Raw genomic sequence first — 56,572 nt, 5'->3', positions numbered from 1 at the left:
CACCAGGGCTGTAACCTCACTGCCTGCAGGGCTACGGGGTTACAAGAGAAGAAGCCACTGTGAACCTCTCTAAAGCATGTCTGAGCAGTGAAGCTCTCTCACTGCTTCCCCATACTGCCTCTTCCTTTCTCCAGCTTCTCCATCCCTTTCCTCCTTGCTCTTCTCTCTGTGATTTCTCTGAGGTTCCCTTTGAGGTCTCCCCAGGGCAGCCTCACTGCTTGCTCACACTGAGCCGAGATCTCACCATGACAACTGAAAAGACCCTTTGCATTGCTGCCCAGCACTGAAAGTTGTCTTTGTGCTCCCAGGCTCTGCAGAGGAAGGACACTTTGGAAGTCGGAGCAGGCACCACGAAGCCTCCCCTACTGCAGACACCCTTCAGGGAGGCGGTAGGGAACCCTAGCCAACACCTGCTCCTAGCTGCAGCTATTCAGGACACAATGGCACGGGTTATCTCACATTGCTTTTCTCCTCAGAAGCATCCAGCAGACCAGAAGTGCCTGCGGTCAGATCCTGTGTGACTCTGCATGGCCCAGGATACATCCCTCCACATTCACTAGCAGCCTGCAGGCTTCAGGAACGGGTGCACTGCACACCAACAGAGGGTTTCAGACCAAGCACTCAGCTGCCTGCATGAGTATTTAGGCTAATTTGTGCTAGTAGAATTATTCTGGTAAAACTTGCCTGTGTGGACAAGGCCTAAAAGCTCACAAGGCCGAGTACCACCACACACCTGCTCTGGAAACGAACAACAGAGACCTTCTTAACCAGTAATGCTCCATGGGAGCTGGTGATTTCTGTGGGTCTGTGCTCTTTTCATTAAATGAGGATCTGGCCCAGTGATATCTGCCTTTTTTGCTTTTGAATACTTTGATCACTGTGCTAGTTAAGGCATTTTGCAGGTTTTTTTTTGTTTTTTTTTTTTTTTTTTTGACAGTGTACTCTATTGTAGGAACCATGAGGTTTAACATTTAGGATCTCCTGCATACTATTCACACCCCAGATGGGGATGTTAAAATGTATTTCCCAAGAGCTGACCCAATTGCATGGCAGATCAAAGCACTGTGTTGGGGTGGGAGAAGGGAGAGAAAAAGAAAACAAAAGAAACCTCACAGTTTTCTTGGATTTCTTTGTTAACAGTTTCGAATGAATTCTGGTGTTCATACTGTAAGATTTGCTGTAATATTTGTGGCATGGGTTGAGTGAACATGAACACCTGCCACCGGCTGACTGATAATAAAACAATTTAAACCAAATCAAAAGACAACATTGGTAGGTCCCCACATGCAACATGAAGTTTGGTCAGCAGGATCTGGACAAGGAGAGAAAAGAGTTTGTGCTGTAGGGTCAAGACATGGCAGAACCATGATACAAAAAAATTTCTCTTACGTGCTTGTGTGTATGCAATTTTTGGTTTCCAAAGAAAGGAACTTCTGTGCGAGTTTCTATGATTTTTCTTTTTAATGACTTGTCCCCATAGGGAATTTTTACCATTGTATATTTGCTAGTGTAAGTAAAAAGACACTTGTTTGATATAAACACAGCTTTTGAAATGCATCCTAAATGGCTTTCAAAGTAACACAGTGGAGACAGAAGCCCCTAGTCACAGTTCCTTCTAGAATTAAAAGACTTATGACAACTAAAATAATCTATTTTGTATTCCAGTACAGGCCCAGAGACCCAAATTTTCAGATAAGCTAACACCTTTATTTTGTGGTGGCAGTAGAAATTAATAAGGTGCTATTGTGCCTAAGAGATTGTAACACCAAGAAACAGAAATGCAAGACAGCCCCCTTCCAAATTTGTAATGTTTTGTGATAGCTTAACTTGGTTCATAACAAATCTTGGGTTCTCCTGGCTTTTAGTTTTTAGTGCCTTTAGATCAGATGTTTGAACTTTCTCTGTGACCAGGAGGTCAAAGAGATAGGGGGGAAAAAGAGGAGACAAGGGGTCTTAATCGCTCACCTGCAGTAGCTGAGCTTGTACTACCAGATATTGCAAGAGCTCTTGGCATTGTGTCCTAGTGCTCTGGGATCAAGCTGCTTGAGAAATTGCTGCACCGTGTTGCTCTTTGGGCATATTGCCTGGAAATGCTGGCAATTGCTTCGTGATTTTCAGGATTGACTGCAGGGAGGGTGGGGCAGGGCAAGGAGGAAAAACCGTGAAGATGGGCAAGACCTAACAGATGTCAACCTGACCTGACTCAAGAAGAGTTCAGATGACCAGAGCACTGGTCTGATTAATTGCTGCAGCTTCCACTGTACCTTGGGGTTCACCTAATCACATACACAAGCACAGCTGACATGAGGATAAGTGAAATCAGCATTTACTGTGCCATGCCCCAAGACTGCTTGCCTCTGGCTTTGCCAAGAAGAACAAGCCCCAATAAGCTGCCAAGTGACCTTGCCCTGCCAGCCTGCCCAGAGCTCAGCTCCCTGAATTAAACTGCCAGGACAAGACAGAACAGAGAAACCAATGCTTCATGTTTAGTCTCAGCCTTTCTCATGGTTTAGAGATTATTCAAACTGTATTTTTTTTCTTTAGCTGCACCCAAAACGCTTCCAAGGTCTTGAGCTCCTGTCTTCTCCTTTTGGTGTCTTTAGTATCCCTCAGTTCTTTCTGCACTCCAGGCTGAGCTCTGCCAAACTTTATAACATCTGTGGGTCTGTAGATCGCCACTGAGGTGCACAGAGCAGCCATGATGGCAGAGCACTCGGGGGACCTGCCACCCTTCCTTACTCCAAGGATCAAAGTTGGTTTCCTACTACCTTGTCACACTTTTCTCCACTCTTTCTCTCCCACTCCTTGCAGTATTGCTACCAACCACCACTCATCCCAGTTGTTTCCACCTACTTTCTCTTTCCTTGTTTTCCTTCCATTCCTCTGCAATGCCTCAGGTTTCTGCAGAGGAGGTGATACTCAACATGAGCAATGTCTCTGGCTGCACAGGACAGCCTCCCTCCGTTCACTCAGCTCTCTGCTGTGCTGAAGCTGCTTCCAAGAGTCCTGCAGATTATCATAGGGTCAGGATTTAATTTCTTGTACCTGAAATGTACTGGCAGTGGCAAGGAAGGGTGTCCACCGCTGCAGGCACTTGCTCAAGGCGGTATGCCGAGATGCTGGCAGAACTATCCAGAGCACTGAAGCACCAAGGCTTCTAGCAGCCCCATGACTTCTTGGACAGTCTCCACCTCTTCTAAAGGTCAACCTGTTTCTGCAGCTCTGTTCTGCGGTAGGTAGCGGTGGTGGATGCTCTCCCAGTGCTTTCACTTGCCTTGCACCTCTCCTTCAGCATCCACCTGCTTTGGTTAGTGATACACTTTAGTCCACGGAGGCACTCTTGTGACAGAGCCAGAAAGCCAGACCCTACGGTGGGGCCTGAGCAGGAGGAGGCAGAGACACATTTGAACTGCTCCCTCGTGCGACAAACGCACCGTAGAAATTCTTTTGCTTCCTAAGGGTATCAACACAGTTGATCAGATTATTTTATTAGCAGGTAACCCTTCCTCACTCACTTTCCCATGCTACACTTACCCGAGGATAAAAGGCTAGACCATACGATCATGCCTAAACTCGCAACAGAAAGTTCAGCTTTCTTTTGCAACAGTATAGTTTAGGGCAGGGCATGAGCAAGGAAGAGTCACAACGACCTGCCATTCCCACTCACTTCAGAGATGGATTGAACAGACGCCGTAATCATTGACTGCAGTAAACTACAGGGAAGTAGGAATTATGAATGAATAAAGCAAACGAAATCATACACTCATGCAATTTTAAAGGGTATTGCATTATTTAACTTCACTCAGCTACAACTGGAGGCCACCTTGGATAACTCAAGCCATTTTCCAGGCTGCAAATGGCCATGCTTGGAGTTGTGAGTCAAATGATTAATTTCTGTAGCTATGCTTTTGTGCCTTTAATATAGGTTATCCAGAAGTCTTTGAAAAACAGGCTTTCAACTATATTGCCTTCCTATCTCCTGGGGATTTATCAAAACTAGAGAAGCACTGTGATAGAGCAGCCATCCAGGCTATGAAACAACCCAGACAGAGAAAACTGAACTTGTTCTGAAACTATAAGTTGAGAGGAATTATTTATTTTGGGATGCAGGAAAGCTTCCCATTCAAAACTTCCTCTTTAAAGTAAGAATCTATACCTCATCTACAGTCAATGTGCTTTTTTATTTTTCCAAAAGAAGCTACGCATCAACACCTCTGGACATTTTATGGGAGGCCAATTTTCACTTCCCTGAAGCACTTCTGTAATTCTGTTGTTTCAACAGACAGCTTCTCTGCCAAGAGGCAAGCACCCTGAATGTACACATAAAAACACATAATTGAGGAGTTACACAATCCAGAAAAGCTGCGGCAACACCTCTCCTCCTCCATCCTCATCCCTCACTCATCACCAGTGGGCAGAGCCCCTTTGGGTTTGAAACCTCCGTGCCCCACATCACATCGCTGCTGCCGCCGGGCCGCGGGGGAAGGCTGCGTGCTGGAAGGGGCTGGCACTTCAGGTCCTGTGCAGAGTCCTCGGGGCTCCCCGTGATCGTGGGCTTTAATCCTGGCAGGGATCAGGCCCGCCAGCTAGCCTGACCTGTATTTTATAGGCCAGAGAACTCCACTGAGATTACAAAAGAACAAGCCAGGCAGCCAGCCATGGGGAAATAGGCGGGCAGGGAGAGCGGGAGCCGAGCTGTGAACAGTGAGTTCGGTTTGCTGTAAAACGCAGCAGGTACCTGTGAGCCCCCCACTGTGCACATCAGCACTTTGTTGATCCGTTTGTTGCTTGCTGGAGGATTTCTATTTGCAAACCAAGGTTTTTAAGCAATAACTAAAAATGCATATGGGTCTGCTGTATATTAAAAAGTGAGCATTTTATTTGCATGCATACAGAACATGTTGCCGTGTTCACTGCTAATATCAGCCATGCATGTAACTATGGACAGAGAGGGAGGTAAAAGAGCCATATGCTGTCATGATCTTTTTTAGCTTTCTTCCAGATCTTATGTTTGCAGACAACATGAACAGATATGGATCATTTCTCAAAAAGAAACCAAACAAAGCTCAAGTAGTCGGATACTTATGTTATACTAGCTCCCAAATTCCGCCAGAAGCTTTCTTCAGCATCCTAAAGCAATACCCCCTCAGACTGCTTCTGCTTAGCTCATATGAATTCTACTCCCATGGTATAAGTTTATCTTACAACAAACCCTAGACAAGAGTTTAATTTCCAAGCTTCATCAGTCATTAAAACACAAAAGACTGAAGGGTATTTTTAGAGATCAGCAGGAAGATATCTGTATTTATGACACGTCATTCTTGAAACAAACAATCCACACACTTTCATGCAATTGCACTGGTAGGATTAGAGATGCAAAGTAAAATAAAAACAAAAGTATCTGAGAAGCTATTTATTTATCACCCATGCATGATGCTGAACTAATCTCTGATTCTGTAAGTCACTGGAAATATTCACAGATGTAACATAACCTTTACACTCATTTAAAAATGTCCCAAACAAGAGCTTAACTTTGTACCAGTTTAGAAACACTGTCTTTCATTAACCAGAGTTGGACAGCTTCCAACTACAAATAGTTTTGAAAAATACCAGGATTAGAGCTTGAGAAGTTTCTCCCTTTGAGAGAACGCAGCTTGTCAGAAAGAGTGTTTGGAGACTGTGTGCACCTGAAATTTTTCCTCCACCGCTCACCTCAAACCTACAGGAAAATTTTCTGGAGGACAGTTTTGACAGGGAAAGGGAACCAAGTGGAAAGTTTTTGCAACTCTGGCTTCTCACGTTACAGTGTTTGGAGACAGAAACCTTCTGAACTGTCCTAAGACATATGCTTAGAGACTTAATATAAATTACGTAGTAAGACTGAACATGCATAAAAATTTAATACTTCTGTATATGGTAATTAAATACTTCCTTGATACATATAAATTAATTATCTGTTTTATTACAGAAATTCTGAGTAGATTATTTATTTATTTTAAATCTTCTCTCTTGAAATTTCCTGTCCAACTGGCAAACTGTTTTCCCAGGTAATACAGAACAATTGATGTGGCCTTTTCAGTAGCAAAAGGGAAAAAACTCTGTTCTGCGGAGTTCTTGCTGCAGGACAGAGGACTTGGCTGGGCCTGTGGTCGGCTCAGCCCTGGGAGCTTCATTTTGGCACTAAATTGTTCCTCTGGTTCCCTGAGGAGGCTCTGGGAGGAAATGTCCAGCAGGTATGACCTGTGGTACCAAAGGTCTTAAAAAAAAAAATAATCCCAGCACGGAGACAAATTTCACCACCTGGTAGACTGATTAGTAATACTGTCTTCAAAAAGATTGCACCAGTTTAGACTGGGCAACAGTCTGCCACCAGAGGTTTAAAACTCAACCTGTTTTTCAGGTCTGTTGAATGATAAATGCATGTGGTGAAAACTTCTTAGACCTGCTGCTTTGTTACAGTTAGTTAAATGATTTGTTTTGAAGATATTGTCCCAAAACCAGAGCATTCCTTCTGTTCCTGGGTGGTTCTCCCTAGTTTCTGAGACTACGTTTATTGTTCTTAAGTATTTGCTGCTCTGGTTTGGTGAAGTAGTTTGAAACCTATGAGCTGTCTGGTGGGAAATTATCCTGCCAAATAGCTGTGCCACGTAGCATTCATTTCTAACCCCAGACTAGATGGAGTTAACTTTTTAAAACAAGAGACTGATAAAAAAAATACTTATTTTCAATAATGCATAGTAATTGTATTTCCTCCTGTAAAATGTTTGTCAGCAGAGAACCACTCCCAGTGGTTAAAACAGACAAACAGACACTGATGCCTGTATGTTTAACTGGCATTACACCTAACTGATTTCCCCACAGGCTTTTCCCTGTACCTCTCAGTGTTGCTGTTTAAGTTCCATTCTGCCTTGTCCTAAAGGTGGAAACACAACACACATGCCACACAAGTCCATTTAAGACTTAGAGCTGTGCCAAAATGTAACAGCCCCAAAAGTTTTGATTTTTCTAGCCCCTGCAAATCTATTTTGTATTTGAGCTGCTGCTTTACTGTAAAAGCCCAAGTGCCTGTCCTCCGTTAGAGCCTTATTTTCCCCGCTCCCATTTCAAGTGGTCATCATTAAATTAATTGAGGTGTCATCAATATAAATCTAAAACTCCTTTCAGGTTACTTGCCTTCCACTCCTTCCTGCTGGCCACCTTTGAGGTTTCAGATTTACATATATTAAAAATGCATTTTCTCTATTTTCTTGCTACCCGAGGCTTGCACAGAATCAGGAGAGCTTTTTGTCCTCATCAGAGATTCGAATTTCCATCCTGCTTTCAGTTTACGGAGACCACATTTTCCAATGAGTAAACACACTGATGGAAAATTTCCAAGCAGCTCCAATAATCATACGTACAGTGTTGACTAATTTACCAGGTAGCAAACCGTAAAGGGGGGCACTGTGCCCTTCTTACTCATCCATTCAAGAACAGCAGACTTCACTGTTATCTATATAAGGTCTAGAAAATAAAAATACAGGCAGAAATAGGAGAATAAGTTATAGCCTTTTTTAAAAAAAAGTCTGTAATACAACAGAAGCAAAGTCCCCAAATGTTTGCATGCTGGAAAGACAGGTGGCAAGAGGAATGCTGCCGTCGTCCGTTTGCTCACCACGTCTCTCTTTAGACCTCTCTAGCAGGTTTTTTTATTGATGCCACCAGCACCGGGGCACAGGTCATGTCTGTCTGTGTCAGTCCTGTGGATTCACGCTGCCCGGTGCAAAACAGGGCGATGCATGGGCTCTGCAATTAAAACACGGGAGCAGGTAAAAGAAGCCTTTTAGTCTTACCACTGTTTTCTGAGAAGCAGAGAGGACTGGGGACAGGGCGAGGCTTTCTGCCGGCTCCCAGAGGGACATGCCACAGACCACGGGTGGCCCAAGAGTAGTTCCAACACATCTGGTGCTGCACCTTATTAATCAGGTATGACAAATGAGATCTATGATGAATACCTGATCTATGAGAATGACATAAGGAGTTAAACCATGTGTCAGACAGCCTGGGTCCAGGATTGATGTGAATCAGAGGTTCAGCCCAAGTCACTTTTCTCTGGGCCAGCATTCCAGTTATGCACGGACAGATAACAGGAGCCAAGAACCACCCACGGCGCCTTTTGTTACAGCTTTCAGTTATCTTTACAGCTTCCAGCAAACATGGCACAGAGAAGGACAATTCTTGGCCAGAAAAATTCACAGAGACCTTTCCTTAGGCTCTTGCTACAACACTAAGGAGATACTGTCCTTAATACCTTATTCTGACTCTTTTTCCCTAAAGCGAAGCAGGTCTCATCTTTCCTGGAGCAGGAAGTCACCATCTCCTCAACCAACAGCCACCCTTTCCCCTCTCCCTCCCCTGCACTACCCGGAGACAACTTGGAGCAGGAAGTATGGTCCCTTAAGTAGACACTGTATTTTAATGGGTCAGAGCCCTCTGGTGCCCTATTTTGAAGCTAGGTAAGCAAACAGATAGAAATCCCCTCTCAAAGGTTATTCACCGAACCACAGACAAACAGGCCCCAGTTCTGATTCATTTGCCCTACAGAGCAGAAAACTTTTAAACCTGAATTTGCCCCTGTGTGATAGTTGGATACAATAGCTTACCTTTATGAAGGGAATAAGTGCCTTAAAGAGAACAAGTCCCAGCCAGTGATGGTTTCTAATAAATGCCATTTGATTTTTCCTCAAGAGTATTTCTTGGAAAATACTTTGTTTGCTTTGCTTCTAAGAAAAGTAATTTGCTAATGTTTGCCTGATCATAAAGTTGATTTGACCTTCTGTAAATAATCTGACATCGTGTTGCTGAGCCCTTTGAAGTGCACGGGTTGTTCACACAGCAGGGCCTTCTCCTATTTATTCAGCACAGCCTCTTTGTATAACTGACAAACATTTTCACAGGTTTCATAAAAATAAAGCCAAGCAACTGATAAAAAAATAAACATCTGAGATTCTAATGGAATATGCAATAACAAATTTCAATGGAGACAGGGAGGAATAACAGTCTTTTGACCAGCTCTACTTCTAATGGTGTAAGTCTTGAAAACTATGGTCTCCCTCCTCCCCAGTGTAGATGGCTGCTATAACTGAAAACCTGAACACAGTGAGCTCTGGAGTTAGTTGCAAGTGGCAATATTTCATCTGTACCTGTTACGTCTTCAGAGAAACATCATGAGGCAATTCTAGAATAAGCTGTACGAGTTAACTTAGCTCATACTCTGTTCATTTGGCAGGCATGTATGGGCTGAAGAAGCCATCAATCCTGATATGGGAAGAAGAGGAACAAGACATGTGCAGGATACCTGAGAGAAAAAGCTCTTCTAAATGGAAGAAGGTTTTCAAGGCTCCAGGTGGGAGCTACTTGTAGCAGTCAAGTACAATTGAATATATAGCATTTCTCAAACAATGTCTACATGAGGGAGAAAATGTCTTTAAAATATTTTAGCCAGTATGTTTTTTTCCTTAACATGGATTGGTTTTGAAGTTTTGAAAAGTTCTTGTTCATGGCCACTTCACACCAGGGTTGGTCAATGACGGCTTAAACCACGGGTTCAAAGGTGTTAGCTAATATTCTGCAAAACTCTTGCTCTCCTGGGCTGGGCTTGTAATTAAGACTACCTGGGTAGTACAGAGCCAACATGTGCAGAACCAGCTCTGCAAAGCCCCCACTGTCCCAGGGACCACCTGAGCTCATTCCTCCTGGCATGGAAAAAATAAAACCCCACAGCTCTTAGCAGCAAAATACAATTCAGTAAGTGACAGCACTCAGCCTTTATCAGATGGCAGAAATTCTTGTCCTCATTAAGCTCTTCACACAGAAGCTACTGCTGCCTTAGCATTCACTGAAAGAAGTTTGTTGTCAGGGCTAGCTGTTGATAGGAAGACTTTGTGATTAGAAATAACCTGATGCTTAAAGTGTGACTATATTTATTTATATGTCATGTTCGTTTGTAGTTCCTTATTTACATTATAGATTTGTTTGCCTTACAAACAATATTATTTAGTTGCATGCTAAGCCTTCTCTGCAAGACTTGTTACCATTTGAAGGTGTCCCTCAGGCTTGTAGGAGCCTCCACACAGGCAGCAGGCTCTGGCCTCAGGGAGGTGATGACTGGCTGCTGAGTCCCAGTGCTATTTCCTTTCTTAGTAGAGAGAAGGAAAAAAAAAAAAAAAATCCCTAAGAGCAGGCATCTAAGCTCTCTTTTATGAAACAGCAGAAAAAGGAGGTATCTTCTCCTTCCTTCTCAGGTGATATATTTTAGATGTGGAGTATACCACAAAAGTAGGTGGGTAAATAACCAAGAAATCTGCCACCTAACTCCCTGAATCACCAGCTCCACCATCCCTCCCCACGAGCCCCTGCTCCAGATCCCAGTCAGCCAGCGCCGGGGGGATCCAGCGTTCGTGACCACCCTGCTAACCTCCCACCACTGCCCACCATTACTTCGTTTGCACTTGAGGGGTGCAGTTCTCGCTTGCACAGTGTGGAGGAAGGCTATCAGCTTGTGAGTGGGCCCCTTCCCCACCCCAGCCCCCCTCCTGCTGTCCCCACAGCCCCTGTGCAAAGGGCACTGCCACAGGAGTGGGACAGGGAGGCACAGAATTACTCTGGGTTGTTTGGTCTGGGAATCCAAAGCCCACAGAGGCTGTTATGAAGATGTTCTTTGGGTGTTGGTTTTTTTTTGTTTTGTTTTGTTTGTTTTGTTTTTTTTTTTTTTTTTTGTTTGTTTGTTTTGTTTTTTTTCCCTATTGAATCGGTGGTTGAAACAGAGGTGCTTTTCTGTTTGCAGCCCTTTGTGTTGCGGTCCTCCTTTGCCCACTGAACTGTGCCTTGACTTCCCTGAGGAAGAGAACCCTGCAGCTCCTTGCACCTCTGCTGAAGTCCAAGAACTGAGAGGTGAGACACCGCACGCTCACAGCTTCATTACATGCACATGACCGAGCTGACCAGCATCTCCTGTAACGGCAGCTCTTACCTCTGGTGGGACAAGGACGGGTGACCCAGCGGGCAGGAAGATGGCTGGGGAGGACTGGGAGAGCAGCCCAGGAGCAGCCTCCTGCCCCCTCCAGCACTCTGACACCCAAAGGACGCTGCCTTTCTGCACCAAAGTAGCCCTGAGGAGTCCAGCCACATGCAACCAGCTGCCTGAGGGGTGAAGGCAAACCAAATTTGGCTCGTGTTCCCTTAACTGGTAAATGCTGTCCTATACTATCCTAAACAGCTGCAATACCACAGCTGTCAGCACTGGAACACGTTCACATATATAGAAACCTCACATCATATCAAGTGATGTGACCCAAATGTGCATTAAATAACTAACATAAATACTGCCACAAAACCTTTCGCAGGGTCTGTCATTGGCTCGGTGGGGGGGTGGTTACGCAGAGCTCAGTTCTGCCCAGCAAGCACTGCCACCAAAATCACTGGGAGAGCAAAGGGGCGAGCTCTCCCAGCAAGGGTGCACGGGTGGTGCTTTAGAGCCTGCTGCTATGCGAGCGAGTCTTCCGCTGAGCTCTGCAGCCAGACCTGCAGTAGATTTAGATCAGTAGCAAATGCAAGACCGGCCAGCTCAGCCTCCAACACTGAGGCAGAGTGTTAGCTGCTCTCCAGCATCTCACTGGAATTTAGGAGACACGGTAGTGGCTTTTAAAGGGCAAAACCAAAAATATCCTGTAGCTTGATCATTGCTGGATCTTCTCTCCCCCATTCCTGTCTTCTTGCTGCTGCGGTCTGTGATGGGTCTTGAATTACATGTACTCCAGCACATGGCTAGGAGAACAAGTGAAAAGGCATATTCCCCAAAATCCCTGCTTGGGAGAAAGTACCCAGAGCCTGCTGTGACTCATCGATCCAGGCTTTGGGGGTGGAGAAGAAGTAAGACAGCGAATGAAATGGATCTCCAGGTGTCCCCACTGGCTGATTTAATCTTTTCTTGCTAAAGGGGAGAGGGTAGTCTAACACTACCTTCAGGTGCCTAGTTCTCAGTAGCATCTTCGCTTTGACCTTTCCGAATTTTGGATCAGGGCCGTAGAGCATGCTGTGGATGCTATCTTGAACATAGAGATGGATATAGTCTGTTCCCCCCGCTGCAATGTGTTCACCAGTGGCTGCTGTAGCAGCAGTGATACAGTGCAGATGTGACGAGGGAGGGAATGCGGTAAAACGGCAGTATGACTGAAGTCAGTTGAAAAGATTGAACAGCACTGAAGGGCTAAAACTTTCCCGGTGTCTTTCAGCTAGGAAGGAAACCCACCGAGCGCTACACGTTAATACTGTCATGCCACAATGAAGAGGCATAGCTGGGGTTGGAAGTGACCAGCTCCTGGCAGGGGAGGATTATGAGCGGTGGCTTCAATCACAGGACAATGAAAAACTACAGATGAAGACAAAAAGCACCTCCTGAACCGTGAGACACGTCTCCAATGCCCTTGCAAGTCCAATCTGTAAGGAAGAGAACACAGGCACTGAAATTTTGGGTTGTACAGCACAATGCTGTACTGTACACACACAGATATGCACAGAGGAAAAAAAAAAAAAAATCTGAGGTGAAAGGCAATAAAGGAAGAACTCTGCTGGGAAGAAAAATGCCATGATTGGTTTTCATTATCTGAAGCCACAACTCAGAACTGTCCAACTGATGATAAGAGATGTAATCTACCCTGGGAGCTGGATCCAGAGAGGAAAAGGAAAGCTTTCAGAAGAGCTTCTATAAGACATTAAACCAGCTTAATATCAAGCCAGACTGAAAACAAACATTTTAATTTCAGAACATCAAAGCATTGGGAGAGAACATGCTAAAGCAGAAAATTCCTGAATGAAAAGCTTGGGGTTTTAGTCCTTACATATTTGGCAAGTAACCAATTATACCAATTATTAATGCCTATCCCATATATTCTGCAGAATGCCCCAGGAAAGGTTTTCTTTAGCCAGAACCCCATTTTGAGCAAGAGTTGCCAACTCCCTCAGTGTGTAATCCCATTCTGTGCACATAACCTTGTGCAATTTCAGCTAATAACCATTATTTTCTCCTCCAGACTATTTCAGGGGACGTGTGTGGGCTGCTACATGGCTATTGCTTTTTGCCCAAAGTGACCTTCACTCAAAGGATGATGCCTGCTTGTATACACAATAGTATTCATGGTCTGAAATTAGAGACATTACGTGAGCAAAGCTCCTGAAGACTTCGGTGGAAGTTTTGCTTGCCTGAGGACTTGGGGATGGCCTACATTTGTTTATCAAGCTTTCCAGCTCATTGGGATACAGAGAACTACTGCATACAGGCATAAAATTACAACTGTGAGGCAACAGCACTGTGAGATAAATTATAATATAACTGCACTTAAAAGTCTGTTTAACACAAATTAGCTGTATCAAACTAACACTGAAGTTATAGACTGCTGAAGCTGACTAAGGGATCTGAATGCCCAGTTGCTTTTAATTTGAGTGGGAACGAGGGATTTGAATTCCTTCAATAGTCTTGAATGTTTCATCACTAATGTATAACAAATAAAATTGAAGTAACTTGATCTTAAAGCCTACAAACCTAGCCAAAAGATTGTGTCAGCATCTTTTGGGACATATTTCCCTAACCGTACTGCCATTAAAACTGGAGATTGTCAGAAATTCCTGAAAATTTTTCAACCTTTGATGAAAGTTTTCAGAAAAAAACAATTCCAACAAATGTTTTTCAATAGATCGCTTTGATCCATTTAATAAAAATGCAGTTAGGCTGTAAGTCTATTAAAGAAAACAACCTTTAGCACCAAAACCTCTGTCCTACAACTCAGAACAGAAACAACTGATCACCCAAGACCTGTTCTTTCTCCCCTACCCTAACTGCACGTCTTTCATTTTTTTTTAATCTTTTTTAAGAAACCACAGAACTGGGCTTCAAATATAACAGTTTTGCCTGGGTGACACTGTCAAATTGTTTCCTGAGAGAACCAAAATGTTAATGGCGATGGAGAAACAGAGGGAAGCTAGTTACGTGAACACATCCTTTCACCCTTTGAAAATGTGTCAGTAACGAATCTACGAGCCAGTACTCTTCCTGGATGTCTGCATGCCTGCCAAAAGATACTAAGACAGCATCCCCCTGGGTTAGATACTCTTCAGCGTTGACATTCTCTTACGTGCAGTGTCAATTTTGGGGGGCACTTTTCTCCAGACTTTCCTCCCTTGGGCAGAGGTCAGCCGCACACAGAGCTCCCCTGAAGCCAGAGCCCGGTGTGCAGGTGGTATTCACCTCCACAGTGAACACTGAGAGCTGTTCCAGACAGCCAGGGCCCAGAGGTGAGAAATTTCCCCCTAAGTGTTTATTGTATTCGAGGGAAAACATTCAGGGGAGGAGGAAGAGGGAGGAGAGGGCAGCATATAAGAATGATTAGTGTAATGGGATTTGCTATTCTTGTTAATAGTTTAATCTATATAAACATTTACTGAAGCCTCTTATGTGCTTGCCACAATCAAGTCACTTTATATTTAGCCATTGCTAACGTTGTGGGCGTCTCTACTGCCAGCTTACTTCTGCAACAACAAAAGCCAGGACTGGGATTTCCCCCACCTCAAAAGCCAGCCATGCACAAGCGACCTCCTCAGCCACATGCCACGGTGCCTGCCCCGGTTGTGCTGGATACACCAGACACACAAATGGAGATGGCTGGGCTCAGCATACGTGGGACTTGCTCTGTGTGAGCAAGTTAATTGTGCAGGTGCCCTGCTCCAAGGCACCGCTTGCGTCAGGCTCACGAGCGGAGCCACACGTGCCTCTCACTCCCACTGGAGACGGCCCAACGCTTCTAAGGCTTTGCAGATCACACCCAGTTGGATCCTGTGCTTCTCACACAGTCTTTCCTCGAAGCAATGACATGTTAGCAACCCCTGCTTTGAGAGGTCATCAATTAGATACTGGAGATATGTAAAAGATATAAAAGCAGGGACAAAGCACAACTGGTGGCAGGGCGGGACAGCACCAGTCCCGGAGAGGTCGCTGTTGGGGGGGCTGGTGGTGCTACACTGGCTTTTCTGGGTTTTGTCCTAGAGCAGTTACATTTGCTATTTCATACCATGGCATATATGATTTATTATTGGTATCATACCACAGGACATAGCGTATGTTCTAAGGAGCCACAGGCCTTTCTTACAACCCTTATTCTTTAGCTTGATTTTAGGCAGAGAGGAAGATTGCCTTAAGTTTTGCTTTCATCTCTCTAAACAGATAGTGCTAAAAGCATGTAAAAACATCCTACCGGTGTATCAGTATAAAGCTAATTTAAAAGGCTTCTAACTGGCTTTGAAATAAGGCGAGACAATCTCCCAATTGACAACTGCAAGGAGGAGGGGAGGGCGAGCAGGGAAATGGAGTAAAGGCAGATTTCCTTGCAGAACGGCCCTCCCCATCGCAGAGTTTAAGGGGAAGGGGGGGCACTTTCCCCCATCCAAAAGCCTGTCCCCACGACCTCGCGGCAGGGGAAGTTGTGCCATTTATAGATGCCAGTCTGTGAGCGGACACGTGTCGCTGTAACAGCAAATGCCACAGGCAGCATCTGTCCAAGAAGCCCAGATACCATGTTCCAGAACACAGGAACTCTGAAACGCACAGTGGCAAGATTAGTTTGCTATAATGCATCTAATTTATTTTGGCATTTCCTAGGGACAAAAAAACCAGCAAAACACAACTACGGGCAATACTGTTGTATCAGCTCTGAGAAGCATGAAAAAATACAACTGCAGGAAACATGTTTTTTGGGTGAGTGGCGTTTTGGGGATTTTTTTTTTTTTTTTTTTCTAATAAGAAACAATCCACAACTTTCCTTTGTGCCACTTGGATGCACTTGGCACTACACAGTATCACTCGTCACCTCACGCCCAAGGCAAAGCCAGAAATACCATTTCCCATCGGAGCTTCACGACTGTCACCACACAAACATACTCGAACAGACTCAGATACTGATAACTGAGCAACACAGAAGAAGTTACATGCTTCTAACTGGAACTTGAATAAGAACAGCTCTGTCCTGCCTAGGGCCACACCAGAGCAACAAACCTCAAACACTGATCAAAACCTTAAATACCCGCTGCTATGGCTGAATCTCTGTGTTAGGAGTAGAGGTCTCCAACTCCTTTGCCTCTTTTCCAGTCGATGCCAGAACCTGCCCCCTTGTAAAGGCAGCACAGTTAAGCTAATAGGAACCTTACAGAGTGTGCCACAGAGGAAAGAGGAATCTCCGGTGTCCGTGGGACTCATTTAAGTGCCAGACAAGCTTTGAGTAGTTCTGCTGATTTACCTCACAATATTTAACTCTAACATCTCCATCAAGGCTTACATACAGACCTGAAACTTTTCAAGAGTCTGGCTGAGTTTGGGTTTAGAAAGTTGAGGTCAAGCCCATCAGATGTGGGTTATTCCATCAATTAGTCAGTTCTCCTAATCAGAATAATTCAAGGGAACTGCTCTCTTGGGAATTTGTTCATAAACCAAGTCCAGAAGCTGAGTCAGTTACTCTTTTTCCTCCATATTTGTAGTACTCCTCTTTTTGAATGCAAGAATGCATTTTCTAGTTGAAAGACTAAGTGCTCTATGATAAATAAAGAAATGAAGCAATAAGTAGTTGACTTAAAATGTCCTGGTAGATTTTAATATATCTTTTCTTAAAAATAAACAAGTGACCAGCTGAAGAGAGTTCCGGATTCCTGCAGGTAGCATGAATGGAGCTTTCAAAGAGAAGACAATCACGATGATTACAGCATAACACGTGAAGTGAAACATCATGTGCTGGTTTCCTACTTGCACATTTAATATGTGCAGACAGCTGTAAGGCATATATTGCCTTTGAGTGAAAAAAAAAAAAGGGAGCTTGAGGATCCAGAAGTTAAGTACAGAAGAGAAAAAAAAAAAAGACGCAAAACATTAAGCAGACACTCTGAAGAAGTGTAGATGAAAGGAAGAAAGAGCCCAAATGCTAGCAACACTAACAGCATTTGGCAGACCTTTAAATGCTAAAAATGTCTGTATAGTCCACTTGTCTGCAGTATATAAGGCTGACATCTGCTGTTTGGAGAGCTGTAAGAAGCCTGCTCCTCATTACTTCCCTCTATCGGCCTCTGAAAATGCCAACATTTAGGGACCTGAGGCAAAGTGGCATGAAATCAAGAACTTTTAGCTGATACACTAATTAACAAGTGAGTTTCAAGTTAGATATTGTGATCTATTAGTTGCTTTGTGCACTCTCCTACCCTGCTCCTCTCTGTGCTTACACATTTAATACTTCTCAGTGACAAAGTAGAAAACCTCTGGATATCTATAGTTGTATTGCTGAGAAGACAAGATTCCCTTTCCATCAATCCCAGATTATTGGCACTGACACAGTTAAATTAACCTGGATTTATGCTGGTAGACTACTGTAAATTAACCCTAGCAGAACCAGAGGTCTACAAGGGATTTCCAGAGGTCATTTTGTCCATCCGTCCGTGTAAGGGAGGACTTGCATAGGTCATGCCTTACAAACAGAGGTCTGGCTTATTTTCTAAGTGTCAGAGACTCACCTGTCCCAGGGAATCTGCTCCAGTCCTTCACACTCTCTTAGTACCGGATTAATTACTAAAAATGAAAGTGCCCAAATTATCCCTTAGCCCACAGTTTCTTGTCTTAACTGCCAGGGTGTGTAAGACCAAATCACTCCCCTTTCCCTTTGCAGCTGCTGACAACATTTTGGACGCGATTTAGTCTCCCCCGGTTTCCCTCTCCCGAGGATGAAACCCGCCTGCAGTCTTTCCTGTCAGATCAAGTCTTCTGGACCTTTGATCAGCCCTAGTGATTTCCTTTTCATACTTAAACGTCGCCCAGCTCAATCTCGAGGTACGCTGGCCACAAGCGAGCGCTGTGCTCCTGCTTGCTGGCACAGAGCTGACTTCAAGGATTATGGCACTTGCCTTGTGGCAACAGCCCTGCTCATACATGATGTGCCTTCTCTGCTACAGCACACCGTTGTTTAGTCACCATCAACTTGTGAGCCATCAAAATCTTTCATCCTTATCTATAAATCAACTACACATGTAGCTGTCATTCCCCAACCTGTTGTAACTATATAATAACCTATATTAAGAGTTTACTGCAACAAATATCTCTATATTCAGCAGAGGCACTACGCACTGTTCCTGCTGAATCGTGAGCTGGTTTTGTGTTTTCACCACATCTCTAGTTTGCAAAGATCATATTGAACTCAAATCCTGCCCAGTGTGCTCACAGCCTGTTCCAACGTGGTGTCAGCAGCCAACTGAAATTGCATACCTTCTCTTCCATCAGCCAGATGACGTATGGAAATGCAAGACATGCACACAAAACATCCCCCTCAAGAACCTCCCCCCAAACCATCCTTCTATCAGTTTTCCAACCACTTTTGCACCCATGCTATCCTTATAAGGGTGCATGTGAAACAGATCCAAAATCCAAACCAAACTCAGGGTGTTGCCCTATTTCAGTGGGAAATTAGGCTGGTCTGCATCCGAAAAAAATCCATGCTGCCTGTTACTCATCTCCTCATTTTCTTCTAGGTGCTCACAAATAGTTTGTTTGGTTATATGTTCCAGTGTTTTTCCAGGAACTGAAGCTACACGGACAGGTCTATAATTCTAGACCTTCTTGTTAGCACCACTTTTGTACTGATGAGCTCAAACCTGCACACAGTACTGCTGGGCTCTGCTCCAACAGACCACTTTAGCACATATTTAATTGCAGGAGTGAGAGACATCTGTGGCTGTAGAGGGGATGAGTCACATGCTTAATGTTACGCATGTGCTTGGATGTTTTTCTAGTTTCTAAGAATGGATGCGTTAAGGAAAAAACACTAAACCCAAGCAAACTAAAGATGTGTTCTTATACAGTGCTTACGACTATAAGAATGCAAATGCCAAAAATTATTAAGCATCTATCTCCATGGATGAGTGAAAAGCAGGAATCATTCTGTTACCCTGTGATCATCTCAGCTATGATGACTTCTTTTGCTATTGTGCTGCTTTATTATCTAGTTTTGGTGTACCTTTCTCAAATCTCCCTTAATACGTGTTATATTGTGCTTCCAGCAAGTTTTTCAGCCTTATTAGTCCTTTCTTCTAAGGAGTTAACGAATTGATTAAATGTCACTTAGTCTGCCATGAACTGCTACTGACACCTCTCATAGCAGCTTTCTGTGCAGTTCAAGTGGACTTTTATGCTTCTGAAAACCAGAGTACTGACAGTTCTGGAGAGCTAGACTAATCTCGCTCTTAGGTCAATTCTGTCTGGACGAGTTCAAACCAACAAAGCTATTAAACCCCACACTTCCTCTCCCAACTTTAGGGTTACCTGTAGCAATATCCTATGAATAGCACAGCAGCATACTGACAATGGGGTCAGCACCCAGCGGTGGGGCTCAACAGGAGTCCCCTGCTGCTCTCCATCAACTTCAGGAAGCCTTTGCTGATCTCCAAGTCAGGCACAGCCCTGGATCTGACTGGTGCTGCTTCAGCAAACGAACCCTTTACAGCTGCTGAGTTGCCTGCGGGCTTGATTCCCCCCACGGGCAGGCACTCAGCTCTGGGGCATGGCACTCAGTCCCGTGGCTAGCTGCCATCTGAGCAGAGTCACCTGGCTAACCAGGCGCTGAGCCCCAACCCCGACCTCCCCTCCCTGACTCGTTCTGCTCAGTTTCCCGTTTCTGTCACTGCTTGCTGCTTGCTTCCGAGCCCAGGATGGACATGGCCAGCCAGGCTTTCTTCCATACCTCTTCTAGCTAATTCCTTCATTCTCTCCATACAAATCATTTCCCCGGATAGGCAGAGACCTCAAAGCACACTGCTTATCCCAGACTAAATTTATCTTATGCATACAGAACTGGGGAGGAATTCCAGCCAGCCGAGCTCTCTTGCAAGCTAATTATTCTTCAAAGAAGTTTTAGGCAGTCCCAGGGAGCATCTAACTATTGATTTTCTACTCTGTATAATTTCCCTGCAAAATGTAATCATTCTCCTCCTGTCTCGCACTGTCACTTGTCTCTGAGAACAATCAGGGAACAAAAGAAGAATGGAATGGAGGGCACCAAGAAGGGCACTGTCAAAAAAAAAACCCAAACCAAACCAAACCAAAAAAATCCCGAACCAAACCAAACCTGTGTACTAGCAGAGTCTGTAAAAGCAAACCCAAGAAATGTATGTAGACCTTGTTTAATATTCATCAGCCAGTGCACTGTAAAACTGAAATGCAAATGTAACTGAAGGAAATCAAATGGAGACAGCATTCTAAGGACTCTGGCATTTCAGAGTTTCTAAATTCTGGATTTCTAGCATAAATGTACCACAGGGGGGAAATGTTATTGAATATATTGGTTGCTTACAAATGGCTACATTTGTATATAAATTCACCTTTTAAAAAAAAAAGAGAAAAGGAGTTGTCAACAAGAGACTCCAAGGAACTCCTAGCATAAATCTCATTGCTAACACATGATTTTATGGAACAAAGAAAAATTGGAATTGAGGCCAGCAAATCTAAAAACCCTGTTGTGCAATGTGAAGCTGTTTGTTTTTTTGTTTTTTTTTTTTTTTTTTTTTTTCCTTTGGTTCCCTGTGCAACAAAGCACTTGATGCATGATTAACTTCCTGAACATTAAGAATGCCTTTTGACTTCAAAAAGTTAGCACCTTTAAATTTACCTGAATTCTGAATACTGAGTATTTAAGCAGATGCTGACTTCTATGCTGGTGCTTGATTCGTCTGTGTTTGCTCTAAACCCCAGCCTACTTAAGGACACCATCGAACAATTCTTTGGCTCTGCCCAGTGAATCTGCCCAGAGAGGGATGGGCATTTTCTAGAGGAGCAAGAACCACTTTTATTATAATCACACAACACAGCAAGGAAGACAAGGGCTTGTTAAGAGAGAACAGGGAGAGCAGGTTGGGCACAGAGCGGTACCGCTTTGCCCACGTCTGTGCTGACAAAACTCCGTGATGTAACTCAAAGCCACTCCCTGAGTGTTTTTAACCAGGAGAGAGCTGCACAAAGTCACTGCAAGGCACGGCGTTCGTTTCAGTCTCTGTTGACCTCTCCGAGCCTCTGCTCAGCCCCTGTAGTACAGGCACTACAGGGTAAAGAACTGATTTTGACTTCTTCCATGCCTAAGATTAAAACCCTGCAGGGCTAGGGACAAATGTTGGTTCTGAGGCTCTACTGCCCAAACTTGAGCATATTTTAATCTGGTTTGGCCAACTCCTTTCCCTTGGATGTCAAACGATAGCTCAGGAGGGGAAAAGAAATGCTTTGGAAATTAGAATACACAATTACATTTCATAGTGGGTTTTTTCCCTGATTTTCTTCAGAAACTTTCAAGTCCTTCCTATTTCCCTTAGGAAAATAAATTCTTATCAGAAGCTATTTAATGAAAGAAAAGAAAAAACCCACAACTTCATGGACTTAAAAAGTAGCTGAGCAAATTTAGATAAACCATGCCCGGCTGCTGCTGCCAGGCAGAGAAGCTGGTGCTTGGAAGACAGCTTCTTTTGTGTGTCAACACTTAGCTATGCATCCTGGCATTCATTATTTAACAGCCTCTATGTGACATATAGCTTTCAGAAACATAATATTCTTTAGCAACCCGGATAAGAACTCAGCTTTGAAATGGCTTAGATTCTTACTGATCTGAGGGCACAACTGTGTGGAGATCCCTGTGCACTGTCAGAGCAATGCCAGTGGGCTCTGCTGGAAAGGAAGCTGGTTTTGGAGGTAGAAACATTATCACAGAAGTGAGTCATTCTGTGGCACGTTGTCTGAATTTGAGTCAAATTCCCTGTTTTTCTGGCACCCTTGGGAATCTGCCAGAAAGAAAAAACAAATGCCAGAGGAAGGGAGTGGCCAAAATCCACATGCAAAGTTTATCATTAAAACCTTAAATCCAAACTTCCAAATCCAAGTGCTTAAAGTTAAGCTCTCTGCTCCCCACGAGGAGCATTAAAAATGACCCAGTTTAGAGTGGCTCTGAGCAGCTGGAGTCCTGTCAGTAGGCCCTGAACATTCACTGCGCTGCTCCAAAGCATCTCCCTTTCATCCAGGGGCCCCTTCAGAAAGTGGGCATTTGCACAACGGCAAGAACAAAGCAGAAGGACTTACGCAGAGCCCAGCCCTTTAGGATTTAAAATACATCTATTTTCACTTTCCCCCAGCATGAAGAGCACTTTACTCTACACCTTCAGGCACCTGCATGCCAAGAGACGGGGGCAAGATGCGCAGATGCTGCAAGCCAAAGGACAAGGTAAGCTGGGAGGAATCCAAGCTTCACCCAGGAGCAGAATGACATTTCAGAACATTATGCTTGGGAGGGTGCCAGTCCAAATGATCTCCTACGCACTGCCTAGACTGGAAAAATGAGCCCCCATATTTCTGTAATAGAGCGGTTACAATTTCTTACCAGTGATGCAACTGTTAGAGGAGGCAAAGATCCCGAGTCAGGGAAACCGGGTCCTGGATTTTCTCATAAAAGTAGGGCTCTATGAGGAGGCAGGGGGGGAAGGGGTTTGAAAGCGCCCTGTTATCTACAAAGACCTGGTCCTGCCAACCGTGGACTCCCCCTCTGAGCCCAGAAACTGGCCTTATGTGCTGTCTCACTGAAGGGCCAAGAAGGTAACCCCACACAGCTGCCGAGGCGGCACGCTCGACAGCACTTCTGGCAGCTAGAGATTGAACTATATCAGAGAAGCCAAGCCGCCTTTTCTGTGGGCTTTCACATTCCAGACCTATTGATTAATTCCTTCCGCATAATGTAAGTGAGGTTTGGGACCAGGTGCAGGTGGGGAGTAGTAGCTGCTCTCTTTTGAATCATTCTCTGCAGTGCTCAAACTGCATCTGTGGGCTTAGCAGCAGATTTCACCATCTCTGTTCCTTCTATTAAAAGCCCCTCCACTGTCTACAATACCTCTCCTTCTCTCACACCCCTCCAACTCTACCACGGAGTTTACTTTTGACTTCTCTTTTAAAAAATTCAAACCTTGCCATATTTCCATCCTCTAGGCTTTTCCTTTTTTGGGGAGGGGAGGGTATTAAGCTTGTCCTGCACGTGGGGCAACTCAGACTTGTATGTAAGTAAGGAAACCAGGATTCTCTGTCACACTGATTTACTCTGTGCCCTTCGGCCGTTTCTCCTGCACTTCCTTACCCATCCTTGTGCCCTCACTACCAGCTGGCACACTGCTAAGGAGAGGCAAACGATGCTCAGTATGAAACTGTAAAGTTTAATTTCCACAGAGTTATTTCTAGTAGGAATCAGTGTCTAGACTCCTCCAGTTTGGACCAACTGGCAAATTATGTGCCGTGTTCTGGGTTGTCCTTGAACAAATGAGCACAAGGGCAGAAGGACTTCAACCACCAGACCTTTGATTTATACCCTTAGCTAGTGAGGGATGACAGTAAAATTTTCCACAACTTCACCTGTACCAGCATTAAGTCCTTAAGACACCATTTTGCAGGCTGACTGACCCGGACGCTTATCCAGCAGACTGATGGCTGTGGCTGGTCATCACCTAAATGCGCAATCCGCATGTGAATTCATGTGAATGTTACTTTACTCTAGAAAGATGCAGCCATCTGGGGTTACTCAGTTGCTAGCCGCAGCTGGGACTTTGTCTGGGATGATCGAACACATGTCCTTCCGAAGCCTGCAAGCTGATGGCACCAAGGAGCCGGGAAAGGGAGATACTGCTTTATGCTCTCAGAGAAAGAGCAGCACCCTCCTGTGCTCATGTATATTTATTGCACTCCAAACTCAGAGCTCCTTTGCTGCTACTCAGCACAAAGTATTTTTTGGCCGTCTGCCTCCCAGGTCTATTGCATTGCATCCCCCCTCCAGCCTGTGTTTTCAGGGATGTAATTCTCCTGCTATCCCTCTAAAACGTTCCAGCTTGTCTGGTTTCTCTGTGGCACTTCCACGCTAGTCAGCGTGTCTCACCTGCTCCCCACCCCTCAGGTCCTGCGGTGCAGGTGAGAGCTGGCGCATCTGCACGGCATTCTCCGAACGCTTCCCCCACGTGCGGCGCGTGGGGGCCGCTGCTGCAGAGCAGAGGCCGCTTTAGCCTGCCGAGGGAAGGTGGCACATGTACAGCATCATCCTCTTTCCCTGCAGGTCCCATTTTTCTACTGCACAGGCTGCCATCTCGTGGGCATCGTCTGGCACGTGCATTTTCCTGGAAATAACTCCCGAGCGCAAGTTACACGGTACTGTCAATATTCTGCTCTGCTGAGCTAAGCAAACCACAAAGCTTCAGGTCCCTGGCTTTGGATTATAGAGGAGCAGAGATGATGTTCAGCTTGTAACACAGCTGGTGGGATAGATTTTCCATAAAAATAACGGCTTCAACAGGCAAATCTATAGGCGCTGGTGTGGAATACTAAGGCCAGAAACAGAAAGTTCAGCGTACTTCTTATGCAACAGCTCACCCCCCGCTGCCTGTGTCACTGTATGAGCCCCAGGCTACGGCCGTTCTGTCACGGCATCGATACAGTGCGAGCCAGAAGGGATGGAAACGTTTGTATTGACTTCAGAAAGTTTTGGCTCCGGGTCAGATGTGAGACAATCAAAGCTAGCTTAAAAATTGCTAATGGACCTTGGTGCTTTTGTGGCACCCTGTCCTTACAGGGCTAAGCTACACCCTCGGAGAGGAGGGAAGGCCCTGGTATTTTCTTACCAATCTTTTAGGATACCGAACTTGAGTCAGCTTTCATGTTTCTGTCTCTTGTGCTGTGAGAATTTGCAGTCGAATCAATGTAAATGTGTCCTCTGCTTTGTCAGGCAATTAGACAACATTAATCAAAATTACTTGAAAGTTAATTCTGAGCAGATTTGGAGTGGGATATTTAGGGCTTGGGTAAAATTCTTTTCAAATTTACTAATGCTTATGCTGGATCAGTTTACCACCATTGTACTGATTCTCTATTTACTCTGACACCCCTGGAATTTCCCAACAGCCCGACAGTGTAAGGGCTTTGTATCATGTGGAGATGCTCGGGAAGAGTCACTGTGTTCAAACACATGCTCTTTCTCAAACTGAATTAACTTTTAACCAGAGCTGAATCCCAATCTCATCATGTTGTGTCTCTTTTTCAGTAACCCACAGGTTTAAAGCAGTTTACCTGATGAATTTTACTATGTATGCACTGCGTGGCTAAGGTGAAAATACGTGCTAGAGGAAACCACTCTGATTTCATCACTTTCTAGCTCTGGTCACCAGGAAGAGAAGAAAACTTGATCTTCCCTCATCCTTATTTGCTACACTCGGGTAACCCTTCTATGATAGAAATGGGTATTTGTGTGGAGAAGCAATTTAAGCATTTTTACTTCCTTTGGGGCATTTTGCAGTAGCATTTTCAAGTCAGAATCATCCAACATTTGTCTTACAATTTCAAAATAAGCCAAAACAGTGTTTAATTTTTCGTTTGTTTCTGGAATGTAATAATTGGAAGGTATAGGGTGTCTTTTCATTTTACACACTGTGGACGTACAAAGACACACCAGCTGAATCACGATATATCTGTCCCTGAGCCGGGGGTGTTCCAGTTTAAAGAGGATCAGTCACTTCAGGTTAGAGGAGAAGGTAGATTTTCCTGCTTCTAAGAGAATTCCCCTCCCGCCTCCCTTCCCCTGTTTGCTACTACTTCAAAACTATCAGAAAGGACTTAATCCTAGGGACTTCATAAAATAACTTCTGACAAATGGAAGACTTCCTCTTTCAAATAGACTGGACATCGTATGCAGTGACAAATATTTGAATGCATTTCACAGGTAGATACACTCCTGCCTTGCCCTTTAAAAGGAAGCCATCTCCCTTTTATGACACACTGAGCAATACACGTGGCATCCTAAAATCTGTTTTGTCAACTGAGCTCAGGGCTTTTAAAAATATGCAATAAGATTTTAATACAGCACATCACATTATACGGAACCAGACATCCTGCTTAGTCTTCAAAGACTTGATATTCCCCATGCGCAGCCCACATGCAACTGCTCCTATCTAATTACATGCAATGACAGCCCTCAGTTGGCTCCCTCCCTTTGACACCACGGCAGAGCACTCACTGGCTGAGTCCTGAACTAGGACGCACAGCTTGCCAGCTCTAAAAACCGCAAGCACTCCTGTTCAGAATGTCTCTGGCTGTCTAACTGCACCAAAAATAGACTATTTTAATTTTCTTCCTGGAAAGCTAGTTTTCCCAGTCGTGAAATGCTTGCCGGCAGAAGCAGCTTTTTGGATAGTTGCAGTAAGCAGTGTCGTTTGCATGCTAGCATTAAAATGCAGGACTGGATTTTGCTAAACTTCTATCCAGATGGGCTGGTCAAGGTGAGGTTCATGTTTCTTTCTGTTATATAAGCATCATTTTCACTCTACCGGTATCAAAAAGCGCCAGCTAAGGTCAGCAGCATGCTATGGTACTCACTGTGCAGTATCGAGAGGCAAGGCAAATGGTCTGGGGTCTGAACCGACACGACACAATGGATGGCAAAGGGTCGAGTCGCGTTCCTGGTGAGCTGTGTATAACACACCCAGCTCCTACGGCTCAGAAATCCTGATCCTGCACCCTGGAAACCATGAAAAATGGCTTCAAAAGCATACGAATGTTAAACAGAAGAGGGGGGTCTGTGTTCAAAATTTCCCAGGTTTGCCTGGTTATTTGGAGCTTTTAGGAGGCACTCTGTCACATTCTCGGCATTTTTCTGAAGCTGTGGCAAAGAGACACCTTGCACCAAAAGTGACTCCTGTGAAGCCGAGGACGGCTCTGCGGCTACTTGGAAAGACATCAGTGTTTCATCTTTGCTTCAGAAAATAAAAATAATAATGACTTCCACATGATGCTGGAGAGTTGGGGCTGTAAGAAAGACATCAAATATCATTACTCTTCCTACCCGCTACTGAGAGTGGGTACCACTGAGCATGACAGATGGCAAATTTTGAGACAGCTCCAGTTTGCAGTAAGAGTGCCAGGAGGGGTAGAGGGATGAGAGGCTGAGGGAAGAGGCACAAGAGAATGGGTAAAATAAACAGAGGTGAGTAGACATGAGAAAAGGCAAAAAGATAAGACGGAGATTAAGGGCAGAGAAAAGTTACAGTGCCTCCTCCCCTCCCTTGTATCTTGATTTGTACCAGAGCTGTGCTGGGCAAAGATCTGTGCATATTATTTAAATATTGCGTAGCAAGCTCTGCTTCTCACAGCCACTGACCCTCTCCTCAGGAACCAGATAAAAAGCAGATCTTTCTCCCCTGAAGTCAAGCTGGAAGTCCTGGGGGGCACTGGAGGAGGACAGCCCACCCCAGCTCTCCTTTAATGTGGCCCTTGCCAGCCATTGCCTGAGAGCAAACTGACAGTCCTTTAGAAATTCTCCCTGTTTTCAGCGTAGCGACAACACAGCAACGCCTCCCTGCTCAACAAAAAGGTTATAGCATAATTTTTTCCATGTAACTTACTTTGGAGCAATAACTAATAGAGTTAGTAAGGTCTGAGCGGTACTTCTTTTCTAAGAGGAGCCTAATCTTAAATACCTTAAATCCATAGTTTGGCACTTCTGGAAATTACCTGATTTTCTAAGGTGTGGAAGAACTGCAGCCACTGTGGTCCTCAGGAATGCAGCACTTTTGAATATCTGCTTATCTAATAACCTAAGAAGAGATTGTGATGCCTCTGGAAAGATTATTCTTCAGTTTTTAACTGCTGAAACTTGCTATTTCACACTGAAACTTGCTGGGCGACCTAGAGGAAAACCTTAAGCATAAGCTTCACAAGTTGCCACTCCCAGAAATGCTCTCAGGAAGAATGGAAGATGCCTGAGAATGTTCTAGGTGCAGACTTGTTCAGATCCTCATCAGTACTGACCTCTAAGCATCTTTCATTTCCTCATCTACTTCCTCAAAATCCAGATCTTTCCTTAAACTTGCTATAGGTAAACCACAACTGACTTGAATTACTTAAGAGGTAGAACAGATTAAGATAGAGATAAAAACTTAAGAGTTTTTAATTAAAATGATTTCTAAAGTTTAAACAGGGGATTTCAGAAACTAGACAAAACATAGTCATAAATTCAGTATGAATATAAACACGCATGCATGCGTATGGGTGTGTATACAGACATATGTATATATTTGAGTTAGGAACAGAGTAATATAAACCAGAGGAAAGTCTTTCCAACAAGCAGAGAAATCCTACTGGAAATACTCTGCACTGTAGACCTAAGTGGCCTCAGTTACTGGACTAGGTAGCCATGAAGTTGTTTCTAACTGTGAAGGATGCATTTCTAATCCATAACTTTCAGCCTTAATTATTCTGTTGCTCTGACAACATACTGCTCCTGTTCTCAGATGGGAGCCTGCCACGTTGGTGTGTCACATTTTTAATATCTTTTGAAGTTTATTTGGAATAGAGACAGCGTAAGATTCAGAGGTTGGTTGGGTCACCGTTTATTCTTCGGGAGAGTGGTTTTGTCACTGCCTGTGATCTTTGTGTTGTTAACAGGACACCAAAGCTGAGAGAGTAGAGACTGGCAGACGTGGAGGAGAGGTGGGTAGGAGGCATGGAGGAGGTGAATCTGGAATTCCTCCCTATCTTTTTTATGCTAGAGGGAACCAGACAGGGAAGCTGGCTGGAGGACAGGCTGTTATCAACTCTCATGATTTTGAGGGTTGCATAATATTTTTTAAATGTAAAGACAAAGCTTTGTGACTCATGTAGTTGCAGAAGACAGAGTGATCTTCTGAAAAAAGGGCAGCATCTCCCAGGGTGATGGAGCATGATCAAACAAATCTTGCCGAGGACAAGCATGTGGATATCTTCTTTTGGGTTTAACCATTACACTTCCTACTTTGTCTCCCAGCAGCAAAGCAAAACTTTCTTTTCCAAGCCACTTGAGGCTTTAAGTCCCATTATGCAATGCCTCCAGGAGACCTGAGCAGTGCAGAAGAGAGAGCACTGACCAATTCAAAGTAAATCTAGACAGATGGGCAGATGACAAGAGTAAAGACACATGAATGCCTTGGCCCATAAAGAAGAGATTAAAACAACAATCACTCCCTTCCTCCTTAGAATGTCATTCAAAACACTCTCTGGCAGTGCGAAGGGATCTCCAGGCAAACATGAAACACAGCTGATTGCAGGGACCAGTGCCATTTCTGGACTCACGGGCAGCAGGGCACCACCAGTTCTGAAACCCCTCTGCCACAACCAGATACAGGGCCTATTTAAGACAAATGCAAACAAGGCTGACTGTGGAGCTCCGGTGGTGCAAGTTAGGCAAGTATTTAGGACCATCCCTGTGCCCGTTAAGTCCTGGTGCTTCCTCTGCTGCTGTGTTTATGCCAGTGAGGGACTCTGGCCCTTTCGTATTTTTCACAAGCCAACTTTAAATCGCAATTAATAAAGGCATCTGGTTCTTTCAACCATTTCATTTTACCCAGAGGAGGCAGACATGACATACTATCCGTTCCAACAGCTGCTTGGAGAGTTTCTCAGATGAAAGAAAGGGCAGAGAAAACACTGCCTAATCAAATTCCTCCCGTAATCTTAGCTCTCGGGGATCTTTGTTCAGCAATGTAAAACTGTCATTTCAGCCTACAAGAAACAGACCTTTTCCTCCACTGACGAGCGTTTATAGGCACCCTTGACATAGCAGAGCAGACACCGAGCTGGGCCATAAAGAACCCACATCAATTTAATACTATAACATCACATACAACAACTATAACATAATAATGCCGCTGTATTAGAAATCCCAATTTCATGGAGCTAGAAATACGCATGCTGCTTTCATTTCATACCCTGTGTTTAGTCTTTAGCGACGGGACTGTGTGAAACTCAGGTGAGCGGAGAGCTTGAACTGCCACGGTAACTTCAGCACGGGATTTTGGCACAACCCAGCTCCCCTTTGACCGCCCATTTCCAGCCGAGGGACCGCCGCACGACGCTGACAGCCTGCGCTGTTCTTTCCCAGGCAAGCCGCGAGAAGCACGGAGGGGGAAGTACCTCTACCAAGCCCTGGGCTGCTCCACCTCCACCACCTCGGCTTCGCCACGTTCGCCGGCCGCCTCTGCCCCGGCGGCGAGCTGCTGCTCAGCCCCCCGCTCCAGCGAGGCGAGCGCGGCCCGTGGGACCGGCGGTGGCCCCCGGGGCTGCCCGCCTGCCCTCCCCGGCCCCCAGCTGCCCCCAGTGAGGGGTGGTGGGAACGGAAGACGCAGAGCCCCCCAAAAAACACCCCTTGTTTTTCCTGGGGCTTAGAGGGACCGTTGGCGGGGAGGGAGCTGCTTGAGCGGGTCAGCTGGACCGACACGGCGAGTGGCTAGGAAGCACCGTCACCCACGGCGCTAATTGCAATTACCTCTATCGGTAATAACAACAATATTTTGTATGAAAAAAAGGCACTGGCGCTTGGGTAAGCGGTACACAGGCTGGGGCCCGCCCAGAGATGCCGACAGTGGAAAGTGGGTGCACCCGTCAGTGCGCCATGGGTGAGCATCACGCTTCTATCAAAAGAGGAAATCCCCGAGTGCGGGGCTCCCCGGAGCCCCTCCCCAGGTCTCTGACAAGAGGAAACCACAGGGAAAGTGGAGAAGAACAAGTGTGAATGCCTCAGAGGCGGTGGGAAGGTGATGTATTTCTGGACATGATTGGTGAAAAGGGGGAATAAATAAAGGAAATGCAGCAAGGGCAGCTGCCACGCCATACCAAACCAGCCGCTTCTAGGCGCAACTTCAGATTTGTCAAGCTAGTCCCTGGAAGGGTTACTTAAAAAGAAACCTGTCAATTATACACCCAGGGGAATGGATAGATTTTAGCTTGCAGAGTCATTGCAGACAACCTAACTCTGGGGTTATCCCCTCAGGACATGTGACGCAGCGCAGGTAAGGGGGCCACAGGTACCTCCTTTCCCACTTAGGCTGCAGGGCGAGAGTCACCCAGTGGAACACCGAGGGGTACACTTGGCTGGGAGCAGGCTTACTCGGGCTCAGAAGTAAGATTCCCTCAGAATTACAGACAAACAGCTCCTGCTCGCTCAGGGAAAACAAGTGGAGAATAATGATAATGAAATGCAAGGCCTCCGTCTGCCTGGATCATTAAGACACTGGGAAGGGGATGAAACAAGAAGTGAAGTAAGAAAAAACCTAGACGCCACTCTTTAAGTGCATGTATTTATGGTGGATCTTGACCTTATCTGATTTAGAGGCAGAGCCTTCGCCTCTCAGGCTCTTTCCCAAGCTGCAGAGACAGTGCAGATGACTCACAAAAGCCTTTATGGGCTCGGTGGGGACTGGGTCACCTGAAACTCTGGGTTACAGATAATTTAGCCTGTAATTCTGGCACCTTATGCAATGGTTGCGTTCATGCTGGTGTGCAGACTTCTTGAGTCCACAGTTCGGCAGGAACTTGCTGGCTGTCCCTGCCGCTCCTCGGCGTGTGGACATGCCTTCAGCTCAAGGCAAATCCCGCTCAAGACATCAGGGCTTGCTGGAGGGGGCCAGGAAAGACACCTGAGCACCGCTGGTGTTGAAATGCAGCGCGTACACACAACAGGTGCACCGTGGTTTTCCTGGGTTGTCAGTCAGGCCTTTACACCCGTAACACGGGGCTGGGCATGCGCGGGCAGAGCACGCCTTTTATGACACCTTTCTCCACTGGTGGTCACCTCTTCTGCTGCAGCATTTTGAGGGTACTCTGCAAAGGCAGAAAAGGAAAAGTAATTTTATAGATCCAGATAGCACACACGCCATTTGGGAAGGCTCCCAATTATCAAGTAATCTTCCTCTTAAGTTTATTAAATAAAAAGGAGCAAAGGAGTTCTTTTAATGTCTGACGTTAACGGAGTAAATGCCACAAGTCTTTTTCATAATTTATAAAATATAGGGGCATAAATATTTTTATCTCGAATGTAAAGAAATTGTAAAGATACTCTACTTATGTAGAGTCTTTAAGCAAAAGACTTCAGTAGGAGTGTTCCTTCTTGGCACCTCTGAAAATAGATGTGTTGTTTTCTTTGGTATTTTAGCTTTATAAAAACAGTTTCAGTTTAATGATTCAACTGAAGCTTAGCTCTCATATTAATAAGAAGAACAAAGAGCAGGAGGTGAGTCCAGCAGGCTGTTGTAAATAAGCATTGGACAGATAGAAAATCTGCTTTTTGTTTTTTTGCACAAACAATTCAACCTGATGTAGGAATCCAGTGGATTGTGCTGAAAATTACAGTAGAACGTAGATTATTTTACTTAAAAGCTGTGAAAGCAGCCACCTTCAAAATAGTTACTGGCAGTGTTCTGTATGTTGTTTTTAGCTTGTAAGTACTGGACTTGGACAGCTCTGTCTCTCCCTCCCTCAGAACAGGGTAATTCTCAGCAACTGCCTCTAGAAACTGAGAAGAGGCATCTATCTCCGGGAATCACTAGGCGTTTGCTTAGGGGTTTTATGACATTTTTAAGTTAATTGTTTTCACTCAGGTACCAAAGATTTTAAGTACACCTCACCAGCGTGCTGGACGTATAAATCCAAATCTCTAAAACACTCCCCTATCGTTCCAAAAGTGGTCAAAACGAAACCACTTCAGCAATCTCCAGGTTTAATGGTAAGTAGGTAAAGGCTATGAATTCCAAACTGAAACCTCAGAAGATGTATCAAAACAGCGAGAAAGCAGTTAAACAATGATTGCATTTTGCATGCTGTGTTTAAACAGGTCAGAGTAAATCCTGGTAAAGACTAAATATTTATTCTTTATGATCACAGTATCATCCTTTCCACAGACCGTGCATCTCAGACAAGTATGATTTTTCTGAATGTCAGACATTGGCAGATATGCTGCCTTCCAGGTCATCTTAATCTCACCGATAAACCAAAAGCTGGTCCTTTATCTTAAATCTTTTATTGTAGTTGATGAATGCACATGTTTTCTCATGCCTATTATGTCTCTATGCACTATTTTCCTCCTTTCAAACTTGCAGAATGGACGTTTCTGCTTGTATTTCCATAAAGCCTATTGCTCCCAGTCAGCATCACACACTTTTGATCTAGACTTCATATGCAGACAAAGTAAGAGGGTCCGTCCTGAAGAGTGCACAATCTGCAATGGAAGACTCTCCAGACAAGAAGCTGGCAATGAACAGGAGCTCAGAGAGCTCACGTCCCTCCCGAATCTTCAGCAGATTGTAATTGCTTCAAACCTAGACCCAAGTTGAAGAGGCTGCAGTTCTACACTGTACAGCCTGTATTTTTTTGCCTAGAGTCCCAGTGAAAGACCTAACCACCTAGTTGTGGACTCCACTGAACGTGAGAGTCACACTCTCCCACCGACTCGGTTCACTGCATGGAAAGGCACGAGAAGGTCCTGGTTCTGGGGAGAATGAGTCCAAGAAGCCTCGCTCAGCAGTTGATGGTGGCAAGGGAAGTCACGGAGGAATACTGTGCTCTGGCATTTTCCTGGGCCCAAGATAAGTGGATTTATAAAAGACTAAAAGATAAAAGACTTTCAGCTTTAAGCAGACTGTTCAATATAAATGTACCAAAAATGTATAAAATCTCAGGAATAAAACACACTACTCCCTGCACCTTCTAGTTATGCCATAACCAGGAGATATCTAGCCCAAGCTCTACCTTGTCTTCTTTCTCTCTGTTATGCAGGAGTAGAAATCCAAATGACTGGTAACACACCTAGATGGATATTCTGTCACTTCATAGTTTGTTTCCTTGTAAACATTTGTTCTATTCTAGACTGTGAAATTATGTCAATCTGAAAAGGATGGTGAATCAATTTCCATGGTACATAGCTCATTCTCTAGAGCTAACTAACCGTCCCTCCATGAAAATCTGCTGGCTCTGATGCCTTTATTTGTTTTTATGGCTTGTTCACCCATTAAGATGTCTCTCTAAAATATTTAGCATCCTCTGTTGCTTAGAAAGAAGAAACTTCTTGCACTTTCACATTAAAGCCAATATGAAGTAGACCAGGGCTTTGGAGCATGTTGATTTGTGACTCTCTTAGGCGCTACAGCAAGACTCAGTATTTTTCTGATTTTCTTCTCTTTAAAACAGGAATTTCTCTTCCTTTCCTTGTCTCTTGTGAGTGGGTGACATGCAGGCATCTGGAAGGGAGGGATGTTAGTTTCAGTCCTACCTCCTACTCCAAAGTTATTAAGTACTCTCTTCCACTTAATCAAGGTTTCCTATTCATGGAATCTACCCATTAGGTCCTTGGTATCATATTTTTGCTCAGACTTCCTATACAAATAGACTCATCCTTGCAATGAAGACAACCACAGCATAATATTCCAAGCAAAAGATGGTGACTCATGAATGTACGGATCTAAAGCTCAGGAGTCTCAGATGGCCTGCTAACCGTGGATGCCCTGCATTGCCACAGACAGATTGGTTTGGTTCCTCACTTCAATTTTCAGTAGCAATTTGACAAACCACACTAGTTTCCTTCAGTATTGGACTGGAATCTTTCAGAAAAGAGCCTGTCATTTTTGCATGGGCTTAGGTTTAGATGAGAAACTCCAAAGATCAGTGATACCAAGAATACATGTTCAAGTTTAAAAAATCTGGCCGAATTCAGATATTATCTGTATGTAGGCATCTACATAGAAACGGCTTGATTTTTCAAAAGGTTTTGCAACCACACAGTTTGATTGACTTGAATTGACTTGGAAAAGGACTTTTAAGATTTCCTGGAAAAACATCAGGCATCTTTTGGGCCTAAATAATGACTTTGGATGTGTGCCTTTAGGTCAACATGTCTTGAAGTAGAAATTATCAGGAAGGTTATGTGAGAGCTAGTATTCTTCTCCTGAAAGTCTCACTAATCTTAAGGTAGGTTTCCTAAAGTGATCCTTTAGATCTCCAGCTATATCTTTTAATCTCTGTCCTCAGGATCCATTTTCCCAACACGGAGATCAGTGAAAATCTCTTTGACATCCAGTTCTGCTTTCCAGCTTATTTATTCCCTGCCTGCTATAGCCTTGTCTAACACCTCTCTTCCTAAGCTGTGCTGGACTCAGTTCTGTTTTGACAGTCTGAGTAATTTTTCCCTTCCAGATCAAACATCACCTGCTTTTTCCTAACGTGTCTGTGCATGGACCCTCTGAGAAAAAGCAGTGTCTCTCTCCTTCAGCTGTTCGATTCTTACTTGTGCTTTGCCCTTCTAGATTTCCATCTAAGGACTGTATTTCACAAGTTACCCGAGCTGCATTTGTCTAAGTAAATATACAGTATATTTTGTATGCACGTTTATAGCACTGATTTTTGCCACAAACGTTTCAGGAAAGGCAAACCAAAGCAGATTCAAGTACTTGAGTACATAGCTGGGTCAGTTGTTTCTCAGGAGGTAGGAAATTTTCTGAAAAAGTGGTATAAGGGAATAAAGAACTGTTTGTTATTTGGGTAGAATTTTGCTAATTGATTCAACTAAACAAAGTGGCAGGAAAATTTCTGGAAAACATCAGAACATTTCCCATTCAGGAATACCAAAATGTTCTAAGAAACAAGACGTTTCACTTGACGGCAAACAAAATGGTTTGACCTGAACCTGAGCAAAACCTCTTTATGTTTTATTTCATATTCTCTTCAGAAAAGTCTGTTTCAGTTTAACTCAAGCTGTTTTTTCTCCTCTTGACTTTTGATTTGGCCACTGCACAGAAAGGAGCCATTATTCTGCAAACTCTGCCTGTTATACACACAGGCTGGCCTCACCACTAACCACCTGGAGTCTTTGAAGCACATGAGGCAAATGGCTGGAGAAAACTTAAGCCTTGCAGGCTCAATTCTGTGTTTCACAGTTTAGAGAAAGAGGAAGAAAATAAATTGTCTAAAGTTCAATGGCTGTATTTCTGAAGCCCTGATGAATTCAGGGGGGTGTGGAGCAACTGTTGTTGCTGTGCTGTGCAGGATGCGGTGGCAGAAGCAAAATTACTTTTTTGTTTTGTTTTGTTTTGTTTTGTTTTTGTTTTGTTGTGTTTTGTTTTGTTTTTTTAATTAGAAAAGGTAAAGCTGAAAAGATCAGGGTACAGCATCTACAGTGATGCCAGGCTTTAGTTTGTGTTGTGTTTGAGTTAGGTTATGTAAGAATAAACCTGAGTACAGAGACCTCCAGCCTTAAGTAGACACAGATGGGGTGTACAGCTACTCAGATCATGTGCAAGTACAGAAATATTGATAATTAGCTTTTACAGAGGATTCTCTAATCCATTGATCTGGAAGTGTTTTACAAGGATGCCAGTCCCATGTGGCTGGTTCCATTTTAAGAAGGAGAAATAAAGCCAGAAAATGATAGAAAGGCCTGGAACAACAGGGCAATGGCAGGAGGAAGAAGGAATTCTAGGATGCCCAATTCCAGTGGCCAATTTTTGGTACATTTCCTCTTTTCTGTCCGCTAACATTTGGGGCAGTGGAAGAGAGGTGAGTACGGAGGGAACTGCTGCAGTAATAGGACAGCAGTCAGTCTGTATCTAAATTTACAAGAGAGGTCCAGTGTGGGGACAGATTGTTGTGTGACAGACCACTGAATAATGATTTATTCTCTTTGGAGGAGAGAGTTATCTAAGTTCTATGTGGCAAATTCCTGAATTTGAGTGTTTTGCTCTGCAAATGAGACATTCACTGAAAGAACTTTGCCTCTTTCTCAGTTTAAACACCAGTTTCATTACATGGTACAAGTAGTGTATATAGGTTAGGAAAGCTTACAGAGGTCTGCTTTACAAACTAATGCAAAAATTTGTCTGTTTCGGCTTTAACTATTGTTGTGAATGAAATCCTGTAGTAGCAGCTCTTGGCAAGGCTCTGGAAGGACCAAGTTACCATGAAAGCATTGCAGTGGCTTTGTCAGAGATCAGAAGGAGTTCAGCCCAAGGGTTCCTGCAGCACCTTCACCAGGGTGATCAAAGGTCTCCTGAGGGTATCTTTGCCACCATGGGGACAGGAGGCTCCAGCTGGGTCAGCATCACACACGTGCCCCAGATCCTGTGCCCAGAAGAAGGAAGAGAGGCACTGTTACCCCTCTGCCTCACCAGAAACCTAGGCTTGGAGATGTGTAGAAGGCATGACAAAACAATCTCTTGCCTCAGACATGTACAAGAACTATTAAAAAAAAAAATGCATAGGAAAAATTGTCAAGGCTGGCTGAGACAGGCTGCAAACTTAGCTATTTCAGTGCCAGTCAGGCTACCCTCTGTACTTCTTAATTACACTGCTGGTCACCCTAGAAATACCCTGCGTCAGGATTTGAGGACAGAAACAGGAATGGTTTCAAAAAGACCGTATCATTCACTGCTTTACTGTGCATCTGCAGGTATGTGTTCTGAAGGCCAGAACAAGTCAGCATGGCTTAATCAGCATTTAGTCAGCACGTCAGCTCCAAACTGCGAGCGCTCTACACTTCAATGAAAAAGCATTTCCAACAGCCGAGATTATTAGTGTTGCACGGTGCTCACACAAAGCGTTCTGTGGCTCTGGGCTAAAGGGCTTGCACTTTCTGGCAGAGAGTTGTGTCAGAACAAGTTTTGCCGCCAATAAATTTCTGCTGGTAAACACTAGAATATTCCTGCATTTCAGCGGGCTGAGCTACTTAGCACCAAAACCTGTTGTTATTTGGAGAATAGAGTTGTTCAAGAGTACAAAATCAAAACCATATGGTAGCCACGGACCTTACTTGGCTACTTTACGCAATGCTGCACCCATGTACCTGATTCTGGCTGATTTCAGAAGGAATGGAAGCTCAAAATCCTGGAAAAGGAGCCAGCTAAGCTCCTAAATTGGTCAGGCACTGTGAAAATATTACCCCTTAGACTTTATACTGCTTAATACAGTTTTCACAACGCTGTTCATAGCACACAGTGGGATTAATGTAATTAAAATATCATGGTACACTTCATTGGCAGTAAGATGTAGTCTCCCAGATCATGTAATTCATAAATAACTTAAGATGACTATAAAGTATGTGATTATTAAATAGCACTGAGAGTTATATAGTCCAGACAAGGGCCATAATTACATACCTTCATTAAATAAAACATGCCTGCACCTACAAGGAGAAAAGACAAAAAGATAACACAACTAAAAAGTTGTTTCCAGGGGTTCAAATCACTAGTGTAGTTTTGTTGCCTAATGGCAGTTGTTTTGCAGTGAAAAATGCTTGTTGAGATATTTCTCTTCCATAGGTTTGTGGAGGCTTGTCAACAGTTCAGGAATATCAACATTTGGCCAGACAGGGTGGCTGTCTGTGGAGAAATATGAAGAATTTCCAGATGTGAATCTCCTTGGGAGCATCAGGACAATCCTGGCGTTTCTCTCCCTTCTAAAGAAATACAAGGGTAATGCTAATCCACTGTTATTTAGAGTTGAAGAATAACTATCTTACTATAATCAGTGTAATGTAGCATCTATAAAAGAAGCCTTACTTGTCTCTCATTGAACTGAAATGACAGCCTCCTTCTGTGTGGGCTGAAAGAGCAACTTGATCCTGAAAAGAGGGTAAAGTCATATGGGAAAAAAAATACCCTTAAAGATTCTGTCTTTACAATATATAGAAAAAGTATTTACAAATAATGAATTATCTCAGTGTTTGACTCAAAAAAGAGAGAAAAAAAATGCCTACAGTAGATCAATAAGCCCAGGCAAGACTTTGTAAGCGCTGATGATCAGAAAACACAAAGACCCAATAAACTCCTGCTTAACTTCATTATTCAGACTTCACTATTTCACTGTTTGGCAATTAGGAGAGGAAGGATGACCCTACAGAGGTGAACGAGAGACATCCACCTTTCAGTTCCAGGCCTAGCCAGATCCTCTCTATGACCTTGGGCAGGAAACTTCCAGTATGTGCAACAGTGCCATACAGAGATGCGTGGGTGTCCAGTGGGTTAAATGAATTTGCATGGAGCTCCATACGCGTGGGCTTTACCCTTTCTTCTGAGATGAAATGGTTCAAATAGGCCTCTAGAGCATTGCAGCATGTCTCAGTTGCTTTGCAGTTTGTTCCCTACCTGTCACTACCCTTATCTGGGAAACAAAGATATGCTTTTCCTTTCGCCCCCTTTTTGCTTAGCTTGTCTATTGAAGTTTTAAGTTCTTTAAGGTGAGGATTTGATCTCTGTGTGTACAGCATCAAGCACAGTAAGGGCTAGGTTCCGTTTGGGACCCCAGATGTCACTTACATAAAATGGTAAGCTAAAAGCTTCCCCCTTTTTGGCTACTCTGCTTCTTTCTGCTTGGTTGCCTTTGGTTGATGATATTCTGACACACACAAAAAAGAAACTTTTAAATACTGCAAGATAGGTGTGTTTTTGTAGAAGAATGTGCTATTGCATATACCCAGTGAGTGCATTATGTGGCCATTACATGGGGAGACATCACTTTTTTTCTGTGATGCTGTACTTACTACTTACTGCTAAAACTCTGTGATGCTGATCCACCAGAAGCATTTGTCTGACTTCACCAGTTGCAAGGGGTTACTTTGAAGCAAAATGGACTAACCGTGTCTATGATACTAAGCACATGCATAAACTTTCAGAAGATTTGGGTCTGGACGGCTGCACACACATAGTACCTTAGCTCAAAGGATCACTCTGCATCTCACTCCTGGCTGTCAATGCTGCCTTTATTAACTGCCCACACTCCTTTTTCAAGTCCCATCTATGTAGGAGAGGAGGCCAGGGCACTTCTAGGAAGAATCCTAGGTTTCCTGGCTGCTTCCCTGCAGGAACAGCCAGGACAGCTAAAGCTCATGTTTTTGGGGGCAGCGAGTGACCTCTCCACATGAAAAGCTTGAATTATGGGTGTCAGAGTATTCTCCTAAGAAAGCTGGGTTTCAAATACCTTAGGTAAAGAGAAATTCAATCTCGTGTCCCACATCCTGGGTGTGTGCCCCAAATCAATTGGATAAAGCAGGCAGAGGTCATCCTACAATCACTTACCCAGTAGCTGTGTTCTGAAGGAAGGGGCTTACTGCCATTTTCGGATGAGCACCTGCTCCAAGAAAAACTGCAAGATTATTAATACTTGTAAAGGGAGTTATTGCCCTCCAGCCTAGAATTTATGCATTCTACCCTGAGAGGAGCAACATTTCCCTGTAACTTTTCCAGCTGGCCAGGCTAGCTGATGTAGCATCTTGATCAGCAAGCTGGTAGTTGTTCTCCTGTTATTGTATACAAGACTTATTCCAGAGGCTGTGTAGGAAGGCAGGGAACCTAATTCAGAATGACAGATTTCACTGTGTTCCCGTGATACCCTTTTGATATCCCACAAGCCTATCCCATTTGGTCTGATCTGGGGCCCAGACGTTACCTGCATCTGTGGCAGCAAGAGGAGTGCAACTACGTTCTCTGTATTGTTAGCGACGAGGCCATCTTCTCGCTCACCTCTGGTATTTATATATCCACATTCACACATTTCTTCCTCTGTGGTATGACTATGTGATAGAAGTGTACCAGTAAACCATGGAAATGAACCATAGCCCAGTGCCTCAAATGCCTATTTAAGGCATGCCGGCACTCGGCAAGAGTTACAAAGGGGGGAAAAGCGGCACAGATCAGGGAAATTACAGCAAAGCAATGTAAGGCTGCCCATATTTTGTCAAGTCACCTTTCTCTGGTGAAGCTTATCACTGAACAGTCTGATTTTGACTTTATATGCACAGTTGTAAGCCAGGTCTCTGTGCAAGAGACATCATTAGTGCAGAAAAAATGGTATTAGTAGTCATATATCTACTGCAGGGAAAATCATCTGCTCCTTTCCTCTGCAGTCCTTCTCCTATTACTAGCGTAGTTTTTTATTACAATTTTTCAGTCTAGAGCTTTTAGGGGACTACTTTGTTTCCATCTCTTTCATCCTGTCTCGGGCTCAGAAGGAATAAGCAGCACGTTGGGAATGTGTTATGCTTTGTCTAGTCCAGCATCTGTCACTAGATGGAAGGAGGATTTTTGTGTGAAGTTCTCTGCTTAACAGCATGCACCTTTGTGCTGGGACTGCACACTTAACACGGCCCAGCTTTGGCATACTATGTAGTAAGACAGCATCATGATAAATACCATGTTATTAGCAGTTCAGAAGACTCGGGTAAATCAATTCTATGTTAAAGACTGAAAGTGAAGTTATATTATTTGCACTATTTTCTTTGTCTTCATGTCCAACAATATTGCCTATTTTTCACTAGGAAACGGCATTTATTTTGTGACCAAGGCAGCTACTGAGAAATTTTGTGATGCTCTGAGACTGGAAATGAAGAAGTTTGGTGTCCAGGTAAGTGATGTAATGAGTAGCCGTTGCGTGAAACTCCCTCCTATCTCTAACATTGATTTTCGTGTGAGAAAGAGCGAAGCTTCACTCCTGAAACTTCCTACGGAGCTGAAATGCATCTTTTTGTGGGGAAAGAAGCAAACAACTTGCACAAAGATACCAGACCTAGGGGCGGGGGTGGAAATTTTGGCCAAGGGAACAAGCGTATGCAAAATAGTATCTAATCTTGTGCAAAGTCAGCACCAGGCATCCAAATGACAAAGATCAGAGCTGAATCCATGGGTGCAGCTTCCCCTTGGAAAGAGGTGGTTTCTCTGTGGTTAATCAGTCAGCTGGAAATCACTGGGAACAGCAGACCTGGGTGATGTTTGCATTTCTGAGAAGCTGGGGGGTATATTGCACGTCTTCTCTTTGTGCCAACACTGCAGCTTCCGCCCTTTCTCCACATCCTCTGCAGTGGAGAAACTTTCCAAGACAAGCCTGCCTGGGCAGTGCCATGCTCTGTGAAGAGCTTATAGCAGTACCAAGTAATTGAAACTTTCTCTGGCATGGCTGCGGAAGCAAAGAGCCCAGATGCTGAGTGCTGTGCAGCGAGAAGGAAGGCTTGTCACCTACCTGAGGGCTTCTTTCTCTTTTTTCTCTCACAACATCAGTGCTTAAAAGCTTCTTGCTTTTCATGGGAACAGCTACACTGCAAGAGGCAGTATCATGCAGAGTAATTACGTTTTTATTCTTCTAACCTAGGAGGCTCTAGGAATGCTCTTAGTGCCCTGTCTAAGCAACATTGATAGTCAAACCTGAAGTTCAGATTACTAAGTAGCTTCACTAGGCTTTTTCCTTGAAGTCACTCCACTGCTGAAACGGTCTTCTCAAACACTGCAAGTCTTCCCTAGAGGATTTACATTGGTGTACTCATTACCTACACAGATTTACAGTATTGTTCATAAGCTTTGTGTCGGAAGAAATTACAGCTATGCAACTATTAACTACCCCTCTTGGATGAATATAAAATGCTATAAAATGCAAGTGATTTTACACATCCTAATACCACACAGCATGATGAGGATTTCAACCAATTAGCAGAGGATAATCTCAAATGCATGGAAGACCTTAGTTCAACAGGTTAGCTACTCTGGTCATTTTGAGATTTTTACCATTCCCTCAGCCCTGGAACAGCCCCAGCACACAACACAGTGAGCCAGGCTGACAAACATTTCTGGAGTATCTATGAGAGTTAGTTTTCTGTTTCTCACTGTATGCAAAACTCTGGCTGGCATTTGCCTGAGAACCTATTCTGCAGAGAGCCTGGAGAATACACAATCCCTCTTCTTTGTGCTCCCCTGCCTTGCTCTGTCATTCCCTTGGTCCTTTCAGAGAAAGTCGCCCAGAGGTAGCAAGGAACAGATGGAGCTAAGGCTCTGTCCCACTGAACTCTAGCCAGGCAGGCTGGCTGCCTAAAGGAAACAAAGTACGTGTCTTCCATTAGAAAGGCTACTGAAAATCAAAGAAGGGGAAAAAAAGAAGTATCATCTCTCCTTCTCTCCGCGCCAACTCCAAAAAAACTCCAAAGTATGAAGTTTTCAAAACCCCTTTGATTAAAATAAACGTGGGAAGATTACTATTGGCATTAGTTTGGCTAATACAAAGCACTTGAAAACAGCGCCCGAAGGGAGGGCTCCCAAAGGTGTCCTGTGAGACACCTACCTGAGGCAGCAGAAGATGCCCCCATCTACGCACCCTGTCTCTCTGCCGGAACTCACCCGCACCCCTCCTGCTCCCCACGTCCCGCACCCCTCCTGCTCCCCACGTCCCGCACCCCTCCTGCTCCCCACGTCCCGCACCCCTCCTGCTCCCCACGTCCCGCACCCCAGCCCCCCGGTACGCGGTGTGCCGAGGGGAGCCGACTGACAGGAGGCACGTGCCGGTACCCGCACATGGGCGAAGCCTCTGGTGGATGCTCTGTGTGGCAGACTGAAGACATTCAGGTTTTATATTACCACAGACTTCCTAGAGAACGCCTGTCACATCCCCAAGTCTCTGACACAGCTCAGCACTGTTTTTCCTTATCTGGTGTTTTAGTCTTTAGAAATCAGGTCAGGTAAATGCCACAGAGTTTTTAATGTTGCGTATCTACAAATAGTTTTAATGAACCTGCTGCTAACTGAGGAAAAGCGTGCATACTGTGAGTACCCAGCCTGCTCTGAAATTCCCCAGAAGTTAGCAGAACAGCAGCAACAACACAGGCAAAGAAAACAGGCGGAGCAGTGAAGGATTTCCATGCTTTCAGTTTAAATCTACATGCACAGAAATCTACAGATATTTTTTAATTACTTCAGTGAGAGCTAGACCAGGACCTTTCGTCCCCTCTTTACTTGGCCAACAACATCTACTTTCCTTTAAATTACACCTGCTTGGGGAAAACAGCACTTCCTTCTCCAGGACCTTCTAATGCTCTCTGACACCCTCCTTTTGTCCCAGACTGGGGGCAAAAATTACCAATTGCAAGATTCACCACTGAGTGAAAAATCTAAAGTATTCCACTTTGGAGACATCAAAGCCATAGTGAAATGCTTTGTCTTAGTATTGTCAAAACATTTGTATCACTAGGCATTATATAAAAATCAAAGATGCACTACTGCGTTCTGTGAAGGTATGCTGAGTAGTCAAAACAAGAACATTATCATCACAGTGAAACGAGAAAGTCAGAATAAAGCACCTCTGCAGTCTTAAACATTTCATGGGAATATATTTGATTTCAGTCGAGTTTTCAAGGTTAAAATTTCAACAAAGCAACATTTTCTGGAAGAAATCTGTTTGCAGAAAGCTTTTGATCTGTTTTACTGACTATAGTATTTAATTGAATTCAGAATGACTGATTGCATCTTGATAAATTTTACATCTTGCTTTTAGGCCTGTATTATTCAGCTGGGAAATTATGCACGCTCTACAATAATTCAGCCACCAGTCAGTGCCAAAGAGATTTGGAATGAACTCAGTGAAGAGAGAAAGGCAGTTTACAATAAGGAGTATGTTCAGGAGCAGGCAACCTTTTTCAACAGCATACTCAGCGAAGGAAGCACTAATGGCAGCGAGGCTGTAGATGCTATGGTAGATGCTTTAACATCTCCTGCACCCAAGGCACGTCACATAGTAGCAAAGCTGAAGGAAAAAGCATTGGTGTTTGTGTGCACTTTATTCCCAACTGTTGTGATGGATTCCATTTTGTCTTATGCTCCGAGTAAAGTAAGATTTGCGTAGCCTACATTGGGACCGTTCAGTGACTTGGGCTGAGCAGTTTTTTAAACTGTGAAAGCCAGGGCTCAATCTAAGGCCCCCAGAAATACCGAGTTCCTGTGTTAGAGATAATGGAGACAAAATGGAGCATATCCCACAGAGCAACTGCACACCTAAATCATCATAGCAGAGATGAACATACTTTCCTTGTAGGAACCCACGTAGTAATTTATTAGGGATTATGGGAGGAGATTAATGGAGAATTTAAGTATGAGCAGTAGACCTTGAAATACGTTGAATGGAGTTAAGTGGCTGCAGAAAGTCAGTAAGAGTTGAATAATAAAGTTGTAATATGGAAACAGTGTCTTGGCTAATTACGGTTTAGCTCTTTTTCAGGTGTTCTGGATAAATCTGTAACAAGACCAATATGTCATTGGCTTTGGAAAGTAAGTAGCATATTCCATTTACAAATGAGTATTCGATCCTAAATAAACTCTATCTTTTATCTAATGTCTAGAGTAATCAATGCGTTAACCTAAAGTGTAGTCAGAGAGCTAAACACCACGGTGACAGATATCAGTGTGCAGTAGCAACCTGTAGCTTAGAAAGAACATATTCAGCCTGGAGCTCTGCTTTCGCTACTATTATAGGGAATAAGGTCTGATGAACAAAATACCTATTAACGTGAACAGAAAAACTTTAGTAACATGTAGTAACATCTTCTAGTGGAAGGTATCCCTGCCAATGCAGGGGGATGGAAACTAGATGATCATGAAGGTTCCTTCCAACCCAAACCATTCTGTAATGCTACAAGAGTAACTGAACACAGCGGCTTCACTAGCAGTCTCCTACTAACCGTTGTGGAAAAGATTGCTGGTTTACACATACACAGTTTTAAATTTGGCTTGGTTGTGGCATGGCACAAAATCCAAGAACTCTGGGACCAAAATATCCCAGAATAGCTGAGATCAACTGTGGTGGCACTGGTAAATCCAGGGCAGCATCATGGAACGCTAGCCTCCCCCATGCCAGGTCTTCCATATCAAACCAAAGACTCTGCTCTTCAGCTGACTTAGTTAACCTTTCAGTCTTCTAAACCAGAAATGGGATCCTATATCCGGTGTTTCCTAATATATTTAATTAATTACTGAGAAAAGTTACTTTTTCTTGTGGTGGGTAGTTGTGCAGCCTGAATCAGAAACATAGGCGAGACGAGCAAACGGACAGACTATTCCAGGTCCTCTCCTGATACACTCAGCAGTGGAACTGCCATCGTACTGCACCTTTTTTAGATTGTGGAACATCTTCTCTTCCCAAATGCTGGACCTGTCCCTGGAGCTGATATTGGTAAGAGGACAAGCCAGGGCTCCCACCTGTTCCCCTGCACATCAACACCAAGATTATCGGATGTTTATCATCCACTCTCCTCATTTGTCCACAGCTGAGCAGGACCAAGCAAGAGAATAGCAACAAGGCTTATTGCAATGGAACCAACTGATTTTTTGTATAGGAATTCCCCCTGCATGACCTCAGGGATTCCAGCAGCCTTACATTGCTTTCGAAGAGTTGCCTTCATGCTTTTAGCCATTCTTTGTGCAGATTACCCTTCCTTACAGTAAGCAGGCACTGAACTCAGCAAGCAGCTTTGAAACCCAGATGTTTCTCCATCAGGCCCAGGATACGTGTGTGTCTCTCTGCCTCCAATTCAATGTCACTTTCCATTAGAGTCTCCCTTCTATTTGCATTTCTAAAAGCTACAGCAGTAAGTTGTTGCTGAGAGCCAGGACCACCAGAAGAGCTGCCTCACAGATACTGGTGGGATTAAATACTTCCAGCTGAAAATTCCTCCTTTATTGGCTGTGTGTATGGTGAAGCACATGATCAATATTTCTGTAGCCTCATGTAACGTCAGATGAACAACACTCCAGAACATTCATTCCTTGGTCTTGAAAACTAAGAACTTGCAGAGTGTAGTATCTCACATGGCGTACAGTGACAGGCCGGATGGGAACAGATGGGACAAATGAAGGCAGTTTGTATTTTCATTGCTGTCTAACCTGTCATCATGGAAGCTAACTGAAAAATAGCTACAAAATTATTATCTTTCATCTTCCCCCTCAGCTTTTTAATACTATGATCTGCATATAAAGAACTAATCAAGAGAGAGTCAGAGATTCAGTTATTAACAGGCCTGATGCACTCCCACTGAAAGTCATGTGGAATCCTCCCACTGAGTTATATGTGATCCAAGGCACAGCATTAGACAAGTAAACCTAGAAAAAAAAAAAAAAAATAGGAGGAATGATTTCAAAGTCCATGGGCTTAATAGGAAAGAGGCCCTCATAACAAATGATGATGAAAGGGGTGCAGCACTCCCTTCTCCACAGGTCTCTCAGGGTACAGAAGTTGTGGGATTAGTAACAAAAGTTTTCAGTGAACAAATATTGCTAACCCAGTGACAAACTCCAAGGTCCTCCAGAGCTGTTGGCTCTTCAGCAGAACTCCTGCCCATCTGTGTGTCACTGGAAAGCTCACCTGATTCTAGGGATCCCAGCCCTCAACCTGCTCCACGCGGTACCTGAGGAGCACATGCTGGGAAGTGCACAATTGCTGGACTGTCCCACCATCCCTTTTCTTACTCTGCCACATTGCTAGGTGAGGAGAGCCTCCCTCTTACCCAGTAACTTTGAAATCACCTGAAACCCTGAAATCAGTCAACTTAAAGTGCAGAAGCATACAAGAAGCCTGTATTTACAACAGCCGAATAAAGCAACAGCTACAGTGTTTTAGGAAAAATGTAGGTGACAAAAGAGAAAAAAAAAAACCTCTATTGACACTACTCTTAAATCTGAAACACTCCTCTCCCAATACCCAGCTAACCTACTGCAGATACTTCCCTGGGATTGTTTTTCTATATAGCATTCATCTTGGATTTCATTCAACAGAGAACTTCTTGTCAGAACACATTAGCTACTATCACTACTTGTCTGTTATAAGCTCTGCTGATAGTCTGGGAAAAGTCTAATTTTTCCCTTGAAAACAACCACCACAAAAGAGATGCAGCTTTGCTACCGAGTTTCTTTTCCAGGGACACGGTACCAGGGACCTAACAAAGTATGTAAGCAGACATGGTACCACCATGGATTATGGAGCACTTACTAGCTGTGTGAACATGCACGTGGATTTTACAGAGGTTTGGTCAGGAGGTAAATTCCAGCCGTTGTGGGGCTTTCTTACTAAGCGCTTACATCAGTTATTTAATGGATTTTCTCTTCTATGCAAGGGCTAATTCCTAAGAGTGCATATTGACTGGCAGAAAGAATGAAAATTGTTTTTGACAGTAACCAATTACAAAAAGAGTATAAAAGCAAAAAAGTTAAGCTAAATCAGTTTAGTAAGTTGTGCATTGATCCGAGTGATATTAACAGCTTCAGAGAGTGTCATCAAAAAAGAAAGTAGAGCCCAGGAAATAGATGAATAACACAAGGAGTAGCAGGGTATTACCTACCAGCAGTTTTGAGGTGATTGTGTTGCTGCGTGAAACAAAGATCGTCTCCAGAAGTTCATTGTTCCTTCCAGAAGGAAGCTATTCCCCTAACTTGAGAGGGTTCAGTGTGAGAAATGCCCCCTGACACCTCCCCAGCCCTGTCCGCAGGCTGTTCTGGCAGGTAGAAGAGCTGCACCTCTGCCCTCATGGTCAGCGTCACCGTGGGCATCACCACCCCCACCCCACCACACCCCCCCTCAGAACCTGCAGTAGCACTTTGCTCCCACTGCAGCGTTATGGATGGGCTAGGCAGTGAGTTTTATTGATACTTGGTCATATTGACAACCTGCTTTGACCTCATGGTTCCGCAGTGTAACTCACAACTAGCTGAAACAGTCCAGACAACCTTCAGAATAAGCCATGTGTAAGTTTGTGTCATTCTTCCAAGCTGGCAAAACTGAACGGGGAAATCTGGGGTGTAATGCACTATGCAGCAGATTTTTTGCAGTAGCATCAGAATCCGGAGAGATAAGTAACAGTAGTAATTACTCGCGCAGTAAAAGGCTTAAGTGAAAACCATGCAATCCCCAAGCACACCTTCCAGCTGAAGTCAGCACGAGAGTCCTTATGGTGCACAGCCTCCTTCCAGAGGTCGGCTGTGGGACGTTCGTAGCATCCTTGTGCTTTTACATCGACAGATAAACCCCAGCACAATGCAAAGACGGCAAGTGATGCTCAGGATGACAGCTGTATTATTCCACTTGTTCCATACAGGGACTGTGCAGTGCTGTCAGTCTGGCACCTTCTGCTAACACCAAACAAAACTTCACAGCCTTTATATTTCAAACACTTTGAAGCAGCTGTTCAGCAGTGAAATCTTTTAATGTGTAATTAGACCATTCGGGAGCTATAAAGTGAGCATATCGGTAATGGGAGCTTTACCCATCATGATGAAACACGCATGTTGTAGGAGCAATTGAGGTTAATGTTTAAGACTGTGTAAAACAAGGGGAAAGCGTATATGCTCCTCAGAAATATATGTTCTTTGGAATAATTCTGGTTAGCAGATAATTTACTACTGATTATATCATTATCAGATGCTGACACAGTAGGCAAAACCTATCTGCTATGGGCTCCACAGATTGCATTCATCCAGGTAACCATGAAGCCAGTGGAACAGCTGTGGGATTGTCCCAAGAGCAGATGTTTCTCCTTCCTGTCTGTGAGCTAGAGATGACCCTGTGTGGGCAGGGAGGGTACGTGCTTAGAGCATCCAGGACAGAGCAGCCTCAAGGCCACCCTAACTTCTATCGTGACAAACCTCTAGACAGCATTGCCCTTAGATGAAGACTCAGGTGGTGCTCAGACACTGAGGTCTGTACCAAAATACGCGAGCACTGCGTCTTGATTTGTGCTGTGCTGTGTTTCCCAGGTTTGGCTCTGGGAGCTGTAATCTCCAGCTACAAGGCTCTAGGGTATGTTCAAAGCTCTGGGCAGTTTACACTTTTCATTCCTTAGTGCAGTCAGTTACATTTTTAACACCGCTACCCCACTTGTATTCCTGCTTTGGCTTGGCACTGCTCCAAAACTGAGCTGTCAGCCAAAAAGAGCCCAACAGCTTGAGGCTTCAGACGAGCTTTTTCTCTGGCGAGCTTTATATATCTCTAAAGGCAGGGAATACTGTGAGTTTCTCTAATAGGATTTTGATCCTGTTTATTTTGGAGATGTTGCAGTACCCTAGTACCGGAGCAGCAGCCAGCAAGGCAGAGATGCTCTGCTCTTGAAGAAACTTGGCTTTGAAACATCCAGTATGATGTTCAGCTGTTGAAAAAGGATGTTTTGCTTCTTGAATCACAAGGCCTCATTATCACTCTCAAAAAGCTCATGGAAAGATGATCGCCATGAGAAAATAAATCAAGCATAAAAATCTAAATATCCCCCCCCCCAACACACATGCACGTACACACACATCCACACGTGGGGTGAAATACCAAGTACCCACACTCGTTATGGTCTGGTCCCAGAGTTTCCATAATTTCCATACTCAAGTCATGCAGGTGTTTCAGACAGGATCGTCAGTTATTTTTGTACTAGACTAAATTTCAAAATACATATGCTAGCTTTTCTAATGTGCATGTAATGTGTGCTACACTACAAAGTGAAAAAAGGAGAATTCTCTTGGGCCTTAGGCCAAGACACACATGTCTCCTTGCATGTGGCAACAGCAAAAGCAAAAAATCTTAAATATTAGACAAACCAGGCAAGGAATCATCTTCTGCTGTGCCATGTCTGCAGCATCTATTTAGTGGGACCAGGGAGAAAGAGGAGAAGGGCATGCACAACATATTTTCCAAAGAGGAAAGCAGTCAACCAAAGCAGAACAGTGCAAGACTAATAATCCAGCCAACTCACATTTCAAAGTGCTAGCACAAAATAGCTACTGTACAAATGACACTCCTTGAAGAGGAAATAATGAAATGCTTTATGCTAAAATGGTGTTATCTGTTGCTGTGACTCACCACACAGTCCCATGCCTTGCATCACCCGCCTTCCCATGCTGTTGGACACGCATCCAGCTGTGCATCACCACTTCCCTGGCAAAAGAGATTTCTTGTCAAAAACCGACTTTGCCCTTGAGCTTCCTAATGCTAGAGTGTTTTGCAGATAATTCAACAACCAGTCTTGTCTTAGTAGAAGACAAGCAGTCTCGCTGCAGCAGCCAGCCATCATCCCATAGATAATTACCGAGCCCAACAGGCGCACCGATGGCCAGTTGCTTTGCCACACTCGGAGGCTGAAATTAGACACTAAAGGAGACAGACAAAAAAGAAGCATGGAGAGCTTGGATAGTCACAGTGCAAGTGGTGTTTGCCTTCTAGAATGACATGCTTCAACTCGCTTAAACAGTTTTGAGTGTTTCCCCCCATTTGTTGGCACTAGTGTTGGCGTTTTTTTTTTTTTTTTTCTGTTAATAAATAGGTTTCTCCTTCCAGTCAGGTCTGTGAGCAACTGTGTTTCAATTCAAGTTTAATATGCCTTATTACAGCGCCACACAAACCCTCTGGGGATGGCTATGAAGTCGGGTTATACACAGACCTTGTCATTGCGTTTTTGTGGCCAGGGGTTCCGGTCAAATTTTGAGGTGAAACGACTGTACTGCACTGCTCTCCGTGGAAGGGAAAGGTTCGTCAAGAAATTAAACAGGAAAAAGTCAAATGCCATGACATCCAACTCCTTTCCCCACGGCAGCAGAGAAGACAAGGCCACCGAAACGCTTCCCACCCCCCCCCACCCCCCCCCCCGGCGAAGGCGGGAGGCACCACGGGGCAGTGGGCGCAGCCAGGGCCCCCCGCACCCACTCGTGACACGGCTCCCCCAAACCCCCGCCGGCACCCCTCACTCCCCCCCCCCCCCCCCCGCTGCACACCAGCGGCCTGCGGGCCGCCTGCCGCCGCCCCGAGCAGCCCGCCGGACGGCTCCCCCCGCCGCCGTTGCCAAGGAGCGAGGCTGCGGGCAGCAATGGCGGGCGCGGCGCGGCGCTGAGGCGGGGCGGTGTGTGTGTGTGGGGGTGTGTGTGTGGGGGGGTGTGTGTGGGGGGAGTGTGGGGGGGTGTGTGTGGGGGGGTCCGGCCGCCGCCGGGCTCTGGGGAGGGAGACCCGGGGGGCCCCAGGTGAGTGCCCGGGGCTGCCGGGCCCGGTCGGGCGGGCAGCCGGGCCTGGGAGTTGGGAGGGAGGCCGGGTGAGGCGGGGGGGCGCCCGGCGGCTGCTGAGGGGCCGGGGGAGAGGCCGGCGGGCCGTGGGGGCCGAGAGCCGGCCTCTCGGCACGCGTGGGCGAGGCCCGCGAGGGGAGGGCGCGGCGGGAGCGGCACCACGGGGCTGCTGTGCCGCGGGTGGCGGAGGGAAAGCCTCCACGGCAGGCTTCCCTCGCTCCTGGTGCCTCTCTCCGAGGGCTGGAAGTTGCCTCAGTTCACCTTTCGGCGTGGTCAGACGAGGCAGGTCCTTGTGTGGGTCAGCTCCGACCCTTCCAAACGTACTCCCTGTCCAGCAGCTTCCCTCCCCTTAAAACCAGCCTCCTCCACAGGCCACCCGCTCCTCTGAGGCACCACCCAAGAAAAAACAACGGACGCTAGATTCATCCCTTACTTGGCTTCTCCAGGGCTTCTTCAGGCTCTGCGGGAGCGGTCGCTCCCCTGCTCCTCGCCGCTGGGTGCAGCAGCACCTTGTCACCCCCTCCGAGGGGCTCGCAGGGAGCCCGAGCTTTGCCCCTAACCGGGGAAGGAGCACCCACCTCCCCGCAGCCTGCGCTCTCCTGCGTTCCAGTTTGGACGGGCACTGGAGCGACTGGAAGTCGCGAACTGAAGACACATCTGTTCATCTAATCTAGCCCTAACCTCAGGCCTGCCTTTACGGCGCTTGGGATTGGGCCCGGTTTCCCAGAGGGAAATGTCTGGGCTGACATTTCAACTCCAGATTGAAACGCGCTCAGTTCAGACGGGGAGCGCCAGGGAAGCGGCGATCACTCGGCGCTAAGCTGTGCCGCCGCAGCCCAAGGCAAAGCATTTCTGGAGAGTTAACACCAAGAAGGGCTCAGAGAGACAACCCAGCCTTTATAGGCTATTCATTATACTGGAATTCAGTTTTGGGAGGATATTGCTGCATCACTGCTATTAAACGTTAGTCACAGCCAAAAATCCAGTGCAATTATTTGTATGAAGCTGTAAATATAGTGTAGCACTGTTACCATATTGGTTTCTTTTATACCGGCATGTAGGGCTCATGCTTATCTCTGTGGCCAGCATGCAAATGGATTAAATTTAGAAAGTGCTAAGCTATTTTCTCTCACTGAAGATAAAACACGTGAAAATTTTGTTTACTGGTTTGTGAATAGTGATAACAAAAGGAATGTTTTAACTTGAAATGTTGGAGCTGAAAAATGTTGAAAACTTTGAAAAAAGGAGCCAAGTGCTTCCAGCAGCAGTCAGGCACCAAGCTTTGACACAGAGTCAGTGAGGGAGTGCTGGCCACCAGACCTTGCCTCTCTATCAATGTACCTCAATCACAGCTTGGAACGCTTTGTGAGAAAACAAGAATCTGATTATTTTCTTAATACTAGGTATAGCGGCAAAAGGATTAATCTGAATTTGAAATGAGTTCATGCTCTCAACCAAACAAATAATACAAGCTGGCAGAATGAAGGTAGTGATTCTGTTTATGTTTGTCAACAGATAAAATTGTTGCTAAGCAGATGTTACAGGCTTGGGATTTATGATTATAGCTTCATGAAGTCCTCCCCAGAGCATGACTGTCTCAAAACGATGTTAGCACTCCCTTGTTTTCCATTAAAAGATCTGTTACAGGTTAAGTGATAAAATCACTATGAAATACGTATGGTTGGTAGTATTTACTTAATGAAAATTTTCAGGATGCTGTAGCTATATTTTCATTATAGAAGCCCGTTTCCCTTGCTTGTAACTTGACCTGACTCTGGGTAGAGTTTTCTATCCCACCTGTCTTACTTTGATGCTGTTACTGTAGAAACTTGTGATAGAGCTTGATCCAGTCACTTTCAGGAAATACTGCAAGGAAATATTAACTGTCACTGTTAAAATGTTACAGTTGTTTTAATATAAATTGTTGGTTCTTAATGCTTTAAAGCAAAGACTTTAAACTTGGTAGGATCTCACTGGTGGTTGAATTGCGATAACAACATACTTCACTGTTGTGAGGAAAATATTTTCACTTACGTTTACAGAAATAATTTTGTTATGGTGTGTGATGTATTAAAAGAATATCATGATAAGCGTCTCAGAAGCACCAGGAAAAACTGTTCAGGCTGAACTGGGACTAAAATTGTAATGGAGTGTAATAATTTACCCTGTGAGCAAAAAGGAAAATGTGCAGTGAAGTGTAAGGTGTGCTGTCAATCCCATGTCCTGAATGGGGCAAAGGCTGTAAGGAACAAGTAATACCTAATCGTGTACTTACTTCACTTTAGTTTCAGACTTGTTTTGCAAGTGTGTCATCTTACCTGCTGGAAAACACAGTGGTCTGGGACATGCTTGTGCTTCAGAGACAATGTTTGTGCAAGATGTAGCACTAGCACTGTTCTGAATCTCAAGGACAATCTGTAAAAGAAATCCAAATCCACATGCATTGAATATTATATCCATTTGTGCTCTCATGTTACTAACAGATATTTTACCAACTGCAATGCTGCTTATGTTCTGTAATATTACTAACCTATTTCCATGGAGAATGTCATCTCTTCAGTATTTGCACCTTCAGGGGGGAGAAAGAAGGGACAAAAAGGCAAGTTTTGATCCTAAATGAGTTCCTGAAAAAATGCTGTGCAAAATCCAGGTGCAAATAATGAATAGCAGTGGGAATAAGGGATCCAGTTTTTCCGAAGTAAACCCAGGCACCTTACTGCTGCAGCATGGTGAGAAATGGAATGAGAGTATGAGAGAACATTTAAGCTTGTCAGCTCCATTTAAGTATCTTTAAAAACATTTCTTTTGCTGCATTTCTGTGGTGTAAGTACTGTAAGAGCCTTCCCTGCAGTACCTTCTTGCTGCTTCTTGCCACAGCCCCTGCAGAGTTCATGCCACTTCTTTCCCTGTGCTCAGAAGCCCGGAAAAACTTGTGTTGAGGATTTGCTCAGAAATGACTTCCTAACATTTCAGGCTCTAAAAGATAGACTCCACAGGGAGCTCTAGTTTTCACTTCTACCAGGGCATTACCCAGAAGTAGCCTTATTTCTCAACTCTAGGACTAGAGTGCTGTTATAGTTGGAACCCCTGTTATTAGAAAAAAAAAAAAAAATCTCTGCATTTATTCCATTTCACAGGACAATAAGCCACAAGAAGCACAACATGGTAGGGATGAGAGTAAACAAGCCACAGGTGACAGTTTTAAGTTATTGCTACTTAATGATTTAATCATGCAATGTAAGTAAATACTTTGTATATGATCAGAATGAGGGTTGTGTAAGACCTAGAAAAGAGTTTAGCATTTAAGCAATAGCATATTTAAGTGGAGAAGGCGCCCAAACTCTGGGAGCAGCTGCCCTATTCTGACCAGGTTTCATTGCAATGAGAAAGTCTTTGCATTTTAGTGCCCACTTAAACGCTTGTGCAAGTGAGCAGCTTCTAATAATAATGCCATTCAACTAAAACGTGGTGTTACAATGACAGTTTTTCTAGCGAAATATGGACATATTACAGTATTTTTGCAATAGAAAGGGCAGCTTCTAAGTGGCTCCAGGTGTTGTACGGCCATTCCCTACCTTTTCCTTACTCCTCTCCTGAAACACCACTGCTATTTTAACTCTTGTTACAGGGGAGGAGCGATCAGCTGCAGTCAGATGTGTTGGATGATGTAATGGGGGTTTTTTTGCACATAGTGCCCAGCTCAGGGGTCCAGGTATCTTCGGGCAGCATGGCCAGATGCACAGGGAGAGTGCCAAGTAGCTTGTTTAGCCGGGGAGAACACAAGAGGGACAGATCTCAGAAATCTGTCAACAGTAAATTCGACCCCTGCCTCTGTTGTCCCAAAAATAGGCTGGCCACAGAACTGCAAAAGAAATGGAAGACAGTAGTTACAGAAACGACAGCTGGCATGTTGTACCTGTGGTACAAAAATTACCGTGCTCTCTCCATTCCCAACATGATTAGCCTTCATTCATTCTTTTTTCTACTTCTCCTTCAGTTTTCTCTCAGGCTTTCTTTCCAGAATGGGAGGTGTTACCTCAAGAAGTCTGTTGGAATTACGCATCCTTCTGCATCTCTCTCTTAAAACTAAACTGTTCTTGGACATCCACAAAGCACCCAGCAGTAGCCAGGCAGGTTGCTGACTGGCCCCATTTACAGACTATATTGCTAATAAAAAAAACCTGCAAAACCCATGTATTCCCTAACAGGATGCTGTTCCTCCACATGTTTTTGCTGCATGTCCTGTAAGCACACCATCATTTTTGGAGGACAGGCTGACCCAAGGCTTGCTGAAGCCAACAGGAAGCTTCCCATCCACTTAAGCAAGCTTCAGAAATGGTCTGTCTGACCCTTGCTTGGCCATCCAGTCACAAGTACTGAGACTAGCTAAAAGAGGTTAAAAAGCCTAACAAAAAAATCAGAATTGCAGCAAATTCGAAGCTGGTTTCCTGCATTGCACTTTTCTCAGGAAGCATGTGTTTCATCACCTGGGGGAATCTTTTTCCAGGCCAGTGCCCTGCTGTCTGCATCTTTTTTTTCCCCAAGGGTTTTGCTGCAGAAAAATGCAATTTACTCTTTTATGTACATAGTTCAGCAAGAAGTTCATACATCAGCCACTAAGAAAAAGAAGGTGCTCAGGTACTGATGAGGTGATGCTAGTATCAATTTTATGTTTCAGCAACAGCAGAGGACACTGTGACTTGTGATTTTCTCTTTTTTCCCTTTGAAGTACTAAAATGACAGATGATCAGCCTCCCCCTGGGCTTCTGAGTAATTGTAGATTATAGCAGTTCCTTGAATGGAAAGCAGTTACCTTACAGTTTCTTAACTTAATTTTCACTTTGAA

General features: G+C 44.5%; 2 protein-coding genes across 7 annotated transcripts in view; both read left to right on the top strand.

The window, feature by feature from the left end:
- Nucleotides 1–13,557, top strand: part of LOC116960758 — a 14,772-nt gene extending 1,215 nt beyond the window's left edge. The window contains exons 2-4 of one of the 6 annotated variants that reach the window (XM_032989114.2): nt 9,269–9,385; nt 10,826–10,932; nt 12,277–13,557. In XM_032989114.2, the coding sequence (XP_032845005.1) occupies nt 9,269–9,385; nt 10,826–10,929 (221 nt within the window). In that variant the 3' untranslated portion in view covers nt 10,930–10,932; nt 12,277–13,557. Of the gene's footprint in view, nt 390–476; nt 1,257–9,268; nt 9,386–10,825; nt 10,933–12,272 lie in introns of those variants that run through there. The other 5 variants (XM_032989112.2, XM_032989113.2, XR_004406550.2 and 2 more) reach the window with 5 other exon arrangements.
- Nucleotides 13,558–22,221: 8,664 nt separating this feature from the next.
- Nucleotides 22,222–44,938, top strand: LOC116960801 (D-beta-hydroxybutyrate dehydrogenase, mitochondrial-like). Its single transcript, XM_032989422.2, has 4 exons — nt 22,222–22,313; nt 38,221–38,373; nt 41,214–41,299; nt 44,207–44,938. Exons 1-4 carry the CDS (start codon nt 22,226–22,228, stop codon nt 44,552–44,554), a joined length of 675 nt encoding a protein of 224 aa, XP_032845313.2. The 5' UTR covers nt 22,222–22,225; the 3' UTR covers nt 44,555–44,938.
- The last annotated feature ends 11,634 nt before the right edge of the window (nt 44,939–56,572 follow it).

This window comes from Tyto alba, unplaced genomic scaffold (genome assembly GCF_018691265.1).
Source record: "Tyto alba isolate M040663 unplaced genomic scaffold, T.alba_DEE_v4.0 Super-Scaffold_16, whole genome shotgun sequence".
In the NCBI taxonomy this organism is placed as follows: Eukaryota; Metazoa; Chordata; class Aves; order Strigiformes; family Tytonidae; genus Tyto; species Tyto alba.
The sequence above is the reverse complement of the archived record's forward strand: the minus strand, read 5'-3'. Positions and strand labels throughout refer to the sequence as shown.

Excerpts from the sequence above, each read along its gene's own strand:
- LOC116960801 (XM_032989422.2), top strand. The coding sequence starts at position 22,226 with ATGAAGAGCACTTTACTCTACACCTTCAGGCACCTGCATGCCAAGAGA. Across the intron at positions 22,314-38,220 it reads GCTGCAAGCCAAAGGACAAG|GTTTGTGGAGGCTTGTCAAC; the intron begins GTAAGCTGGGAG and ends TCTCTTCCATAG. Across the intron at positions 38,374-41,213 it reads CCTTCTAAAGAAATACAAGG|GAAACGGCATTTATTTTGTG; the intron begins GTAATGCTAATC and ends ATTTTTCACTAG.